Source organism: Gobius niger (assembly GCF_951799975.1).
Source record: "Gobius niger genome assembly, chromosome: 20".
NCBI lineage: Eukaryota > Metazoa > Chordata > Actinopteri > Gobiiformes > Gobiidae > Gobius > Gobius niger.
Window position 1 is genome coordinate 17,298,142 of NC_136871.1, and position 72,089 is coordinate 17,370,230.

Genomic DNA, 72,089 nt, shown 5'->3' on the forward strand with positions numbered 1-72,089 from the left:
TTTTATAATAAGTGACTTTTTATTGGAAAAGAATGTCTGTTTAGCGCCCTGAGTTTGGTATTTCAGATGTACAGAAGTAGCCATTTAAACATTTATTATTGGACGATACAAATGTAGTAAATTCCTGTTTGATTTAAACACTTTAAAGCAGGGGTACCTGATAGCTCCATTTTTAAAAAGGAGGAGGTAGTGGAGTTTAAACTGTTTATACTGCCGTATCTTCCGCTCATTTCTCCTTCACAGTCCCTCCTGCACATCACGATTGTTAGTTAATAACATACTCCTTTTGAGGGTGTGTATGGCTTTGTCAGACGGCGAAGCAGAGCAGGGCGGACCGGCATAGAGATGAATTGAGGTGATTTAGACTTGTACTGTGTTTGTGATTTAATAGAAATAGCCGACGTTTAGAAGCAGAGGATGGCCTTGAAACTGACTTCATATTATGTTTCTGAGTATTTTAGGTGACACTGAACATAAGGCGATTCAGCAAATACAACTAAGGGACTTGGCATTAATGTAAAAATAGAAGATTGTCTTTTCTGCGTTTCATATGACGTATACTGCAGCTTACAGGAGCTCAGTAGTAAAGGTCTGGCAGTGTGCAACAAAGTTTGGTCTGGCTTTTACGTACAAGGCAATAAACTTAAGCTGTATGCGTTCAACTAAAAGATAATTTTACTACATGGACTAACAAGCATCACTGTGATCCGAGGGGCTCACACTTTTGTCTCACGGAAGATCCCATGTTCGAATGTACACAAACTGAAAGGCCAGTTTGGGGCTTTTCTCCCGGAGTTAATATACACGAGGCTAAATTGTGGTCTAGTCAAATGCAGGGGGCTGATTTGTCGACGAGGACAATAAAAGGATACAAATACGGCCTTAAAGGTGCATTATGCAACTTTTTATGCCAAAAAAAAAAGTTGATATTTCTGTGTATATGACCTTAGTGATCCAGCGGCTGCATGAGTGGTTATCTTTTACTTTCCATCACAGTGGTCTCTACGACACTCCAGGCTCAATTGTTTAGAAGGTTTGCACAGCCGACGGACCCTCTCGCCAGAAAACCTACAAAACAATTAATCTTAAAGCACTGTAGAGACCACTGTGATCAAAAGTGAAGGCGCCATGCTGACCACTCATACAGCCACTGGGTCACTACAAGGTCAAATACACACAAATTATGAACTTTTTTTTTTGCCATGAAAAGTTGCCTAATGCACCTTTAAATACTGAGCGAAAATACAACATAATTTATATGCCGATAATCTGTTCTAGTTCCCACCGAAGCTACTAGTGGTGAAAACAACAAACTGGTTCTATATCATTAGTGACCGATGTGTTTTTCATTTATCTATCTTTTTTATCAATGAGTTTATAGTATTTTATGAGTATTTTTTTAAACAACTAAACATTAAGTGTTCTAGTCTGTCTGAGTGACCTGGCTCAATATAATCTTATGCAATAATCACGTGGTTATGGCGGTTCGATAAAGCTGTTTCCAATCATCCCATGGTAGTGACATGATTGGGGGAAACACATGCAACATATAGAGGAGTGAGGTGACTATTTATGAATGGGTATGAAAAGCTCTGCCCTGTCCACTGATTAGTACGGCGCAAACTTCTGTCTCTCTGGTTTCTTCATGCCGTTGGCCGTGGATGAGATCTTGGCAGTGTAGGAAGCCAGAGCTGCCGCTGCGTGCGCCGAGACGGGAACCGCCGTTGCTGCCGCTCCCGGCACCGAGCCCGGCATGACGGGACCCCCTATGGCTGCGGCTGCTGCTGAGTTGGGAGGGGTGGACAGTGCCAGGTAAGGGATGGATTTGACCCCCAGGAGGCTTGACAAGGGGAGGGCGTATGGGCCGCCCAGGATAGGAGCGTGGGGCAGTGTGGCTCCCATCGCTGCCAGGGGGGAGGGAGAGGACGAGGCGGTGGGGGCGGGCTGGGTGAAGCTCATGGTCAGGTCAACGGGAGACGGCATGGAGGAGGACTGGGCCGTGGATTTGGCCGTCTCTAAACTGGGGGAGGGTGGAGGGTAAGGAGGGAGAGGAGAGGAGAGGAGCAGGGAGAGGGGAGACAAGGTCAAAGGGGGGGGAGGATGGAGAAGGGTTAGAAGGGGTTAAATCAAAGACATGTTAAACTAAAATAATCCAAACTCAAAGGAATATCTTGGAGAGTTGAAATCAAAACAAAAAATGAAGTCAAATCATAAGACGGGTGTGTACCGCTGGAGGTTGCAACAGATTATTGTAGGGGATTTGGCTGTACGGATGGGGGGGTGTGCTGTATAAGTTGGGGTGATGGCTCGGGAGGGGGCTTTGGAAGAAGGGAACAAAACCATCAGAGTTTATTAGGGTGTTGATGATCTTGAATTCATCACATACAACCCCCACAGTCTTCAGGGGCTACATTATCTTGAGTTGTTTTGGGTTACGGCAGGACCCTACATCTCTGACAAGGAAAACAAAAGACAGCACTTCAAGTTCATCTACGTATATCACCTGTGAAAGCCTCATATTTTTCTTGTTGAAAAACGCTGTATGAATGCACCCGGCATCCCAAAGTCGTGCCAGTTCACATCAAGAGCAGATAATGAAAAGTCCTTACAGTCATCTCTGGTTTGTCACACTGGGATTGTTTTAATAAGATTCTCATTCCATATTATGTATAAAAAACATTACTGAAAGGAAGATCAATTCCAATCCAAAAATAAATAAGATGTAGCTGAATTTGGTTAGAGTGTTTTTTTTTATGTTGCCCAAACTGATACACTGATAATATTCCACTAAATAATGGATGGAGCAGAGTTTGATGCGGTAATGCAAATGACTGCAGTTCTAGCCTGACCAGTAGAGGCCTGTGATGAAGCCTTAGATCTTGTGAAATGATAGGGATTAATAATCTTACTGTTTGATGTACTCATATTTGCACACTGCCGGCGTTCATGTTCACACTGGAGGAGCATGTTTCACTGCTGATGTGTGGGGCGACATGAGGATATTGTTCTCATGCAGATCAGCTTTGAGCAAGCTCTGTTTGATTAATGTCTACTTCATATATGATGCGGAGTCATCAATTTTCTTCTTTCATATTTAACTTGTCTCAGAAATACAACTGCAAGCACCATCTTGGGAACAAAAGCAGAGCAGATAAGCTGTTTGAAGGGGGAGACCATGGTTTTAAATGGCAAAACGAGTTCTGTTGTTCAGCTCAACAAAGTGCAACTAGACTCAAAATACATATAGAGATACAACATTGACTGATGTAATTGTGAAAGCTTGACAGACTGAAGATGCAACAAGGGCAGTTCAAGAGGAGACTGCTCTGCGTGAGTCCAGTATAACAGAGAGATTTGTTTTGAATACTGTTGTGTCAGCAATAGAAACCCTCCTGACCTGGCATTTCAGACTTAATGAGTGAATCCCCTCAGTTCAACTGTTCATGCGTGTGTGTGATAGCCGCCTTTATGTAAAGTGTGTCTGTGTACGTGCGTGTGGGGCGGGGTAGTGAATTATCAATTCCATCCATAGTCTGTCATAGCATTTGCATATTCATGCTTGTGGCGAGTGTATTACAGCTCCCTGGCAGAACTCAATGTCTCCCATGTAGCTCATCTGATTGAATGAGCTGCTCTCAGGGTCAGATGCACGGCTCCATTGCTTTTGAGCTTTTAATGATTCACAAGTGACAAGACCTCAGGATGAACTCCAACAGATTACATACAAAACACTAGATTAGTTCAGGGAAAAAAAAGTTTAGTCATTATTTTTAAATGTAGTCTTTAGACAAATGTCTTGGTTGACTGCACTGACAACTGCATTGTGCACGTTCACCTTCAGTTTTCAATGTTAGACCTTTAGATCATCAATTTGGATGTGCACTTGAGAGATAGGAATTCGACATATTGCTTCATAAAGTAAACCACTACAGACTGCAGAACATTCAGAGTTAACCTCTGCACCGCTACCTGAACCGAGCATATTTTCTCCAGTTCAGCTTTACCCAAATCTAAAAGCCACAGGAGAGCAGCAGTCTAATGCCTCGTTTGAAAGACTTACAAAAGTGATGATAACTTTTTTGTCACGTTGTCTCTGCATTTTTTTGTCACTTTTTTGTTGAGTTTTCATCTCTTTTTTGTCATGTTTTTGTCGATTTTTGTTGCTTTTTTCCGTTGCTTTTTTGTGTTTTCTGCACTTTTTTATGTCACTTTTTTGTTGCTTTTTCATCATTATTTTTATTCACATTTTCATATATTTTTTTAATCACTTCTTGTTGCGTTGTCATCCTCATTTTCGTCGCTATTTGATGCTTTTTTTGTTGTTGAAGCTTTTAGATTTGGATAAAGCCAAACTGGAGAAAATGCGCTCGGTGTAAGAGGTTCAGCGAGACTCATCAGTCCGTGCCTTGTATTGCACAGTTCTCATTTGGGTGAGGGTAAAGCTGGATCAGGAAGTGGTCTGTAATCCATACTTGTTAATTATTTCCCACTCCACACTTGGTAATGGGCTCTAATGAAAACAACGCTGGCTTCAGAGACTTTCACTTACTTCTCTCTCCGGTGAAAAAAAAAAAGTAACCCAACAATTTTGGGGGAGAAAGTCTGCTCAAACAAGTCTTTCATCTCTGTGCTTATTTGGAAGGCATGAGAAAAATTAAACTTAAAGGAATGTTTCAGTATTATTGACATAGGGCCTCATTTCTCAGTTGTTGATTTCTAGAGATATATATATATGTATTTTATTTCACGCAGTCCTTATATTTGAAGACTTTAATGGTACTAGGCTAGTTCTAGGCTAGTGCATGTCTATGGTAACTAGTAGCCTGCATTAAAAACAGTCTGACCCAAGCACAGTGCACCTGAGGCAAATCACTTATAACACCAGACTACACATATAAATGTCACTGTTGACTGAATAATTTTTTGAAATATAACCATTTTGCATTTAGAAGAGGTTATATTTGAGCAGCATCAGCTTCCTGGTTGTAAGCTACGCAGCGGCAGAGTGATCTGCGATGTTACCGGATCTACAGTAGTTTGTTTACCTGCGGCCGGCATTACTACACGTGTAATTCTTTTTACAAATCAGATATGGCAACGTTTGGAGGACTACCCCATGATTTTGAAGAGGTTTTTAATGTAGGCAACTAGTTACCATAGACATGTGCTAGCCTAGCACTAGCCTAGCACCACTAAACTCTTCAACTAAGGACTGCATGAATTAAAAACACTCTGGATAACTAAGAAATGAGGCCCAATGTCAAAAATCCTGAAATATCCCTTTAATAAAGATGCCGAAAAATAAGTACATAAATAGATCTTTTGAGCCAGTTTTCAGTGCAGACAACTCTGTGTAATAATTCTCGATCTGCTAGTACGACTTGTGCACTTGCCTGGATACTTACCACGAGGTGATGAGGTACTGTGCCAGGTTAATGGCGATTGGCGTCCCGGTGATGGTTACGTGCCGGTCACTGGTGCTGTCCATCTGACTGCCGATCTTGATCTGAGCGCCCGAGACCTGCCGGATCTCGTTTATCTTGGTGCCCTGGCGACCGATGATGGAGCCGATCAACTGCGGGTAACAGACAGGGAAAGCGCAATTAGCATTGATTAGCATTGATTAGCATTGATTAGCATTACCATTGATAGTCTTCTTCCCCACAAGCAATTTACCAAATGGTTGTCTATTCAGTTTGCTCAGGAACAACAGTTTGGCGCAGCCCGGCATTCATGACTGCAGCATGAGGGGTTATCATATTCTCTTTTACTGAAGCGATGTGACAGTATTGGTTGCACACAGAGACCAGGGGACATAACGCGGCGAAGGATCAACTAACTAACTGCCAATTAACCTCAATTACACAAGCCATTAGTTTAACATGGATCACTCCCCTCCTTATAAAGAATTAATTCAATTCAGTGTTTGAGTTTGAGCTTAATTACCGCTTTGTTTACGTTACGCGAGAGGCATTGGCAACGGCTGATTATTTACTCTTTAATGACTTGGATCTTATTAATGACTTGTAATTTACGAGTCATGTAATAAAAGAAATATGGATTTAGGCTACAAGTTGCAAATCCATAATGCTTTTTATTATTCTAAATGGTATTAGAATGGTAAATCACATTGTTTCTCCGCAGTTGCCTGGCCAGTCAGCAAGTCTGGCATTTGGTTCAAAAAGCAGGAGCATCTGAGTCGCAGCCAATCGTCCACTCATCTGTTTTCTTCCACTTGAGCTCCAAACAGGACATTATTTATCCAAAAAGAGATGCACATGTTTAATCTGTCACTTAAATAATGAAGACTCTCAAAACCTGTATCATTCAGACGTAATTTTGTAACTTTTGATGGTGAGTTTACTGTGTGATTTTGTTTTTATTAGTTCTTTTTTTTTTATGTCTTTGAAATCGAGTAAGCAGATTTATTTATTTCAGACCAAGCGTTTTTTCAGATTGCTCTATCCGTCTGTCCATCATACCTATCGTAACTTGTGGAGATAATAATGTGTCCTAGATGTCGACCACTGTTTCCCAAACAAGGGTACGGGGAAATATTTTAGGTGAATTTGAATAAAATGTATGGACTGATGCGGTCGCTGTATCGGTCTGTCGTGGTTAAGAGGGAGCTGAGTCGGGGGACGAAGCTCTCGATTTAACGGACGATCTACGTTCCCACCCTCACCTATGGTCATGAGATTTGGGTCATGACCGAAAGGACAAGATCGCGAATACAAGCGGCCGAAATGAGTTTCCTTCGCAGGGTGGCTGGGCGCACCCTCCGAGATCGGGTGAGGAGCTCAGTTACCCGGGAGGAGCTCGGAGTAGAGTCGCTGCTCCTTTACGTTGAAAGGAGCCAGCTGAGGTGGCTCGGGCATCTGTTCCGGATGCCTCCTGGCCGCCTCCCGCGGGAGGTGTTCCAGGCATGTCCTAGTGGGACAAGACCTCGTGGAAGGCCCAGGACACGCTGGTGGGACTATGTCGCCGAGCTGGCCTGGTGTCGCCTCGGGGTCCCCCCAGAACAGCTGGAGGAGGTGTGTGTGGATCGGGAAGTCTGGGCATCTCTGCTGACACTGCTGCCCCCGCGACCCGGCCCCAGATAAAGCGGAAGAAAATGGATGGATGAATGGACTTTGGGCTACTTTATTTTTATTTATTTTTTATCACAAAACATTGTCTTTTTTGATAAATAACAGTTTTCATTGTCAATTTTACAGATAATAATCGACACCCATGAGGTAGGGGAGAGTAGCCTACAAAAAGACTGGAAAAGATTAGGAACCACCTTCAATCTCACAAGTGACAACACAATTTTTAAATTTGGTCCCGTAAAAAAATTGTCCCGTATTCAAAACAATCAAGGTGCCGCTTGGCTGTCTTGCGTTCAATGATAATGTGAAGTTGACCTGTTCTTGTAAATAGATCTTCAGTGCTTCACAGGAAAAAGAATATAAAAGTGGTGTATTGAATGTGAGAGTGACTAAAGATTACCCACAAACACAATTGGACTAAAAGATGAACGCGAATGAAAAGGATGATGATATAAAACACCGATTGTGTGGATTGAACCAGTGATGAACAAAGGTCAATTCTGTTTTTCTTCCAGCTGTCAAATGATCATGAAGGAACTTTTTGATTCACACTCTAATGAAGACCCTGCCAGAGAAGGCTCCAGCTAAGACTCGCTCTCTCCTCATCTTTGTTCGTTTTATCCGCTCATGACCCACTTCTTTCTTTTATACAAACTTTCCTTCCTTCCTCTCTTCCTTCCACACATCTCCCATTTCTGCACTACTTCTATGTTTGCCTTTAGTATTAACCCTACTCATTAGACTTGTTTTTGTTTCCCTGCTTTTTGAAACCTGCCCCAAGCATTCCTATCTCTACCGGTCAGTCCACCAGCTGAGAGCACGGGGTCGATCCTTTTCTGGCCTAAAGTGGGCTATTCGTGGAAAGGCTGCTGATAATTCAAGTGTATGCGCCCACAGTGGAGCCCTTTTGGCACAGCAGTGGACAGAAGACAAAGTGGTCCCAGACAGCAAGCAGGTCAGAATCCACCTTCAGCCGCTGTCTGACCCCAACAAATGACCACACTGGATCTGAATGTGCCTCTTTTGGGCCACAAGCACCGACAGACTCAGAACACATGTCAGCTGTTGAGAATGTAAGCCAGGTCTCACCTGCATCAAACGCCACAGAGAACTCGTCATGTAGCTTTTTATTGTTTTCATATGTAATCGAAAAACCAAAAGACCAAAGACTGGCTATTTGATCACTTTCTGGCATTGCATAAACTGTGTTAGAGGAATTCTTGCTCTCATCTCAGAGTGCTTCATATATATCAGCCTGGCTTCTGTAAGGTTATAAACTGAGGGTAATCCCTGATCCTTGAACGTATTTTAACATTTTTAAAGTTACAATGGGAAGAAAAAGTACACCGCCTGGAATTTTCCGCCTAAATTGGTCATAAAATGTGGTCTGATCTTCATCAAAATCATAAGAATGAGTAAACAGTGTCTGCTTGAACTAACACCACCCAAATGTTTACATTTTATCATATTTTATAGGAGAGCGTACAATAAGTGAGTACACCGCCTGAATCTCACTGAACGGCAGCAGTTTTGTAAAGAGGAATGGTCCAAGATTCATCCTGATCATTGTGAGCGTCTAATCTGCAGCTACAGAGAAGCAGTTATTGCTGCAAAAGAAGGATCAGCCAGCTATTTAATACAGGGGTTCACTTACTTATTCCATGCTGTTGTGAATGTCTCGGGTTTTTCTGCAAAATATCTTGATTGATATTGAGTTTTCCCTGCACCATACTTCACAGTGAGCATAGGGTTTTGATGTTGATGTGCTGTTCCATTTTTACTCCCTCAGACACTGTGGTTCAAAGATAAAAAAAAAAGATCTACTGGCAAAATAAACTGTGGACTGACGCTCACAACGATCAGAATGAACCTTGGAGCATTCCTCTTTACAAAACTGCCGCAGTTCGGTTAGATTCAGAGATTCACTCCACACAGAAAGGCCCCGTCCAGGTGGGAATCAAACCAGGACCTTCTAGCTGCGAAAGCACAAGCCCCAACCGCTGCCCGTGCTAAAAGAAAAAATAATTGTTTAAAAAAAACATACATATGAGAGCTATATTTGACTGCAACTCAATGTCACAAAACCAAAGCAGCTTTGTTTGGCTCAGGACCCTTCGAAACCCATTTAAATGAATTAAAAATAGTGATAGAATAGAACAAGATGAATTTGTGATGAATTAACCAAGGCTATTAATGTTTCCATAGTTTGCATGTAATAATGACTTTCCCAAATGCGCAAAGTACAGATAGAAACCTGCAGAGGAGACAGTATCATAAATGAAAGTGACTTGACAGTATTGAATCCATTTGGCAGCGCTCAACTACCTTTTAGCCTTAACCCTCGTGTCGCCTTCGCGGGTCTTTTTGACCCGCTGTCATGTTCCGGGCATTTGGATGCAAGGTGACACAAGGGGGCGCCCTTCCAACCTTCTCAGTGTAAACGTGAGTTGACTTTCTTCAGAGTGAGACTTTAGGTCAGACACCATGAGTGACAGTAACATGAGGCTAAATACAGTGAGCTCTTTGTTTCCAGTAAAAAGGCTGAGGCCTCATTGCTCTTCAGTCACTGACTGAGAAGTGAAGAAGGAAGTCATGGAGCTTCTGCTTCAGACAGAACTTCAGACTTCTGCTGCATGTAAGAGTCATATCATATCAAATATTGTAATCTGTAAAGCGCTTTGTGATTCCTTTTGGTATGAAAAGTGCTTTATAAAGTTTGATTGATTGATCATATTCTAAAACTAAAATCTGTAGTAAAAACATAATATATGGAAAATAGTTATTACAATTACAAAAAGAAAAATATTTGAAAATCCTGTATCTAATATAAAAATTATTTTTTTATTTTATTTACTCTCATTCTAAAGAAGAAAACCCAAACAAACCCTAACCATTTGTATCTGCTGTAAAGTCATGTGTGTCCCAGTTCCTCTGAGTCGTGGTGGGTCATGGTGGACCATGACAGATGTGGACAGGACTGTGGTAGATCTACTTTTACTTTGGAGAAAATAGTTACTATAGTAACTGTTGAAGAAATGAACCTCATGAGCTTCTTCTGTAACATCTGTCCACATCAGTCCTGCTGCACCATGACTCAGAGGAACTGGGACAAACATGACCTACAGCAGATACAAATGACCTGGGTTTTTTTTTTTTTTGAATGAGGGTAAATAAATAAAAATATTAGATTGATTGATTAGAACTGATTAGATATCAAATATTTTTCTTTTTGTAATTGTAATAATAATTTTCCATTTATTATGTTTTTACTCCATATTTGACTTTCAGAAAATGATATGACTCTTTCATGCAGCAGAAGACTAAAGTTCTGTCTAAAGCAGAAGCTCCATGACTTCCTTCTTCACTTCTCAGTCTGTGACTGAAGAGCAATGAGGCCTCAGACTTTTTACTGGAAACAAAGAGCTCACTGTATTTAGCCTCATGTTACTGTCACTCATGGTGTCTGACCTAAAGTCTAACTCTGAAGAAAGTCAACTCACATTTACACTGAGAGGGTTGGAAGGGCGCCCCCTTGTGTCACCTTGCATCCAAATGCCCGGAACATGACAGCGGGTCAAAATGACCCGCGAAGGCCACACGAGGGTTAAGAAAAATGGATGGCTATGGTCCGCAACAGCAGAGCGAGCTTACAGGGTTGATTGCTTTTAGGATGTGAGTTTTTTTGGTTCCCTTTAAGTGTGAGGCACATTAGTGCTATAGTGAGTAAAATCAAGGAAAGGAGGTGGATGGGCCAAGGTACTATTTTTGGGCAAATCCCCACTGCCCTTGTAATTTGGCGAGGTTTTAGTGGAAGGGAGCGAAGCAGGGTATGTCAGTCTGGGCTGCAGCTAAATCTCTAACTGAGAGCTATAGGATATCATTAAGCTGCTCTGCTTGTCCCTGCTCAGTGACTCACACAGGCAGCCTCACAAATACACAGTGCACACACAAAGGGTCTTAAGCCCTGTCTGCTCCATTCAAACGGGGTTCATATACCATCACACGGGGAAGCAGGTATGGCGAGCAAAATGAATGCAAAAATCACAATAAAGCCAGGAGATCACAGGCCCTGCAGAGGTGTTCATTATCCAATCATGAGTTCAACAGGCTCTCTCTGCGCTCGCTTGCTCTACTGGCTCTAAAGGTGCGTACACACCAAACGTGCGTCCACGCCCCATCTGCCTCTCGTTGGACGCCAAACAACGCCGCTTCACACACGCGACAAACGCCTGTTTGCTGGCGCGTGAAGGTTGGCAAGCGTCAGACATGGGAGGCGTGTCTGGCCACCGGTTGTTGAGGGCGCACTCACACTTGACATCCGAACCTGCCACTCTCGAGCTCGTTTGAGGAAAGGCCTGGATGCCCCGAACGGCCCGCGCTCACACTTACACAAACGAACCGAGCCGTGGCCGAACACGAGGAGTTGTTTACAAGTGCACGTGAGCAGCAGCGCAACATAATGAGGAAGGAAAAAAAACCTAAGCTGCGTGAAATAATGTCTACTATGACCCCTGTCAAATCTCTTCACTCCACTTTTCTTTGCATTTTACTACAGTTTAACAAAAAGGGCTGTGGTGAATAACAGTCGATTTTAATAAAGCAGAGAAATATAGAAGTGCGCGTCCCCCTGTCCCGCCAGCTGAGCCTTTCTTTGGAGTCATATACAGCCTGAACAGAAGATATGACGCTCAGTTTGTGTCATTCATTGCTGCTTCGGCCACTGGTTAAACAGCTTTATGTTGGTGAACTCCTGGAAGTCTACGCTTTACGTTACAACAAAGCACTTAACACGAACACGCACCAAAATCACAAGTGATAAAAGCACCTGCAGGTTTTATCTGTCCGACTAAAGCCTGCGGCTAAACCGGGTACAGCAGCAGAGAAGCTCGGACACAGGGCGGGAGAAGCGCAGCCGCTCCCGTATAGTCAGCCCGAGACGCGCGTGAAGCGGCCAGGGCGTCGGGAGTGAGCGGTCGGGGAGACGAGCGTTATGTGGCCGGGGGTCCGGGGAGCCGCCCGGGAGAGAAGCGGTCGGGGGCCGGGGAGACGAGAGCGAGGCAGCCGCTGCTCTGTTTGATAAATACAGCCTTTTCTCACTGTTTTACGTGACAAATGCACCCGCCCATACAACAGCCGCTTGTATCCGTGCGTGTGCGCATACACGAGCAAACGCGAGCCGCGCTCTGGCCCCCCTCCTCCAAGCGGCCAAAGTCCGGAACCGAGTCCGACTCGGGCATGGTTTGTTGCAGGTAACAGGTGACGCCTGAGCCCAGTCAGCATCCCTGATTGGTTAACAAAGCATAAATGAACGCACGTGTAGATTGGATTACTTGAGTGCATGAAGCAGTGGGCGTGGCCTCCCTGTTCGCTCACCGCGCTGTTCTCCCTGGCTTTGACGCGCGTCCTTCCACATCCGCTCGCGTTTGCTACGCTCAATACGCGCGGACAGCTTTGCTTGCATTTCGAAGCGCGTTGAAGCGCCTCTACATAGGGTTAACATGGAAGTTGGAGGCGTGGACGCTTTTGGTGTGTACGCACCTTAAATGAGGTCAAACGCCCAGAAAGGTTCACACCGAGCACACTCTACTTTACACACAATATTTAGTGGATGCTCAACAGTGTGGCCTGATGACACGATTCAAACACTAGACTGCAATAGATACTGTCTTCTTTGAGGAGGGCGTCTTAGAAATGAAAACAGTAACTAAGAGCTGCTTTGTTTGAACATATTGAACACACTGTACTGTCCAAAATACCATATTTGCAATGATAAAGTAAAGATGGACATGCACAAAATAACAGCGTATCTTCACAATGTTAAAAAGACTAACCAGGTGTCAGACTATTAAAAAAACTGTAATTGATTCCTCATTTTAAAGTGAAACCGGCACGGTGAAGATTATAACACCGCAGAACATGAACATATAGTTTGCTAATATAGAGTAAGTTGTTGATCACATCCGGTTATTCCGAAAAATAACCGGAGGAAAAAAAAAAATCCAAAGTAGGATGGTTAATGGATTACTCTTGCTAAGTGCTGCTGGCTGACAAATGTCATGTAAAATCAATATAAAAACATATATTTTCCTACAAAAACCCTGTCTGTATATTATGACTTTTTCCTCATGAATATTTGACCTTCAAAGTACCGTCTAGATCGAAATCAAACTGGGACTAATCTAGGTCTGGAAGTGGGCCTAAATTGAACTGTATAATGACTTAAGTGTAAACTATGTCTAAATCAGAACAAAAACAACACCTAACTTAAAAGCATTAGCTCTGCATGAATCAAATGATTGAATTAAAAACAAATAAAGCCTAAAAATGTTGCTGACTTTGAGTACCACCTGAAGAAGTGACTAACCAACACACACTCGCTGAGGGATGGACAGAGATGAAAAGTTTAGACAGTTCGCTGAAGCAGAAAGAGAGATACAGCCAATTTATGTTTTGCCTGGGAAAACACTTGGCCTGCACACTCATATTTCGATCACTTCTCACGCTGAAGATGATCCAAGCCTCAAACTCATTTATTTCATTTGTGCTTCGAGGGCTCTTTAATTTGGAGCTTGTGCAACAGAAGCAAAGGGAAGTTTGTGCAACAATCCTGCATGAGAAAAAGACAGGGACTTGCTGTAGGCGAGCACCAAGGCAACAATACGCCACCATGGGAGACTAAAGATGAATGTCCTGCCTCTTGTGGTCTTATCGTTTCATGATGTTTCATTTTAATCGGCAGGTTTTTCACTTAATCGTTGACAAGAGCACATTTATTAGCCATGAGAAATCACAAATCACTAAATTGTCAAACTGCAGGGCCACCCCCCAAAAAAATCTATCATCGTGCCCCAACAAAATTTGACGAGGCTTTGTGTTTCCACTGTTGCATTTTCCCCCCTATTGCTGCTACTATACAGTATGTGTTTGGATGTATGTGTCCTGCTGTAGCAAAACAAATTGCTCTATTGTGATAATAAAGGATTGGATGAAAATATGATAAACAGACGACAAAAATGTGATGAAAATGCAACAAACACACAGCAAAACAGGCAACAAAAAGCAACAAAAACACAACGAAAAAGCAACGGAAAACTCGGCAAAAAAGTGAGCTTGGTTAAAGCAGTACTAAGCAACTTGTTACCTTAATAAATCCTTTTCGTAGTCCCTCTGGAAGTAATATAGGTGTTAATGGGATCATTGTTTTTTGTTTCCATCTCCCCCTGGTGTCTCTGGCCAGAAAACTACAATTGCAACTTTGCTGCCTACGGGTCGGAGGCCCCAATACACACTAATGGAATCACGAAGAAGAAGCTAACAGACTAACAGGTAAACTGTGGGCTAGTGCCACTTAAACAGTATTTACAGCCAAGTTTTAGTGAAAAAAAAAGATCTCCATTGTGTAATTATATCCCTCTCTCCCTTTGTCTTTTCTGTCAGCGTAGTATTTACTCTCACGAACAATTAATGAGTAAAACAGCGCAACATGCTACGACACCTGCAGTGGCGCTTATGGCCTCTGGGGGCATGAGTTACTTAGTACTGCTTTAAGGCGGGGGATAAGAGGTTAAACCGCATTTCTCATAGAGACAACAAAAAATAAATCAACATTCGTAGACTATTCCTACACCTTCTCTCTATGCCATCCTTAACCCTACAACATGTAAAGGGAAAGGAAGCTGAGAGGTGATCGGGCAAATCTTTAAATCTAAAACTGAAAACATATTTTTTCTCTTTGACGCTCAAATCTGACATTGACAGAAGGGCAGTTAAGACAATACAGGCAGGGTGGGTTATGTACCTCACCGTGGACACAAAATAGTGATGATACAAAGAAAAAGAACAAAATTTGCACCACCAACTCCTCTTTTTAATCTCGCTGAGTGCGCTGTTGAGAATGAGTCATTGGTTGAAACAGATGTCAACCTTTATATACTGGCTCAAATTCTCTGCAGATCAACTGAGACATCCTGTTGTTTTGCTTTGATTTCATCAAAAATGTATCACTTATAGCCATAGTCTCCACCGAGAGATCAAAACATGTAACAATCTGATGCAATGCGTGCAAAAAGAGCACTCAACACAGTGCAGACAAGTGAGCAGTGGAAAGCTGTAGTATAGAGCAGGTTCAGTGGTGTCAGAATGAATAACAGAGTGAGATGATGGAGGAAACAGACTGAGAGGAACAGGCAGAGCGGTGGAGTGGTTAGCCCCTGTCTCTAAACAAAAGGTCATTGCTTGGTTGTTGCTGCAGTCCACATGTCCATCTCATCATGTCATGTGCCGTCAACCTGACACTGAAGCGATGGCAGCCGACAGTTCGTTGACAAGGAAATACTCACACTCTCATCTCAATCCAGTGCAAAATCTCCTTAGTGGCCCTTGTTTGTACATACAGTATTAATCAACATTTATCAGCAGCCAAACAACAGCCCAAAAATACCCTTCCCAAACTCACAGACATATACAGCATGACTGGAATTTCCAATGTATTTTTACTTCTCCTTCTCACATAGAAATGCAGCTCTGATTACCTTGGATTTTAGTCATTAAAAAATAGGCCTCATTCATGACATGTTCTTACACCCAAATTTGTTCTTACGGCTTTCTAACAAAGATTTCGGCATTCACACTCCTACGGAGAGTTGTACAATATTATCATGGTCAAATTGGACCCAAAAATTCAAATTCCTCTCTCATGGTGAATAACATTTAATTATAATGAAATAGGACAGACAAAAAACAAAACAAAAAAAACATTTAAATTCTGTGCAAAATAAATCAGTTGAATTCAATTTAAACAAAGAAAAAAACACTATGAACATAAAGAGATGATCTATTTCTGAAGTAAGAGCATTCTTTATTGACTCAAGTAGAAGAAAAAAGTACTGCAATAAAATTACAATTTCTTATGTATTATCAATATCTATCCAATTCTGTGGACCTGACAACTCTACTGGTATCATGAGGAAAACACAGTTTTTGCTATTATGATGAAATTGTTCTTAATGTGTAATTGATGGGTGCAGTAACATTAATGGTTACTTTGTCAGACATTGTTTTTCATACAAATTTGCTCTAGCACTTAATGCCAAACACAGTCACTGAAAGCTCACTAAATGGGGTTGTCATTGTCTTTGTGAAACTGTTTGTGTCCCAAAATGTTTAATTTATCAAACACCTTAATAAATAGTTGAAAAGTCTCTAAATGTCTTGATGTGTGCGCCGGTACGTGCATGTTCTGTTGGTTTCTCTCTCGGTTCAGCCCCGTTATATACATCAGAACAGGATCTACATGTGCCGCCTCACACGCGTATCAGTATTGTGTTTCTACTCACGTCGTTTGGAATGAGGAGCTCCTGAGATGTGGTCTGAGAACTGGCTTCCACTCCTGCTGACACGCACAGAGAATACAGGCACGTTTATTTAGTACAGTTCGTACACAAGGCAATTCAATCTGCTTTATACTGTAGTTACATACAATAATAAGAAGGCAAAAACATTTATAAGTATAATCATTAATGAATCGCTTAGTAGAGATGAATAGAGTCACTTCAATTTTTCCCGTAAGCCGACGTTTGTTCTAAATACTTGGGAGTTTTATGACCATTTAGGTAAATTGATAAAAGCAAAGCATTTGTTTCACTGCAGGTGACTGTTCTGTCCCTTAAGTGAAAGTGTCCGCTTGCAGCTGCAAAGGTAAGTGCGTGTGTTATTGAAGAGAGTGCTCCTAAGGCTCTGCAGTGCACGACTGATGAGTTTTATACCTGGGACATAATGGAATAATCATCCATCCATATCCCGATGATAATTCGCTCCTCTCTCTCCCCTCTGTGAACACATAGCTAACATTTGCTTGAAAAATTGGATGACAAAGCCCACATGTTCAACAGTGAGGGAAGTCATTTGAAACTTCATGCATTCTGTAGCTAAATGCATTCAACGCTTTTGAAATAAGCTTCCCTCATCTATGTAAATACGCAACCGGCTAAAGCTGTGCAATAAATTCTATTACATTTAACAAACCACACTTGTCTCCCCTCATATATTCTAAAATGGGTGATCTGATTACAGATCAAAAGTACCTTGGCTTAACATGACTTGACTTAAAAAACAATAAAGGTCACTGCAAAGAACCTGTGTCCAAAGTAACCCCTCTCAATATAATGACACCAGAACAGGGATAATGCAGGATTTTTGACATAGGGCCTTATTTTCTAGTTATCCAGCGTGTTGTTGATTTCTGGAGATTTTTATTTTTTAAATTCATGCATTCCTTGAAGAGTTTAGTGGTGCTAGGCTAGTGCTAGGCTAGCGCATGTCTATGGTAACTAGTAGCCTGCATTAAAAACTCTTCAAAATCATCGGGTAGTCCTCCAAACGTTGCCATATCTGATTTATAGAAAGCTCCTTTGTGAATTCCACGTGTAGTAATGCCGGCCGCAGGTAAACAAACTACTGTAGATCCAGTAACCTAGCAGATCACTCCGCCGCTGCGTAGCTTACAACCAGGAAGCTGATGCTGCTCAAATATAAGTTCTTTTAAATGCAAAATGGTTATATTTCAAAAATTATTCAGTCGACACAGACATTTATATCGGAAGTCTGGTGTTATAAGTGATTTGCCCCAGGTGCACTGTGCTTGGGTCAGACTGTTTTTAATGCAGGCTACTAGTTACCATAGACATGCGCTAGCCTAGCACTAGCCTAGCACCACTAAACTCTTGAAATATAAGGACTACATGAATTAAAAATTAAAAAAATCTCCAGGAATCAACAACACTCTGGATAACTAGGAAATGAGGCCCTTTGTCAAAAATCCCGAAATATCCCTTTAACTTATTTTTACTGATGTTTGTGTCGTACTGAGAGTGCTTGGTATGGATGACAGACACTGTATGCTGCTCGACACTTGAATTTCCCCAATCGGAAATGAGTAAAGTGTCTGTCATCATCTATCTAATATTGTCGAAGTGAAGCCAATTACTAGAGAACAGAAATAGGTTCTCCAGGTTCTCTGTATTGTGGCCCTCAACACATTCCATACAATGTAAACTCAACATGTCCACAAACACAATTCCAGGTCATAAAGCGCACAGAATTGTGAAAGTGCATAAAGTAGCCTTGAAACAGAAACAGCAGACTGTAAATCTGTTGCAAATGGGTCCTTGAACACAACACTGTGCTGTCAGGCTCATAGCTCCTGTGTCTGTTTTACCCTGACCTCTGCACTTCCTCAAGAGGAGCGGAAACACGAGAAGCGCTGCACATTCAGATTGGGACACACAGGTGCACCGGCCGCACGCATGTTACATCTATTTTACAGTGTAGTGTTGCCGGGAAAACAATTAATCATTACGATAACCATAGCTGAAATAGTAGCTGCCGCAGTCATAATAATAACCTCTAGTTCTACTAATTAGTAGCTTAGACGTTTGCAGTTTAATAGCAAAACAGTTTAGGAGGAACTACACAAACATGTTCTGAGGACTTCACGTGACACACATTCTCATTCCTGCTGGCCTATTGTACATGTTTTTAGTGGTAGGGGAAACCAGAGCACATAAAAAAAAACGTAATTTTAATTTTACACACAATCATTTCACCTCATTGGTCCCGACTGTCTTTGTGAACAGCATGTGGCCGAGCCCAAATCTCCACAGGCAGGTTTCTGCTCTGTGGTTGGGATGTTCGCTCGGCTGGATGCTGTTAATATCGCTCAGGAATAAGGCCATAACTATACACTTATGAAATGTTGATGAATAAAAGGCTTGTGGCAAAATTAAAGTTCTCAAGAAAAGTGCCTGTGCAGTAATTTCAAGTGGCCTACCGGGATAAATAAAGGGGAGGCATTCACGGCACGTTGGGTTAATGCATTTATTCAGCAGTAGACTCCCCGTGTTTTTGGTGCTGCTGCTGCTGATGAAACTACAGGCAATGGCCGTCGTTGTGCTTTTTTTTTTTTTTTTTAAGTAAGAAATATGACAATTTATTGAAAATACTGTATGCTGAGAATCATGTGGACACAGCAGAGACACTGCCATAAGATCCACCCAATGGAATAACACTTGACCAAGGAGCATGAAATTAGTTATATGCTGTACGCTAGTTACAGTTGTAACAATATATGTATCCACAATATCGCTGTCTCTTCAAGTTTAGCAAATTTGCTCTTTCGGGGCCTATGGAATTGGTCTGGAATCACATGTGCCACGTAACAGGGGGAGACATTGAAGAAGAGAGGGGAGGTGATATGATGTGAGCAAGTATGATGTATTTTTCTCAAACATGTGATATGTGACGTATGTGCAGAGTGTAAACACAGTCACTGAGTCTGACTACACTCATGTTTGAATGGTGGATAATGTTAGTGTTTTCCACACTGTACCTGACAGAACTTGTGTCGCTGCTTGACTGATGGGACCGAGACCCTGCTGCTGCATGGACAACTGGTGCAGCTTTGCTAACTGAAATACACATGCACATTTGCAATTAGGGAATAGTATTGTAATATACAGATATAAAGAAGGATAAAGACGGTTCAGTTCCTACCTCTGTGTGTGGAATCCCGTAGTGGCTCTGTAAGGCATACGTCTGAAACAGAGATAGATGGAGGTAAAGGTTAATGCAGGTTTTCATGACAGTGAATGGCATTTATACAGGCACGTCACGGCTGAGAATATTGGCTCTTGATTTTAATATAGATACAGTTGAACAGAGAGTGCAGTTCATGGCGGCTCTCTCTATAAAAAACAAAAGAACAAATCTGTGCAGAAAATGTGAAATTGAATGAAGAGCACAGCATAACAATTAGAACTTATGTTCTGCTGTTCAGTCAATTTAAAGATAATCTGTAAGGCACTGTAGGGTTTTTGACATGCACATGCATTGTAAGTTCCTAGTCACAGCAACAGATATTTTACCATTTTGAAAACAGTATATCTATGTCATTGAAGACAGGTTGCATCTTTAAACATTACCTACTTTTCCAATGTTTTTAGCACAATAGTTATAGTTAAACAACTTCAAAATCAGCTTTCTGAGAGGGGGAGTAAGTAAAAGCGCTCCACAGCGAGAAGCATGAAAAGACGACTCCTGATTCTCCTGTGACTCCTCGCCTTGTTAAGCCTCTGTGTTTATCTCTCTGAGATCGTCATTTAAAGAGCCCGAGCCTTTCTTCAAATCCCAAACTCGCTCGACTTCAAAGAGACAGAACACTTCTATGGGCAAAACATTCAGGAGGACAGTGGGCGGGGATGCAGTGTGTGTCCTGAGGTGATGTGCACCTTATGTAACACAACATTTTCAATGGGTCTTCGTGCCGCATTGCTACCGCTGCTGTGAACTCTTGACTCCAACACAGGGATGCGCAGACTGTTTGCATGACACTTATAAACGATTATCTGTGTTTTTAAAGCGGCATGTTGCTGTGATCCTAATGGCATCTTGAATTCAAAGTCATAACGTGTTGGAGAGCATATTCTATAGATAAGTATGTGACTCTGTGGTATGTTCAGCTGATGGTACTTCTTCAGATTTTATTTAATTATCTTTAGAAACTTAGTCCAGAGTTGATTTTTACCTAGGCCTGGTGGTAATTGGAAGGTCAAATGTTTTATGAGTTGGTACTTGGCGTAAAAAGTTTGATAATCATTTCCATAGACTATCATTGTTATTATTTACATTTACAGTAGTAGTGGTTGGTATTTCAGTATTGAATATATGATTATTTGCTGCTCCATAATGACTGTCTATTTGGATCAAAGTCAAATTGTATATTTTGTAGAGGGGAAAAAAAAATCCATATTCTGAAGTAAATTCAGAATATTAAATGTCCTTAATATCTACCCCCCCTGACTGCATCTCATCCAAACTCATTTCCATCGAATAATATCTACAGATTCCCTCGCTGTGGTAATCTTAATACGCAGTTGAATTTTTAATCCGGGGGACATGGTTTTGTGTGACAGCCGCAGATGAGGATGTCAACAGCAGCCCGTGGAGCGGAGACTACACACACAGGCGATAAATCCTGACGCCTGTTCCCATTACTGCTCCCCACTCCACTCCTCTCCACATGGCTGCTGTCTAAATAATGAATAAAAGCATTAATCGCGCAGCACAGCCACTTAACTCCGCAATACTCTTCACTTCCTTTCACATAAACCAAATCTCATCCAACATGCATGTTTTCATCTACTCTGCTCTTTATTTAAACAACGCCAATAGTTGTCTTATTTTTCGTTCCATTTTTCGCTCACCATCCCCCTGCTGGGAGATTAAAAGCATCTCCCAGCAGGTAGATACTTTTAATCTGTCCTGAAATATTTGACCATGAGCTGTGATCCTGATCTGATTGTTGATCTCATGACACCTTATTTTCACTGTATATGTAATGGATGAAGACCTGGAGCTTGGCAATTGCTGTAATCGGCAAACTCCTCGCAGACATCACGGCGATAAGCAACAGTTTTGCTTATAAAAGTGTCCAGAGTCAAGCTCAGAACTACTTCACTCAGGGCTGGCATGTGGGGAGTTCTCGTACAAGGATGTATTGTGTGTATTATACTGTAGCTGATACAATACTTAAATGGCTGATGGTTTTGTGGTCGGCTGGGATACGGTGGGTGATACTGCTACCAGCTGCCAACCCAACTGGATGTAATTTATGCATCCGGGCGAGTTGTACATGTTTTCTCCGCATTTCCGTAGTTTTCCATCCCAAATTGTGTGAACATTGCTCCTTGGACTGAAGAAGGATGTTACTGGTAGCACGAGGAGCAAGTTCATTCCAGCACTCTGCTTATTTAGGGCAATTTCCCCATACATGTTAAAGTTTGGTCATATAGTATTACAGGCCAAACTTAATTAAATTCATGGCTGACCTTCAAATGCAACGCAGTATCACAGCGAGGGAATCATAGCATATCACTTACAAGTCAGTTCTGTAGGTCTTTTTTCCCATTTGTAAAATCACAGCTTGAGAAGTTGCGCCAATTTCTTCAGAATTTCAGTCCCCCATGGCTTAGTTTTGGCTGAATGATATAAAAAGATCAAGTTGTGCTTTCGAAGCTGAGTTGCGCCGTCGCTCTGACCAAAGACACTGTGCGACTGTGAAATATGCACAGGCTCTTGCCCAAGATGAAACACATGTACGGCGTTATCAGCAGCAGTGACACACCAGGAAGTAACGACAGATAACATTATTTTTAAGTCTCTCTATTCTAGTGTCTCTTTTGGAGTATCAGAGTGAGTGGATATTCTTAGATCTTTTTCTGCGAAACTCCTTTAAAATAAATTTACTGTAAGGATGTCAACAAGTGGAAGAAGCACAAACACCATGAACAAAACATTTATCAGACAAAAACAAGTTAAGAAAAAAGGGGACCCAAAATCTTTGCCCTGTTCAGTCTCAGCTGTTTATCCAATCTGCATTTCCATATGGTATTCCTCTTAATCGCTTGTAGCAGCACCACATCAGTTTCCACAACATCTTATGGAACCTCCATTAGCCAAGGTTGCTGTTGTTTTAGAGCGACACTCCCAAGACCTTCAGCGCAAACAGGCACACACACACATGTCCGAAGCACTCAGCTAAAGTTGGCACTGGAGTGATGGGGCTGTCAGTGTGATGAAGTAAAGTGCTCTTGTGTTCTTTCAGTTTGCACACGTCTGTTTTGTTTGCCTTTAACCTGTGCTGCCCTATTTGTCAGCCTGTCTACAAGTCTCTGTGCCACTCTCACCCAGGCAAGTAGCCCTTGAGTAGCCGCACCCGCAACAAACTATTCACCGTGACTGAAAAGAAAAACATATTACTCACTTTCCTACTTGACACTGAAACATGCTTTGCAAATCTCAACTTTAAATATTATTACATTGGTGTATGAATGAGAGTGTGAATGGGTGACTAGTTCTTTACTGTAAAGCGCTTTGGGCCTGATGAAGGTAGAAAAGCGCTCTAGAAATGCGTTTCCAAGGACATCACCTATAAATCACGTATAAATACCGAAGTAGAATTATGCATTACTATAACATGTAACAATATCTCTACTCAGGATGAAAATGAAAGGCAACTGATTGACAGTGGCATTTTAATGGACTTGTAATCATTGCTCAAGAAGATAACAGTTAAAGCACGGACCCAGAGAGAGCACGATATAACCAGCAAATGTGGCACAGAGGTAGTAGCTCTGTCTGTCGAGCTACAGCAGACAGAGTCTCAGTCTGAGTCAGTGTTTAAGCTGCCCAGACGTTAGCATGCTACCGGTTAGCAACTGTCAACCATGCACTGACAGTTGATTCAAATAAACTGTCAATGGCTTCAACACGATAAACACATGTGTGGCTCACATCGATGAACACTGAGGAAACACTACAGTAACAGCTCAGCTTTGAGCTCTGTCACATGTTGTATCCAAGGATAGATGTTTGGACTGTGGTTCAGGGCGTTCTCTTGGAGAGGTCAGAACTGAACTGTTGAAGCTATATGCTAACCAGTAGAATAACGTCTTGAGCAGCTTAAACGCTGACTCACTGGTTTCTTCACATAAACGTACACTCTCTGGGGCCATGTTTTAACTGTTATCTTCTTGAGCAATGATCACGAGTACATAAATATGTCACTGTCAATCAGTTGTCTTTCATTTTCATCCTCAGTAGAGATATCGCATAATTCTACTTCGGTATTCAAAATGGCCGCCATCACAACAAAGGTCACATGACTGAAAGGCATGTATAAGTTGAGTATATTTACCATTTATTGAAGTCGAGGTGTATTCTAATAGGGCTATAGTACCAAGGCTCTTCAAGCAGCAATGCAATGCCACTAAAGGGACACAAATGCTAAACTACTTGACCACTGACAGACATGAAAGTGCGCTGTGAGCTTGGCTGGTGGGTTCAGTGGCAGGTCAACCAACACCCTACTAATGATGGACACCCACTGTCTGTTGGTACGCCACCTATGACCTTTCCGTTATTGATGGTCTAATCCTCACAGTCTGCCCTGTCCTTGACATTAATGAAGGCTCTTTGCGAGGCTGCATTTCCAGACTATCTAATTCACTGAGCCGCAATGAACTGGTTTTACAAGCACCTCTACCAACCACTCTATGAGGTAATAGTTTGATGAAATGTTTTGATATCTTAAAAAATTCATTAGAGGACATTGAAAGTACATGGACCTGACTTGACCTGTACGATCGCACTCTCATAATTCATCACAATGTCCCCAAACAGCTGCGGTAGAGCTCAGATTAATGGCGGAAATCTGCTTAGGAGCCTGTTCCTTGGTGCAGGTGCAATCAAGAAAGGCACACATAAGAGACAGTAAGGGTAAGGCCATTATCAGCATGGTCAGCGTAAGTATATTGATGAAGCAAAGTCACATGTGTACTGGGGCTGTAGAAAAACCAGGCTAGGTTCCACATAAAACATTTAATTTTAATGACGAGAAGAGAAAGAGGGAGAAACAAAACTATGACCAATTCAATAATAAAAAAATGGTCAGACATGCAAAGTTGTCCTTGAGGTGTGAAATAATGAATACATCTCTTTTCTTTAAAGGCTCTATATACATTTTTTGCTGTCAGCGTGTCCTTCAAAATCGACTACCTCTTTTCATCTCGAAATGATGCATTGATTTGACCAGAGACAACACAAACACAGCTTCTGGGTTTTGTTTAAAAATTCTGAAGCAATGCAGAATGACAGTAGCGCTCTCGCCTGTTTTTCCACAAATTAATGCTTTTATATGCTATATTTTACTGTTCAACACGAATAAAGTGTGGCACAGGTCTATTAACATTCAGTATTTGCACAACACTAATTTGGAGAAATGGCCAAATAAATGTCTCAAGGACCGGCCGAGTGAGTGGGTCTGTGCAGAGGCGTTGCACCAGAGCATTAATTTCAATATGATGTTGAATAGTAGTGTGATTAGAGGGCTGTCTGCTCTGCACCTCAATCTTGGGAGTGAGCTGTTTACTTACACAACACTACCGACAACACAAATCAATTTCCACTCTTTATATTACTTGGCTGCATTTGAAGGTCAAAACCCAATTTTCAGAATTGTAACGGTAATGTTTGATTTTTTTTCCTGGCGGTCATACTCACTTGCTGCAGGTCCACTCCTCCCTGTGCCACTGAGAACAGCGGGTGAGAACCAAAGTCTGATGCCTCGAACACCTTCAGCCGGCACAGGGAGACAAGAACAGTGGACACTACAGTTAGACCACCAGCACAAGGATCAGAACACATCAGTAACAGACCCATAATAAAGCATGCAGAAGACTCAAAGAGATGGGTCAATTGACCCAAAAGACTTGAAAGTCTTTGTGTAAATAATAGTAATTACTAATGCACTCGTATCCCTGCAGTAATCCCTATAATCATTGCTGACGTGTGGGTCAGTGAAGCATGACCCCTGCTTCCCTGAAAACTGTGCTCAATCCTGATTCACAAAATCATGCCTTAGTAGTTCATGTTTACTCAGCGCTATGATACACTGGCATACAGCATAATGAAAATCATCAGCATTTGAAGCACAGCTGTGGAATACAATGCGTCCAAAAATGCTACAATCATTTCACATAAAAACCATTTGAAAAAACGTAATGCAGACTGAACATCGGAGACAAAACTACGCCTCAGCTAATGTCAATATAATACCACAAATTTGTTTAAATAAAGTGAGACTGTTATGTTTTTGACATTTATTCCACTCTTCATTTAAAAGTAGAGGCTAGTATTAATATTACATTTTTCCAGATTGTGAATATGCTCCGATGAATCTCATGATATGTTGAGTTTGTGTTTCTGAGTCTGAGTAAAGACTGTGATCCACCACTTTGTTGACACTTACAGTCAAGTGTGACATGAACATTCAGAAATGAAAAACACACATTACACCTACTCCAATAGTTGGCAGTTATTATCTCTCTATATCTCCTTTTATTTTGATATAGACTGTTACACACCCCATCTCGCTGCATGTGCTATTTTCATGAGGCAAAATGGATCATCTGTTTTCTACCTTTAAACTAAACACATGACGGTCCACACATCTTGCACTGAGTGAGTCTGTGTCTGTTTCAGTCCAATGATGTGTGACCGATACAGCGCCAGTCTCTGAGGGAAAACCACCCTCCCCCTGCCCACAGGAAAACCTGCTCTGCCTCTGCAGAACCCACACAGAACAGTGTCAAACCTCCAATTACACACAGAAGTTAACCGTCTGCTAAAACCGTCTGCTGTTTAGACATTAGCACAGTGTTTTGTTTAGATTTTTTTGTTACATTCTGATTTTAAGGAATTGCTTCCCCCAACCTCATAGTCACAAATGTGGATGTAAAACCCCTCAATAGCGAATGTGGTCTATCGCCTCACACATTCTGTAGCTGTCCTTTCTTTTGAGAACATTGGTGCAATGCTACTCTTCCATTTTGCAGTCTCTGAGCTCATTTAATGTTAAACCAATTATCTACAACATTGTTTTTTATCAGCGCCAACTTGTTCTTCAATTAGATCAAATGGATCAAAATTATAAAACATTTTGGTTGGGTTTATAACGCCTCAACACACATTTGTTCAGTTTGACGCTTTAAAATGCTTCCTGGGATTTACTTACCATTTCCTTGTAGAAGCACGATGTGATGCATGACACTAAATAGGCTGTTGGTAATCCGACACACTTGCCAGTTAGACAGTTGCAGAGGCTTATCTAAGTCCACTTTTTAGGAGATTTGCTGGCATTTTTCACCTGCTGTCACCATCAGACTGCACAGTGACGTATGTGGAGTGTTCTGTTTTCTAAATTATTAATTCATGATATTTATGTGGCGGTGTGGGCTTTGTTTTTACACTCCTCCAAGACGTTCTAGCTCAGATTTCCATGATTTACCTTCAAAATGCACTCAATTGCATTCAATTCCTTCTGATCATGTTTGTGAATAAACGTCTATTAGAATAAAGAGCCTTCATTTGTTTTTCCTCTCGATTGATAGCGACAGAAGGTGCCAATCATAATCTACCGGAGATTACAAAAAGACTGAGGGGCCATTGAGCGAGCAAATGAACACTCAAAATGCAAGCGACGGCAGAAGTATATGGCGATGCATTATGCGTCTGATCATTCATTCTGCAACTTCAGTCCCTCTTAGCATCTATCCATCATGGCGTCCCTCTGCCTCTTTCCATCTCTCACGGCAGCCTATTCCTTCTTTCTTATTGGGTCTATAAATCTACCGTCACTCTTTCTTTTTAAGCTGGTCATTCATTATTACCCTGTGTATCCTCCATCCTTCTTGCTGCCTTGTTATCATATATCACTCTATGTTTTTGGCATGTTGATAAGGGCTAATTTCCAGCAGGATGCGAGAGTGTAGGCCCATACCTGGTTTCCTGCCAGCAGCACGGTTCCTGGAATGGGGCTTGGTCGATAAGGAATAGTGGCTCCCTTCGGCGGAGACTGGACAGATAACAGAAGACGAGAAGATGATTATTAGAGGTGTGTAGGATGTTCAAAATATGGAGATGGAAATAACTAACAACACACAGGGGGTGAGGGGCATTGATGTCCTTTTCGATATGCACATCCAATGATAGTTTTTTGCACTTCTATTAGAAGCTACATTTAAAAGTTGTAGTGTTGCTTTGTTTTTGTGCTATTTTATCTGAGGGCTTCAATAAAAGTCAGTTCATAAAGTGGTGACTAAAGAAGTAGCAGACACATGAAAGCAATAACATTCAGCAGCTTTTTACCATCTGACAACCGTGCTAAAATCAGAGGAATAGTGTCAAAACCAGACTTAGAGAGACTTATCCAAGCATTTGTCTCCAGCAGGTTAGACTACTGTATCGGCTGTTCACTGTTTGACAGCTGCAGTATATCCATAATGCCGCAGCTCGAGTCCTGACAAGAATCAGGAAATATGACCATATTAGTCCAGTGCTCCGGTCTCTGCACTGGCTGCTGTCGCTCAGAGAATAGAATTTCAAACAGCTCTGCTTGTGCACAAGTCTTTTCATGGTTTAGCACCAAAGTACTTCTCTAACATGTTAGAGCTGTATGAACCATCTCGGGCCCTGAGAACTTCAGGGAGGGGTCTCCTGGTGGTTCCCACATATTCATTTTTATGTTCATGTTTTATTGATTTGATCTGCTTTCTTGTGATTTTATGTAACTGTGAAGCACTTTGAATTGCCTTGTGCATGAATTGTGCTCTACAAATAAACTTGCCTTGCACCGTGGTTTGAATTAAAGGGGCTAGACGCAAGTTAGCCATTTTATACTCAATACTGCCACCTCAGGTCATATGTGTAACTGCGCCTTCTATATTAAAGGAATAGGCCACAGTTTTTACATAGTGAGATATGTTCTTACCTAACCTTAGCCGAGTTAATATATACCCGTCTGGTCTTTGTCCGTGCGCTCTGTCACGCAAACGGAGTTCATACGCAGCCTCTCCCACATGTCATATAGCTCCAAAATAGATAGAAGCTACCAAGCTCTTCCACGTGTTCCCTATTTAAATAAAGTTACGTGAAGTGTTTTCATGCGAAGTATATTTACACAGAAATGTAACATGTCGATTTTATAAGCAGATAAAAAGGGGAACTATATTGTGAGGCGTAGTGATACGAGGAGCACAACGTCCGTGCAGTAACTCCTAAAGGTTATTGACGGAAGTGAGCGGGGGGAAGTCTTTAGGAGTTACTGCTCCGTTTGCGTGACTGAGCGCACGGACAAAGACCAGACAGGTATATATTAACTCGTCTAAGGTTAGGTAAGAACATATCTCAGTATGTAAAAACGGTGGCCTGTTCCTTTAAGCTCGTGCATGACGGCAATTCGGACCCGAAGTAACACCGTTTTTAGTGCCAGTGCAGGATTTTAGAGGCGGCTGTGGTGAACAGGTCTGGGCTCAGTCTACACATTAGGACATTGTTGGAACATGTAGGGGGAGGAAAATACTTCATTTTAACATTTTTAAACTTCCTATAGTCCCTTTAACCCAAAGATTATTTTTCCTCAATGAATTCTGCCGAGTTGCACCACCTGACAAAAGTGTTTCATCTGGTTGACTCCAAGGCTGCAAGGGCCAATGACCACAAGGCAGGTCCTCACCCAATAGCTGGATGTCAAATTAAGAGTGACCGCCAACTGCTTGGAGTTACCGTTGAGAATAAGGTTAAGCTGCTAAAGACTGAGAGCAATGGAAGAAACTGGTGTACGCTGTTGACATATCCCACCATAAGTGCTGTAATTAACTAACTGTTTGATTGGTGGTTGAGTCCAAAAACACTGTCCCAACCATCTGTCCTATCCAGTTTAAGACTTTTCCCCCCAAGATAAACGCTAAATTCTATTACACACTGCCCTAACAACAGAAAAAAGGTGTTTGTTGGACCGCCTTTAGCTTTGATTGCAGCACACAATAATGGCCACTGTGCAAAGCCTTCTCCAGCACATTCAAGGCCTGAACTCACAAACAAAAATTAAGCATAGCAATGTATATGATTATGATTATTTCCACTTCATGTTCACCCGTTTGTTTAAGTGATTCCTCGCATTTTGTCAATTGTGAGTTCTGTTTTTGGCTTTTTGCGGGTGACTGCCGCTGGGATCATATGAACAGCTAATGTTCTCCTGATGAGATAAGCCATTACTTTCGCTCTCCTAATGGTTCTTACTTCACTCGAGCTAATTTTGAGACACTTTGTCTGACTGTGATGCCGGGTTGTCTATCGCGGCATCCAGAATAATTACCGTCAGGAGAAGAAATGCAAACCTTGGAGCGTCGTTCCTCTGTTTGCTATTCATCTGTTGAAAGGGTCAGGGGTGTACTCGATCCCAGCGTGCAACGGGAGACAGCAGCGTGTCAGAGAGTTGATCAAAAGCTTTATTTTCAGAAATGGAGGGAAGAATTTTACCTGGGCAGCGTAAACCCCAAATGCAGCGCCACTTAAAAGTGAAAAGGATTTGTGTAAGGCGAGCATTTCATTACTTTTCTCTCAGTTCCGCCTCCTTTCTCATCCCACACTAAATCGCTCCGCATACCAATGAGCTCCCGAGTCTTTGATTCCACTCTTCCTTCTTCTAAACCCCGGGACTTATTTCATGTTAATAGCCCCCGCCTTCATTAATTAGAATACAACCATAAATTATAGATCGCCCTGTTGCCATTTGAAGTTTACTGGAAAGGTGAACTTTTATGTGATGTAATTGGGAGACCAGACAGGTAGACGTCGCCTCGTTGCAACAGTCTAAAATTAGCATCCGGTTGCATCAGACGAGTGCTTCAAGTCTGGCTTTTGTGGCGAAGTTTGATCACAGAAGAGAAACACATCAGGGTGATATCAAAAGGGCCAGATTAAGAGGCTTGGTTTGACTGCAAAGTAGGTGGAAGAGTTCTCAAGCGACTACGGATCTGGCTATTAGAAGCGAAAAGAAGCCAAGCAAAGATTCACACTTTAGACAACAACATTGGAATAACACAAGATCACACAAGATGAGAGCGAAGAATGTTTCCTTTAGCCTCTCACCCCCCCACACTTTAACCAAGCATTTTCTCCAGTTTGGCTTTGCCCAAATCTAAAAGCTTCTCGACTGGAGAGCTTGGCCAAAATGGGTCATAGCTTTTTTGTTGCATTGTCTCCACATGTTGCTTTTTGTTGTTAATTTTTCGTTGTTTTTTTTGACACCTTTTTTTTTGTTTCTTTTTGGTTGCTTTTTTGTCACGTTTTCATCAGTTTTTCCATCAAGTTTTTGTACATTTTTTGCGGCTTTTTTGTTGCGTTTTCTTCACATTTTTGTCACATTTTCGTAACGTGTTATTCATTTTTATTTTGTGTTCATGTTGCTTTTTCATCACTCTTTAGTTGTGCTTTTGTTGCTTTTTTATTGTGCTATTGCTGCTTTTCCGGCACGTTTTTGTCACTTTGCTGCGCTTTTTATCCTCATTTTCGTCGCTATTTTGATGCTTTTTTCAAGAAGCTGAACTGCAGAAAATGTGCTCGGTTTAGGTGGAGGTTAAGAGATGAAATCATAAATAAAGAAATAATACATCTTTTCACTAATAGGTCTTTTAACTAGAGATAACAATCCTGATCATGGTCATTATTTGTTTATCTGTTCTGGCTGTCCCTTCCTCACTTACCTCTAGTATGACCGTACAGATGAGCTTGACACACTGGATGATGGCGTCCTGGCTGCCTGATATGGTCACCTCTCTCTCGGTGGAGTTGGGGAGGAGGTCCCCCGCCACCTGCACTTGGGCCCCGGTGGTCTGTGCGCACAGACACAGAGACAGTGAGCCTGACAGCAGATGTCCGAGCGTATGAAGCACTGGCACATGCACAGCTGACAGCTTTGTGGTCCATGTCAGCTCTATTTATATCATTACAGCAGGTACAACAGCAGTAAATAATTGTCATAATAGTTGACAGCGTCCTGTTACCAACTAGGCCCAACACTGTTTAGTTTATGAGATCAGACCAGAGCGTTCTTTCACACGTCTGTGGGTAATTTAATTCTTTATCCATGACACAGAAAACTAGCCTCTAAACCCTTTACAAAAAGCCTATATTACTAACACATTTAGTCAAAGCAGAACTAAGTAACTTGTCTACAGCCAAGTTTGAGTGAAAAACATATCTCCATTGTGTAACTGAATGTACGATATCCCTCACTCCCTTTGTCTTTTCTGTCAGCGTAGTATTTACTCTCACGGGCAATTAAGAGTAAAAAAAAAACGCAACATGCTACGACACCTGCAGTGGCGCTTATGGCCTCTAGGGGCATGAGTTACTTAGTACTGCTTTAATAATTATAAAAATAAGATTATTAGTGTTCAACTTCAACATAATAACATGGGGACGAATTTAGTACAAATACTAAAAATAGAAAATGATTCAAATTCATTATTAATGAATATAGCTGAATATTTATTGCTCTGTGGTTTAATGTTGTCTTGGAAATTGACTGATTTATTAAACTCTGATACAATGCTGACACTAGCAGTGCTAAATTTGTATTTCTATTGTTATGTGATGCATTGCACCAAGAATGGGCAAAAGTCAAAATGCAAACATCAAGCCAAAGTCACTGAACTGAACAAATGCAACACACATCTGACAGTTCACTGTATGCCCTTCTTATATGCGGTATGTGTGTGTAAATTGGCAGTGGTTTATGCCAGGCTGTGTAAACCTTCAGGGGCATGCTAAAAGACTGTAGACTTTGGGGTGCTTGGAGCATGCAGGACTTTTGCAATTCACTTACCTCCCTAATTTCTTTAATTTTGGAGCCGCCTTTGCCGATGAGAGAGCCACACTGACTGGCAGGAATGACTAACCGCAAAGTGACCGGAGGCTTGTTGGTCATTGTGCCGTTGGCCACGAGAGCTGTCAGGTCCTGTCCAGAGAAACACAGGGATTTACTATGATGAGCACTGAAGGGTGCATTGTAAAAACTGATGCGTGAGTCAGTTTGGACTCCACTGGGCTGTGAGGATTTAAAACATAGCATCTGCTGTTTTCCACTATTATACTGTCTATCACAGCACCGTGGACGTCTGCCACGCATTTGTGTATAAATATTTGGCACTACACAATGGGCACTATTTTGCAACAATGGCAGAAGTGGGCATTTCACATAAAGGATACTGGAAGTTTTTAGCAAAGGTTTCAACATAATCTGTGTTACTGAGACATATTTTATTTGCTGTAACACATAACCACAACATCTCAGAAGATAAAGCCCATATTTTTTTTAACAATTCAATTGGTATTCTTTCATTTCATGTTTTATTGTGAATCATATGCAGCAGTTTTGTAAATCATAGACTGAAACATATAAAATAAAATACAGTATAAACTAAGTAAAAACAGGAAACGTCAGGGCTTTCTTCATTGACCTAATTAACATGTAAACAATGCCAACAGAAAATCCTTTCATTACTTGAATATGTTTTTTTTTATATTGATTGATTGGCCCGATCTTCCGCCTGGCGCAAAAACAGCATTAGCATAGAAGAATATGACATCTTGCGTGCAAACAAACGGCACCAATGCACTTGGGGCTTCTACCCCTCTTTTCTCCTCATCTTTACATTATTGCATGCGGCCTCATGTATGCCGTTAGCATAAGTTAAGTTATATTTTTTTTAATCCCCGTAGGCTGTACAGAACTTCGCCATTGGCCATGGGTGTCGGTGCACGTTCAGGCCACGTACTGCGTTTAGTCCAGAGCTGAAGATTACACAGAGCGCACCTAGAAAAGTCTAGTCTAAAGATCGGGCCCATAATGTCCTGAACACAACTAATTCTCTTCTTCTAAATATTACTCTTTTTACATTCCTTTTTACATTGACTAATGCTGCACACAGATGTGTTACTCCCCTGATGGTCCAGCATCTCTCTTGCGTTTTAGCTTCAGTTAAAGGTTAACAGAGATTGTCCCACGAGCCGCTCACTCCCGTCTGTCATCTTTTCATTCAGATGCACAGCACACATACATTTGCTCTGGTCAATCGTCTCTGTCTCCCTCCTCCTGTCACTGTCTGCCTCTGTGACCTCGACTGTCCCTTTTATTCTTTGTTTATTCAACACTATAAAAGCCTTTGTTGTCGACAGTGGGTGGATGCATGTCTATCGATATAAACACCAACACTAGGAGACACACTTCGACAATAAAATCTGTAATTTGACCTTTTCAAGTGGGATTACGGTATGTTTTCACTTTCTTAAAATACATCAGGGGCCGAGTCTTGCGGTATATTCTCCTGCAACCTGCCCGTTCAAATCATCTCTTCACAAACCCTCCTCTATATCCCTCTCTGTCTCTTCTTCCCACTCTTTCAGCAAGGCGCACTGTCTTCTTCCTCCTTTTAATTAACTCCAGTAACAAATAGCAGCCTCCAGAAATCACCTGGCTCTGATACGACTGATCCAATCCATTAGTTTGGACAGTGTACTTCAGTCTGTGTTCGTCTGTGCAGTGGCTTGTCTGCGCTGCCCATCACACAGGGAACAAAAATTGCTGCGTGTCCTCTGGAAAATGTGGCACATCTTTATTTATCCCAGCGTGTCACAAAGATGTCTGGTACACAATCTTTCTTTTTTTTTTTCCACAGTATTTTTTGCTGTAATTGACAGACAGCAGAGCCCCACACATGCAGGCATTCCTCTAGATGTGACGTGCCGACGGAGCCATTGAAACTCTTTGGTGAAATGAAATAATTTTGAGCTGTCAGTGGGGTAGAATCATCCCAGATTCTGCACCCATGAAGATTTATATTCAGTGTTTGTTTTATTTATTTTTTCCACGCAGACAGAACCGGTGAAGTGTTTGTTGATGACTTGTATGAAAAGTGCGAGTCTGCCTTTGGGCATGGAAGAGGGGTATTATCAACAATGCTCACTGTTTTGTAGTCCAAACTCTCGATTTAACAAAATATCTTATGTATTAATTCTGTTCAACGACAAACATAATTTCTACATGTCCTTTGAATCAACACGTCACTGTGCGTACGTGTCAGCGGCAAGTCCTGCAAAACCATCACACTGAACACGGGGGCTCCCCAAGGCTGCGTGCTCAGCCCCCTCCTGTTCACTCTGCTGACCCATGACTGCACTCCAAAGTACGACTCAAACCTCTTCATCAAGTTTGCAGACAGCACAACAGTGGTGGGTCTCATCAGCAACAGAGTCGAGTCAAACTACAGGAGTGCGGTGAGCAGTCTGGCCATGTGGTGCACACAGAACAATGTCTCTCGATGTGGAGAAGACAAAAGAGATTGTTGTGGACTTTCGAAGGACTAACAATCAAGGGTGCTGCAGTGGAGAGGGTGACCAGCGCTAAGTTCCTGGGTGTGCACATCACAGAGAACCTCTCCTGGACCATGCACACTACATCACTCGTCAAGAAAATTTATTCAGCGTCTCTACTTTCTCCGCAAGTTGAGAAGAGCCAGAGTCCCAGCCTCCGTTATGTGGAACTTCTACAGAGGGACTATAGACAGCAACCTGACCAGCTCCATCCCTGTGTGGCACGGCACCAGCACTGCCTCCTGCCAAAGGAGCCTCCAGCGCATTGTGAGAGCAGCGGAGAAGATCTGTGGAGCCCCTCTACCCTCTATTAAGGAGATGTACTCGACCCGTCTCACCCGCAAAGCCGCCAGAATCACCAGGGACCCGACGCACCCATCCCACAGTCTCTTCAAGTGAATGCTCTCAGTGAGGAGACTGCGGAATCTACGGGCTAGTCAGTTCTAGTCGACTGAAGAACAGTTTCATACGCCAGGCAATCAGGAAGCTGAACTCCCTCCCTTCCCTGTGCTGTCAACCCTCACTCCCCAACCCTGCTCCACAACCAAGGACGAGAGAACGATCATTTCAATTCAATGACAAATGAATCAACTAATGAAAAACTTTGAATCTTTTTCATTGAATTTCATGCATAATCTTTTTTTCAAATTAATTATTGCACCTTTAGTTTTACATTGTTTTTTTTTTTTTTTTTACTGAACGAACGGCTTCCAGCTGTATATATTTTAGTCAGTGGTGTCCCAGTGGAGATCCTGAAGGAAGACTGTAACCTTTCTCTGTTCTGTCTCCCAGCTCCTGCACCCGTCCATTACAGTCTAATGGGCCTGTCTGACCCCACAGGCAGCAGTGTGAGCATCCGCAGGTGAGGGGCACCAGTGGGACTGTGGCATCAACACTTGGCTCACTCTTTCTGCCACATAATTTCCATTTTTTGTCTTTTTTTGTGGAAATGTGTCTTGTCAGATTCTATACAACATTTTGTTCTGTGGACTGTTTTAATGTTGGAGATTCAGTCTCTCATATCGCTAAGCTGAGATGCGTCTACTTGAGCCTTGTTTGCACACATTAGCCCTATATTCGGGAAGCAAGAGAGCAGTGAAGGAGGTAGAAGAAGGATTGAGAGAGCTTTGGATTGCTCCAGAGGGAGGATTCAAAGGTATGGCATTAGCTGTGAGTCTGTGAGATGGAGATGAAAGTAGACAGATTGAGAGGGGGAAAAAGCCTGGAAACACATGGAAACTAATGCTACTGAAGGTGGAAGAGGATTGAGCTTATCACAAAATATTGGACAAGAATTATACTGAATCAATCAAACAAATGTGTGCAATTTGGCCCAGTCCCAACAGTCGTAAAGAGTTATGCATAATGTCAGTGCGTAGTACATGAAAGTACTGTGTGCACTAAAAGCATGCATAGTATATTGATAGCAGGAAGCTCACGGGAATCAATGGCGATGTTTCAGATGCACTAAACCATTTTAGTGTTCATTGTAGGTTCGATGTATGGACTTACACTGTATATAAGCCTTTACAAGCCCCGCTGAAAAAACAATTTCAATCATATTCCAAGAGTGTTCAAAACGTATAATTCTGTACCTGTAAGATGTGACATAAACTCTGCAATGACATTAGAGGCGCGTGTATGTGCGAGCGTGTACCTCTTCCAGTTTGAACGTGATCATTGTGAAGGCCCGGAACACGCAGTCAGTGGGTCCTGTGATGGTGATGATCCTCTCGGGACAGGAGCCCTCGGAGATGTTGATCCTGGCGGTGCTCTGCAGGTGCACACAGACACAACACATGGGGAGGGAGGGGGTGGGGGGGAGGGGCAGGGGCAGGCAGGGGAGGAGGGGTGGGAGGCAAGTCAAATTAATTTAGGAGGGTCACGGGGTAGAAGGAGGAGGGACGGGATTGAAGAATGATTGATGGGAGGCAGCAGGGTAAGTGATCGGAGGGCGGGGCGGGTTAAAGGAGGAGATGGAAGGAGAGGCAGGGTAACACAGTAATGGGGGAGGGGGGAGGGGTCCAGACACACAAAAGGAGTAAAATACTGTTATGAGCACTTTTTGCACCAGTCCCAAAAAAGAGAGCCCTTGCGGACGAGGCGAGGAATTGCAAGCAGATGACAGGAGACAATCAGCGGCGTTTCATGTGGAAGTGCAGGTCAATGCTCAGGTTAAGGCTGGGAGAATGGACTGATTCCAAACGGCATTTTGCTCCTGCCCCATGCTCGCCGTTTGGCCGGGAATGGGTTTAGTTTCGGTGATTTTCCAACGCAGAAAATTTGCCTTTCCAAGTGGTATGATTATACTGGACTGATTGAGCCGAAATCAGTTTTTCTACAACCTTCAAGAAACTAGGCTTGAATCAAGACAAAAGAATATTTTTTTTCTTTTTTTTTTTACATTAATGGTTGTGTGAGGTGAGGGAGTGTTTCGACATGTTAAACCTTTAAGGACATTTTTGCTTAGCTGATTTAGACACTGTCTGGATGTAGGAGCACAATATCGTACCTATGATCGTTTCACCCTGGCAAAAACTGGGACAAGTCACACAAATTAACATCAGTAGGATGTTTCACGAGACGGGTATTAAAAGATGGAGCAAGAGAAAGGGGGTAAGGAAAGGGATGATTTGGAGCCAGGTTTGGTAAAAAGGAAGGTCGGGGGTTTAGGCAGAGTATTGTTAAAAGGTTTGGGAGTGATAGACAGAAAGAGAGGAGAAGGTCAGTGAAACAGTGGCGAGACAAAGTGTAGCCAATACCTGGAGAGCAGAACATTGGGGGGTGTGGCTGTACAGTATGTGCGTAGCCTGGCGGTCCACACCCACTTTCTTTCAGTTCGAAAACTCAAATAAAGAGTGTTGTCGGGCAGAGCCAGGCTACAGTATGCATGCAATGGGTCATATAAGGAAATGTATGATTTTTAATAAAATACATAAATATAAAGTCTAAATCCAGTTACTTTCTTCTCTTATAAAAAAGAAAGACAAAACAACAATGAAATTACATTATAGCACAACTTTTAGTTTGGCAAAGACGAATGTGTTTCTTTTGTATTTAGAAACATGCAGTGCAGTACACCGTTTGGAATTTCTTACATTTCTGCCTACATTCCTCTTGCTTCTTCCACACGCTCCTGTGTTTACATGCTAAGGCCATTAAAAATATGATAAAATGTAAATGTTTGGGTGACACTGTTTCCTAATTCTTGTGATTTTAATTATGATCAGACCACATTTAATGAGCAATTTAGGCAGAAATGTAAGACATTCCAAACGGTGTACTCACTTTTTCCTCCCACTGTAGTTCTACAATGGGCTCTCACTAGTTTGAAGATTTGAACTACTATGAAGGCTATCATAATGTGAGTTTTGAGGCAGATCTCTGTGTCTTTACTGCCTCCTGTCCATCCCTCACCCCTCCGAATGAGCTGGCTGCAGTAGTGTTTTATTACGGCATCTGGACGTGGGTGTGTGTCTTCATTTCTCTTCATTTAAACCAGGAATGGAGCAGAAGCCATGACAGCAGTCTTAAGTTGTACTGTTATTGCTTCTAGGCTCCTGTCTGTGTGAATGTAGAGCACACTAAAGGTCACCAGTGCACAGACCCACACGTACTACTTAAGTTTAATAGCACTTCTCATGTAATATCATTAAGTGGCTGAGTGTCCTTCCGTGAGCTCCTTCACCTGAAGCGTTCTTGCGCCTGTATGTAGAGTCAGTGCATATGGTATTTTGTGTGGTTCGTACTTATTTGTGCGCTGAGTTTGTGTTAACAAGTCTGTGTAGGCGGGACGGTTCATATCGTTGATTGAAAAACAAGTACTGAGTGGAATGCAAATTTCCCAACAACGTAAACAGCGACTGCCTAATGCCTTTATTTGCATTTGTTGAGTGGAAAAGTCGATAACAAATATGGTCGGTGTTTTCATGTTTCTGCATTTGTGCTTAAAATCTTTGACACAACAGCAAAGATAGAGCAATGTATAGTCTAATATAAAACATAGTGCACGATCACTGGGTCTTTAAACCATAAGCTATGTTGCTCTAGCTTGGTTTACTTTGAGTGTTGTTTCGGTGCAGCTTTAACTTCGTATTCCCTTGACAAATAGAGACACAACTTTCTTTCTTTCTTCTCTCTGTGGAGTGCACACACCCTCAATGATTTTCTCTGAGGACAAACCTCTCCAACACAAATCCGCCCTCTGGATTGCATTTCTCTCTTTTTATTTAACAATTTCCTAACCAAAATCGGGCGCATTTAGCCTCATTAAAACATTGTTGTTTACTCGGAGAAAGCCACCTTGAGGAGTTTTGTGACCTATTTAGGGTACAAAAATATAAGTATAAAACATCTATTTGTTATGTGTTGCCGCAAGTTTGACTTTTCTCTTGCGGCATCGTTTTTGTTGCTCAACATTCTTGCGGCCTAAGACACTGACACTTGTGCAATCCTACATTGGACAAGGTTAATCCTAGCTTTGCCCCCCACAGTTGAGCTTCCTCCGAGTGTTCATATCAGGTGTTTCCGTATATTCTAGCTTCCGTGTGAAGTTCCAGGGCTCTGCTGATATGAGTGCAAACTATTTCAAGTTAAAAGTAGGAAAGGAACCCAGCAACACTTGTTTTCAATTGTCATTTTTGCACAGTTATATCGATCTAAACCCTCAAATCTGTTCAACCTTGAACATCTGGGCTTTTGATTAAACCAAAGGAAATGATATTCAGTCCAAAAGGTTTGTCAATTATGTGCATTTGAATGTTTTAAGAGCTTAAAAGACAAAACGCTTATTGATTTTGGTTTGTAAATCATCATTTGTTGCATTTTAGCTCATGGGGCCTGTACCGAAAACAAAAAACAAAAAAACACCTCTAATATTACACCGCTCTTAAATCATCATTGAAACCTTATGCATATTTACTCATTCCACCAGCAGCTATTTTTCTGTCTTGCATGTCAGGAAAAAGACGAGGACATTTATTCTGCTGGGAGGCTACATCTCCGCATTGCGCCGCTTCTTACCAGGACCCTGACAGCAAAGACAGCTTAAGATGTGAACAGTGTGACAGGCGGCTAGGACACAAACTACTTTGAACTGCACAATGATGGGTAGAAGCACGCGGCGATAAATACCGCTGAAGATTTTTAAGATGTACGTGTGGAAAAAACAGGAGATTACCCTACACAATGAGTATATAGGCGTTCACTGAGGAGATGATATTTTGCCGTGTGCTGTGATGTTTTCATATTGGCAGAATGGATGTTATAGTACATTAATAGGAGGCATGCAGGAGAGATGTGACAGAGGAAAGAATGGATAGATGTGTGAGGACTTACCTCTTCTCGTATTCTCTTTACAGTTTCCCCTTTCTGTGGAGACACAAGAGGGGAACAGTTCATACAGAATACGTTCCGGTATGTATGTTTTATGGACATCTGACCATTACGCAGAGTGGCCTGTGTACAGCATTACATCATTGGTCCTTCTAGATAATTAGGAGCGCGGTCATCTAATCGATGGAGAAGCTCTTGCCTATGGCGGCAAATGTATCTGCTGTATCTGTATATTTCATCCTTGCATCTTGATGATTTAAAACTGCTCTGACCTGTTACACCATTGGTCCACGTACGTCCTGGCTCGGAACAGACGGAGCATCTTTGTACGATGTGCAAAATGTCTATTAAACCTTCACGCTTGATTCCAGACAACCTCAGTTGTAACAAGGAAAATCCACTACTATTCTATGCAAAGTATCTGTTGTATTGACTTGGCAGAAGAAAACACGTATAACATCAATATACCCTTTGAATGGTATGAAAGCCTGTGCAGTTGAGACTAATTAAAAAATATCCATATGAATGTGGTGCAAAATTATTTTTTACACTTGCTAAAGTCCCTTCCAATCCTCAATGGGGGTCGCGGGACACTGAAGTGGGCGTCACAAGATGATTTCTGACATTATATTTGATGCGTTCTTTGATTGAAAACAACATATTTTAGGGAAATTATACCAATTATCAAAATACAATATCCAAACTCACATCATTAAATCAGATTTTAAACGTTCTGCACATTAAGTTATCATTAATACTGATTACAAACAAGGGGGTCCCGTTGTTTGTTGAGTGATTTTGGGAGTCGTGGCCTAAAAAGTGTAGGAACCCCTGATCTAAACAATGCTTTCAGTGATGAACTGAGTAACAAATCACATGTAGAAGAAATCACTTCTCCTTCCCCCCAATCAACAACCACAAGACGCCCTCCTGCGTTTGATGCAGAAGCTGTTGTGAAGATGTGACCAGTTTAGTCACAGTAGGTCTAAATTTGTCATATGACTACAATGAAAAGCGTCAGATGGAAGCAGTGCTTTTCTATAATAAAACATGTTTACGCTGTAACTGTCGCTCTATACGCTCCTGTTCTTGTAAAAATAAATCACTACAAATGAACAGTCAGGATTCAGTTATTTCCAGTCCCTGTGCTTCGTCTTGGGCCACACGGCTTAACGAATAGGCCTGAACTCGGTGACTGTGTTGAAGTGAGTGAATCCCGGAGAGCAGAGACACATCTCAGCTCTTTCAACAGCAGCCATGTGAGTTTAATGCCATCTTTATCTGTCAGCGGACGACACGCTGCTCGACCACACACTGGAAGCAATAGGGAAACATATCTAAATATACGCTGAAGAAAATCTGTGATAATCACGGGTTTGCTGTTGCGCTGCGAGGCCAACGGTCATTATCGCACAGCACTGGCTCTACCTCTGATATATTTGGAACAGCACTGCGAGGGATTTTTAACATTTCCAGAGTGAAATCGAGTGATTCTGAAACCCACTCTTTGGAAGTTTGGAAAGACAGAAGGCATAAAGGAGATTCATACGCATATTGTAACTTTTGGAGACATTCGTAGAAGGAAATATTGATAATGCCCTTCTTAGACAATTGAGCTGAAGATGGCATATGCAAATATATGTTTCAGCACAATTAGGATCACATTCGAATAAGTTTCATTTATTTTTTATCACAGATGTTGCACTTAAGGAGTAATTCTTTGAACATTCCATAAAATGCTTTTCCACTTGAAAAAAAAAAGTAATGAAAGATATACAATAAATGACACTCACCTTGCCAATAATGCTTCCAACTTCCTGTAAAAAAAACAACAACAAAGAAACATGATGCTATTTATTTTACAAAGCCCTTAACTCATGTACATATACATTGCCCGTTTGGTCGGTATGTTTCTGCCATGTTTCTGTCAAATGAGTGATTAATGAAGCCCTAGTTGTGAGCTTTCAGTGTCAATTGAAAAGCACAATATAAACAAAGACTATTGTTAGTGTTAGCTCTCAGAACAATGTTCATCTGTACTTTAAAGTGTTGTGGACGTTTTGCCTCTTGTCCAAGAAGCTATGCCAGAGGCTAATAATCTTTGTTTGCAGTGTTAAGTATTTTCTCATCATTTTAGTCAGAGTAATTTTTTTGACTGACTAAAATAAGACTAAAACAAAACTAAAAGGTGTTTTTGAGACTGAAACTATGACTAAAATGTCCAGATGTTTCCGCCGACTAAATATAATTAAAAAGAATGGACTAAAATTGTCACAACTTCCACCACCAAAGTCAGAAAGAGCCTCATTTCATTTAAATCCACAGCCAAAGGAACAGGTTTGTGCTTCGTTCCCGTGGAGAACAAACAAAAGCGGTGGACCTTGATTAAATATGATTAGAATAATTATTGTAAATGTAAAGTTGACTAAATCACTGAACTTTACTGAAGTTTGTTTGGCAGCAGGCCGAATATACAGTATAATCATGCAGAGGGAGGGATTTAACTTCATCTTTGTTCTAATAAGCAACTTGTGAACAATCTCTATTGTTTCGTGTGAGTCAGTATCAGCACATTTTATCCTGAACTCTGAAAACTTTAAAGCAGAACTAACTCATGCCCCTAGAGGCCATAAGCGCCACTGCAGGTGTTGTAGCATGTTACGTTTTGTTACTTATTAATTGTCTATGAGAGTAAGTACTGCGCTGACAGAAAAGACAAAGAGAGAGAGGGATATTGTCCATCCAATTACACAATGATCATCATTTTTTTCACTCAAACTTGGCTCTGGTGGGTTTAAGTGGTGCTAGCCCGCAGTTAGCTTTACCCGTTAGCCTGTTAGCTTCTTCTTCGTGATTCTATTAGTGTGTATTACACCTCCGGGTCGGAGCAGGGAAACATTGTATTGATGGGATGCTACGAAAATGATTTATTAAGGTAAACAAGTTACTTAGTACTGCGAAGTATAGATAAAGGTTTAAGAACTTGAGTGTATGAAAAATAACTAATGCATTTATTAGTTTTCATATTGTATTGTGTCCTCTAACCTTGCCGTGCATCAGCAGCCGTAGGGTCAGCGTGACCCCCATGGCGCCGTCTCCAAACTCCTGCTCACAGCTCATGGTGGAGGTGGTGTGGTGGTGGGTGGAGGTGTGGTGGGTGGACTCTGTCGCTGGGAGACGCATGAAGGTCTGAGGCCCCAAGGCGACTGGAGCAGCGCGGGGAGAAGCCACTGACTCTGCCAATGTAGCCCAGGAGTGGTGGGGGGATCAGGGTCGAGAGGCAGGGGGCGCTGTGCTGCACACGGGTCAGTTGTGGGCCTTGTCCTGGTTCCTCTGTGCGAGAGAAGGATGAACAGGGTTAACTTGGTCAGACTCACCTCTAGATTGTCACTGTGGCGTTTGTTGCTGCTTTTGATTTTAACAATGCACACCCCCTGTTGTCACGAAAACATAAAACAAAACAATAATGGTTGGTTTTAGAAATAAGGATGCAATCATGGAAACGTTTTGGGTGTTTGTCTGTGTGTTGAAACAGAAAATATTAAATCTATTTAAAAAAAAAAATCAAGGATTAGGATAATTTTAGGTTATATCTCTTGTAAGTTATTTGTATGCGACATGGTTTCTCTGGTGTAAGTGGTATTCATTTAGCTCGGGGAAATGCAGAACATTCAAGGAGTCCCTAAACTCATCGGATGATAATATTAATAGTAATAATTTGTATTTTGAGGCAAGTACTTGAGTGTTGGCAGACTGGATGAAACAAATTGAATGGATTGTTTTTCACTGATCAGCCAAAAAGAACAGATGCACCAACTTTAAAATGTTCTTGAGAAGCAGAAGGGTGATGTCAATGTGTTAAATGCAGTCAAAAGTATCCGAGGCACTCCGTGGTACAAAAAATGAAAAGTCCTTTTTTAGAACATGGACAAAGGCTTCAAAAAACGGCAATGAGTTTCGACAAAACAAAAGAGGGGTGAAAACGCGAAAAGGCGAAAAAGGCCAAGAGTAAACAGAAAAGTGACAGAAATGCCACAAAAGAGCAACAAAAACGCAATAGAAAAGCAATGAAAAACACAGCAACAACACAAGGAAAAAGATCCATTTAGATGACTTTTTGTCTTTCAAATGAGGCGTTACATCTTATGGGTTTGGGCAAAGCCGAACTTGAGAAAATACCACTTTTTGTACCACTTGATCAAAGTGCAGTAATAGCTTCACGGACGTCGAAGTGCTGCTAAGGTGTTATTACGCCTTACGATATAGTTCCCCTTTTTATCCGCTTAGAAAATCAACATGTTTAATTTTGTGGAACTATACTTGGACAATGTAACTACTCATGTAACCGTGTTCAAATAGGGAAAACGTGGAAGAGCTTGGTCGCCATTAATTCCCCCTCCTCTGGGTCCATAGGGGAGACGAGGAGAGGCTAAATGCTAACGACATCTCTGATCTTTTTGCGTGACTGAGCGCACGCACAAAGGCCAGACAGGTACGCATCAACTCGTCTAAGCTCAGGTAAGAACATACCTCATTATGTAAAAACAGTGGGCTGCTCCTTTTAAGAGGTTGACAAAACACAAAAGTGCCCCCATTTGTTTTCACAAATGAACCAAATTATCTCAACAGCACAGCACCACAAACAACACATTTTGCTGCTATAGCCACGAGCGCTACACGACATTTCCCTCATTCAACATCCTGAGCTGCATTTTAAACAACGCAGCCAAGGCCCCTCTCTGACTTTAGGAGAGGTGCGGAAATTAGCAGAATTTATCAAGTGGCAGAAGCGATAGTCAACAAGTCTGCAAGCTAATTTAAACATTAATTGGGCACTGTGATTAAAATGCTTGGGGTTGAAGTAAGCTTTTTGCGCTCGGAAATGCCACTCAAGCATAATGACACACACAAAACAAGTACGGTCCACTCCGACTGCAGCGCACACAAGATGATGATAGTATCAGTAAATAGATTTTGTAAATGGCTGCTTGAGCGAAACCAGGGTTGACACGGCCATAATGCAAGCCAAACACTGTTAGATTTCTATTTTCTTGCATCTTTACCCTCGCTAGCCAGTTTGACCAGTGACTAGAACTTGAAATCATATTTTTACACACTGGTGATGCCTGGCGTGGTCTATGAAAACTGCATGCTGCGGTGGCGTAATCATGCATGTGTTAGTAAGTGCTCTTGTGCATTTCCATTTGCAGCATTAGCGTCTGCATCACTACCCCAACCATCCCACTCCTCCCGCCTCATGAAAAATACACATTGGAACCCAAAGTAGGTCACAAATGCGATGCAGGCTGTCTGGCACGCAAGTCGGAGCTGCATCTCATGACAACACAGCAAAAAACACACGGGGAGAGGGGGAAGACAACTGCGACTGTAGAGGGACCACCGTAGAAACAAACATAGCCCAGAGCTGCAGATGTTTGGAATAAAGCTACAGGGAGGTATGTTTTACACCTTGGAATGCTGCTGGGTTCAGTGAAATTATATAAAAAATAAAAAATAAAAGGCAAGAAGTGCGCAATGGAGCCATTGGTACACCTGAGAGTCACTGTTCTGAGGCTTAAAATGTTCTTTCCCAATGTTCTGTACCTCTTTTTTTATAATATGTATGAGAAAAAAATCATTTAACCACCACTTAAACCAAGCACATTTTCTTTGGCTTCGCCTAAATCTAAAAGCTTCTTGAAAAAAAGAGTCAAAATAGCGACGAAAACGAGGATGAATACTCAACAAAAAAGGGAGAAAAGAGCAATAAAAACATGAAAACACACAACGAAAATGCAAAAAAAAGCGATGAAAAAGCAACAAAAACTGACGAAAACGGCATAAAAAAGTGACAAAAAAAGTAGTGATGAAGCAATAAAAAAACGATGAAAACGCAACAAAAAAGTGACAAAAAAAAGAGACAAAACACAACAAAAAAGAGACAAAAAAAGACAAAAACATGACAAAAATTACAATCACTTTTGTCGGCCTGCTCTCCAGTCGAGAAGAGAAAATGTCCTTGGTTCAGGCGGGGCGTAAGAGGTTAAGTAGCAGAACTTTAACAGATATCCCTGTATTTATCATATTACAGTAGAGAAAAATTTGCACATGATTCATAAAGGACTGAATCAAAATGGTCAGTTTCAGTAAAACTCGGTGTGTCTAAGAGTCTGCAAAGCGCCTGCAGTCACACGGACGAGGCAGCCGCTCCCACTAGGGGGCGATGCACAAGTACAAGATGGACCACAGTTCACAAAGCATGCCGTTCATTCATAACACTACTGAGGTCAATATCCCGAGCAATGAACACTGTACGACTTGGATCACTATAAAGTTCAACATACATAAAAACAATTTAACAGCAGGGCTTGTTTGTAGTTTGTTACCCTCCTTTTTGCTTGATGTTTATTCAAACGGCCAATGAGCTTTGGACAGGGCAAAGTACAACATGTGAAAGAGAGCGGGCCATTGTTGAAATAAAAGGCTGACTTATTTTGACCCTAGAGAATCCACCCTTGAGTACAGTTCTTTGTTTATTCTCCATCATCGGGGCATCTTTGCAGCAGAATACTCACTGATGTTGTTCATTGTCTTGTACAGAAGTATGGCTCTGCTTGGCATCGCGCATTATCCCGCTCTACGTCACTGTCCGCCTTCTTTCTGATAAACTGCCTTCCGGTGAACTTATCAACCAGAGCAGCCTTTCACATCTGAGCATTCGCAACAACCGCACAAATTCATGCATTTGAATACCAAACACAGAAGAGAAGAATTAGAGGAAAACAAAGGCACAGTGAGAAATTCCAATCTAGAGGAGAAGAAAGCCGGCGAACAAAAAAGCCGAGCAGCACGCGGCTTGAATACATTTCACGGGCGCGCGGTAAATCTCAGTTTTTTTTTGTGGATTTGATTACCAGGTGGGCAGGCCTGATTGATTCTGGCCGGCAACAACTCATTTCTAAAAAAGTGATTGGATTAAATGCTGAGCCAACAAGTCATTGCTCACACCTGATTGGTCTAAAACGGTGGCCGGCTCTTTTAAATCATGTCAGTCGTCAAGTCGCTGCAGATGTCAAGGACGTCAAGCTTGTAAATAAAAGCGGAAACAGCCTTTTACAGGGCACACATTCACAACCGCACGAGATGTTCATAGGTATCAGGGGCTCACAGGGGTCTGACGTGAAGGACATGTAGAGGGTACCATATCGAAAAATAAATCTTAAAACATATAATAACACAATATTTTGTCAAAGCCACACTGTTCACACATTGTTATTAATGGCAAAAAAACACACATCAAAATAAATGAAACACCTATTGTACAAAATGTAGCCTCTTGCCAAATATCTTGGGAAATTAAACAACATATTATACTGATATTAAAGCCTAAAGTCCCCCGTGTGGCTGAAATTATCATCGACACTAAGTAAAACAGGTTTGCAATTTGACAACTGCACTTGTATAGTACAACGTAGAAGTTTTTGTATATGTAGTGGACCAGTTTGGGAGACAGTGATGTCATGCTGGGATGATGGGAGCTGTGGAAGAAGGAGTGTGACATCATTGCCTCTCTATGTGTGTGTATCGAGTGAGTCTAAAAACAGAATCCAGCAGCAGCAGAGCAGGGGCCTGCGCGAGATAAGAACATTGGATTTCTCTAAGCAGTGGCAGACGATGGGTTACATTACAGGAACACATGGTTGTCTACGGAGACAAGAGCAATGTGTTTGGTTGCTTTGATCTATAAATATCTGAAAAAGTCATGTAGTGCTGTGCAATTAATCGAAATTCAATTACGATTTTGATTATTACACTTAACGATTACAAGAATAGCAAAATCGAGAAAAAAAAACGATGCCCTCCCGCTTGTCCATCGGAAGCGCAGAAAGTATTTGTTATGGATCATTTGAATCATTTTTATATGTAGCTCTTGAGATAGTGCTACGGATAAGCGCTCACCTTCCGCAGAAAGGAGATCAGCCTCGATACCCTTTGCCCAGGTGCTGGTTTTGTGTAGAAAAGTGTAAAACTCTTCTTCAGGAGCACATTCAACAGAGCTCAAAGCAAACTCGTATTATTTCATGCTGCTGGGGTGACTGTTTTTGTTGCCTTCACATTTCACGTGCTGGGCAGGTGTGAGGGCTGGCCAGCAGGGGGCAGGTGAGACAGGCTCTCACAAAGAGGATTAGTTTAGAAAGTGAACATATTTAATATAATTTGGGCTTTTTTAATTGTCCAAAGAAGATATTTAGATAAGATTTTTTAAGGCAACAAATAATTGTTTGAATAATTGTGATTTCAATTATTACTAAAATAATCGTGATAATTATTTTTTCTACAATCGAGCAGCCCGAGTGTCATGTGCACATTTTTTGATTTTTAACATAGGGTCTCATTTCCTAAGTTTCCAGAGTGTTGTTGATTTTTAATTAATGCAGTCCTTATATGAAGCGCTTAATGGCGCTAGGCTACCGCATGTCAAAGGTGACTAGTAGCCTGCATTAAAAACAGTCTGACCCAAGCACAGTGCACCTGTGGCAACACCAGACTACCTATATCAACGTCTGTGTTGACTGAATATTTTATGAAATATAACCATTTTGCATTTAAAAGAACTTATATTTGAGCAGCATCAGCTTCCTGGTTGTAAGCTACACAGCGGCGGAGTGATCTGCTAGGTTACCAGATCTACAGTCGTTTGTTTACTACATTTACAACATTACTACAAGTGGAATTCACAAAGGAGCTTTCTACAGATCAGATATGGCAACGTTTGGAGGACTACCCCAGTGATTTTGAACAGGTTTTTAATGCAGGCTACTAGTTACCATAGACAAGCGCTAGCCTAGCACTAGCCTAGCACCACTAAACTCTTCAAATATAAGGACTGCATAAATAAAAATAAATAAAAAAACATCTCCAAAAATCAACAACACTCCGGATAACTTAGGAAATGAGGCTTATGTCAAAAATCCTGGAATATCCCTTTAAATGTGATTGCACACATGATATTCCCAAGGGTCATATAAAGGGCTATAAAAAAAGAAGAATTTATCATCGTTGTTAATCATCAATTTGCTTTGTGCTTGAACAATTTCCGTCTCAACTTTTTCTGATGCATCTGGTTCACAAGCCCAGCAAATTATCCCAAAATTGTTGTAGAACTTTCCCTGGTGGACATTACAGAGTTTGAGTGAAATTGCTCTTTTCACTGAGGATACCCAGAGGAGGTACAGAGTGGGCAGGGAAGGCAGGGACAGACAAAGCCGACACGAAGGAGGTCATTTGTGCCAAGCATCTCCTGTATCCTGCCAGTGTCACTGCTAATCACTGTAATTAGTCCCAGCTAATTCTATGATGCTACCACTCTCTCTGAGAACACAATGTGCTGATGCCACAGCCAAAAGGATATAGGCAAATAAGTGTACATTATTTCCTCCTGTGAAAAGTTGCACTGCATTCTATTTGAGGGGTTGCACAATTGACTGCAAGTGTGAGCAGTGTGTCATCTATATTGGGTTTTGTTAGTGCAGTTGCTCCACCTGCACCACTCTGTCACAAGGATATTTCCAAACAATAGACCTTTAAGACCTCGCGGCTCACCCACCTAATAACTGTGACAAATGTTGTGACTTGGATCTGTTGAGCTAAATACCGCCCATGCTGGGTCAAGCTACTTTCCGTTGCACATGTTTTGAAAATGTCTAGGGGATGTCCTTTAATATGGACACATTGCTGATTCAACTGAAATACTGGTTAGAGCTTGAGCACATTTTGCTCATTTTGAAATAGTCAAGTGTCGCCTCATTAAAGAAGAGGTAGGTCCAACAGAATGTCTCCACCACTCTGTAGGCTCCTATTTATTCAGTGTGAGGGAATTATTTGTCATTTTAAAGTCAGTTTGGGAACTAACTAAAAAAAAAGAAAAACTTGCCAAAAATGGAGTGGTGCTTTGACAGATTAAGGGGATGCCCTCGCCGTACAGATAACTTGATTTATATATAAACAAAGGCACAAATCATAGCTAAGCCACATCTGGGTGCGTCAAAGGGATGTGGGAAGAACTGTTCATCTCACTTTCTATCATGGGTCCTTCCAAAGTCCGTTGAACAGGCTCAAACTCTCCCAGTCTTTATGATCCATGCTATTTCTCTATTGCTCAAAGACAGGAATTGTTTGGTCCACCAGGATCAGCGTGTTGTATTACACAGAGCAGGTGCACCTATTAATCCTGGCTGTGAATTGAAGGTTGTGGAACTTTGTGTGACTGTGCGTGGAATGGTTTAATCTGTTTGCTAATGAACACTCTGATAGCCCGTGATATTGCAGAATTGAAAACTACAAGATGCAATAAAGGACCTAAGTGCTGCATTCAATTAACTGAAACGAATAAAAGCCAGTTAAGAGTGCAGTGACGGCTTGAAGTTGTTTCTTAAAAATAGCTTTTGTGCTATTTTGTGTTGGTTAAAAGAAAAGAAAAGGAAAAAAAAAGTCATAGTCATTCTTTCATTGACTCAGAAGTGTCTCTTCATACGGTAATCCAGACCATTTCCTTCTTTTCAGTGTTGAGACAGGCCTAATGTAAAACACACAGTTCTGTTCACTGCAGGATTTATTATGGTAATACCACAAACAAAACCTCTCAGCCTGCTAGGATTTTTATCTTTTTATTTATTAGCAATATTCACATCAACAACTGGCAGTCCAAGTGGTTGAAAATTAGATTCAGTGGGCTCTTTTTTAAAAAGTGGAAACTGAGGTTTGAGCCCAGATGCAATGGCTCACACAATAATATAACAGAAAAAAAAGATCTCAGTGAAACACAAAAAAATGCAGCAGTGACATTTTTGGCTGCTCTGGGGATGTCAGAGGAGACAGAGTCAGACTTTATTCAAATGCCACTCGCAATAGTCCAAGGGATATTTGCATACCACAACAGAGCGGGTATAGTCCTCACAGTGAACTGCAGGGCATGCACAGGCCAATGGGCTCAGGTGTGCTACAGAGGCACTGAGGTGAGCACACAAAGGAGCGCAGGTGTGTCAGCTGCCTCTGCCAGATGTTGCTGCTGATGATCACTGAGGAATCTGCAGTCTGTTTGGGTAAATATTTACCTATCATTTTGTATTAAACAACACAACAGCACCTCAAATGTTGTGGGTTAAAGTGTCTGGTTCATTAGTGACTTGTGTGGAAATGTAGTTCCTCTGCCAAGATGCAACAGAATCTTAATAGGTAAAGGAACAAATAAATGCGGTTTTATTTCTACAAAAGGAAACTTTAGCGCATGGTGAAAAACGAACCAGAAACAAAAACATGCAAATTCTTCACAAACAAGCCTGGGCCATTCTCACGTTGCAAAAATTTCCCAGCTTGTCTACTTTGATATCTGTTCATTAATGTCATGAATGGTAACCAGCACCACACATGCTTTATCCAGTGTCATAGACTCCCTTTATGCCTAAATTAGCCCTGGTTACACGTGCGAGCGGGGAGCTGTGATCTTATTAGATCAGCAGTCTGGCCTGTGTAGAGGATACGGACAGGGAATACATGATGGTTTGAAAGAGCACATTCAGAGTACTGTGCGTCTCTATGGCACGGATGATGAGCTACACACCAGGTCATATAACTTCTTCTGTTTTACATCAATATATTTTCCTGCTGTACACATAAATCAACATGCACTTTCCAAGGTAAAGTGCACAGAGCCTCGCGAGGGTCACCGCTCCAAAACATGATCATTTTATTTGAGTGCAAGAAATATTTTTTCTTGTTTGTATAATGGACGGCATCTGATAAAATATTAAAGCTCTCATACAGCTCTAACTACATTTTAGTAATGAAAGAGGAGCATGGTACGGCCTGCAAATGAGAGATATCGCTTTGCCAAAATGGACAGGGTCTGAGTGGAGTCACCATGCCCTCTGTGGGTTCTCTTGGCTATTCCAGCTTTCTATGACCACTAGTTTGTCTTGTATCCCATTCATTATAATCTGAAATTAGATTTATCTATCTTCTTCTATATATCGTAAGAGCAGACTTGTAGAAAAAAAGACTACCGTTCCATAAAGCAATTTTATGGGTCGTGACAGCAGGCTAGTTTTTGTACACACGTAGGGAAAAAAAATTTGGATCTCAATTGTTGTAGTGGTTGAATGAAAGAGTAGATGACTCTCTGTCTTTGTTTTTCTCTTTACTGCCAGCAACACGGTGCAACAGAACATGCAAGTATTGGAGGTTTTCTTGAATGACTGAAATCATATTTTTCATATCATTGGTGTGGCAGATGTGCAGAGCGTTGAGACTTGAGGCTAAAGTAGAAGAGCAGTGGCCTCATGGCCCTCCTCCACACAGACACATGCAGCTGCAGGGAGATCTGATGGGGACAGATGCCCTTCGCACAAACACATCCACTTATGTGCCCCGTTTGCAGTTCGAGGGGACACTGCCACTCTCATTCTAAACCTCACATGTAATAGTATCCAACCGGTTTCAGATCCATACAAATTAGCAAATGTTTGAAATGCATTATTGGCATGTTTTGTAATTTGCAATAATGTCTAAGGTTACAGTGACACAGGGTCCAGAGCTGGTCCAGATTTCATCACTCCCTTAACGTTCTGTTAACATGGCACTGTGATGAACAGACCTGAGTGCAGAACTACTCAGAACAGTTTTCATGTTGGAGCGTGGGCTTTAAAAAGGTGGAGGTCAGTTTTATGTTTTATCCATGACACAATAGATTTAAGGAAATACAGCAGTAGAAGAAGAAATGGCCAATGTCAACCAGAGTTTTGCACAAATGAAGTGAAATACTATGTTTTTTTTTTCAAGGGAACATCATTAAAATGTGATTAAAAACTCAAAAAGTCGAAACAGCACAATATCTTCATAAATAGAGCTAAAGAAAAAGAACGAAGGAGCCCTGCATGTGTAAAAGTGTCTGAGGAATATTTATCAAGAGTGCAAGAAAAGAGGTTTGTTCATTGGGTTAAATGTATAAAGTATACTTAATTGTGGCTGTTCCCAAAATGAACAGAGATCCAAAGCACATCAGCAATTTAAAAGGCCTTTATTACATCATGGCTGGGGGAAACTAAAATGCACCAACGTGTTTCGGCCTGGCAGTGGCCTTCGTGCAAAGTTTCTTCATAAATGGGTTTTGTTCATTATATGTGAGTAAGATTAGGGTGCCACCTTGTTGTGTCTGTCGGTTAAAAATCCTCAGAAATAAACACATGAGATCTGCAATTGATGCAATTCTTCGTCAGCTTACTTCCTAAATACAGTGCAGTAAATAAGTTAAACTGTACATTATTTGAACAGCGTCTACCTCACACCAGTGGTTTATTCATTTACGTCCCGTTACTTCTCCCTCACTACTCCCTGCATTGCCTTCCCGCGTCTACCCCAATTCCCGTCACATCGCCCCTCACCCACGGAGTCTCGCTCTGCTGTTAGCGCTGCTTGTTCGGCCATATTTACTGCGTCTGCTGTTGACCCGACTTGCTTTCAATTGGCTTCTCGGCTCGAGAGCCACTTAACTTGTATCTGAGTGCTGTTCTGAGATGGAGCCGGGAGTTCTCCATTCTTATGAGCCAGTCACCACTGGGAATTGTGAAGGACATTACAGAAGAAGAACGGGGAAGATGGAAAGATGCTTTTTTGAAACTTACAGCTGAGGAAAAATACAGCTGTGAAAGGCAGTGATTACATGCAAAGAGGTTCTTGAGATGTGTTCCTGTTTAAGATAGTGTCAATATCAACAGAGCTTGCTATTCAATCTTCAGACATCTTGTAATATTGAGCGATTTTAAAAGCTGTAAAAAAAAAACTGAAATGTAGAATAATACACTAATGACCAGGGTGCAAAAATTATATTGAGTTGTTACAAAAGCAGGCGGTTGGGGCCAGACAGGCAGGAAGTAATGGACTGTTGATTGAATTATCTCCTCTGCAAATGCACAGCAGTCATTACGATCCAGCTGAGATCCTGCCACAGCCCTGATAACTGCAGCCATTAACTGCATTCTGCATCTCTCTGTATTCACTCACGCTTGCCTTGTCTGAAGCCACTTGTACATCACAAAAAATAGTCTTTGTGATAAAAGTTAAACGCATCCAAAGAAAATGTGTGATCTGGAGAGAGGCCCCGAGTACATTGTGATCGCCAACTGATTCTGACAAGCAGGGTCATTGAAAGATAGGTCACCTCTACAAAGACATCAAAGCCCCGGCAACAATCTGTAAACTCCAGCTAGTCCAGAATTTAGCAGCCTAACAGAACCGGCTCCCCTGTTCACGTCTCCGGTCCTTCATCAACTCCACATGCTATACATGCCTTTGTGACTTTTGTTATGGCAGCCATTTTGAATGCCAAAGTAGAATTATGCAGTACTACAACATGTAATAATATCTCTTCACGGGAATGAATGACAACTGATTGAAAGTGGCATTGTTATATACTCATAATTATTCCTCAAGAAGATAACAGTAAAAACACGGCCTAGGAGAGCACATGTTTATGTTAAGAAACCAGTGAGTCAGTGTTTAAGCTTCTCAAGACTTTAGCATGCTACCAGTTAGCATTTAGCTTCAACACGATAAGCCTCTCCAAGAGAAAGCCCTGAACCACACTCCAAACATCTAGCCTTGGATACAACATGTGACAGAGGTCAGAGCTGAGCTGTTACTGTAGTGTTTCCTCAGTGTTCATAGATGTGAGCCACACATGTGGTTATCGTGATGAAGCCATTAACAGTTTATTTGAATCAGCTGTCAATGGTTGACAGTTGCTAGCCGGTAGCATGCTAACGTCTTGAGAAGCTTGAACAATGACTCAGACTAAGACTCTATAGACATGACAAACTGTAAAAATCACAAAGAAAGGACAGAGCTGCTACGTCTGTGCCACATTTGCTGGTGATATCACATAAACGTGCGCTCTCTGGGGCCATGTTTTTACTGTTACCTTCTTGAGCAATGATCAATCAGTTGTCTTTCATTTTCATCCTGAGGAGAGATATTGTTACATGTTGTAGTACTGCATAATTCTACTTCGGTATTCAAAATGGCAGCCGGAACTATGCGTGATACTTCTGCTCACAACCTTTCACCTCCTCATCTCTCCAACCTCGTCCAGCGTTGCTCCCGCTTGTCCTCTGTAGAGGCCAGGGTTCTTCAGTCACTGTTCACCCCCCTTCCTTACCTCTGAAACTCCCTCCCACAGTCCATCTGTAACATAGATTCCCTTTCACTTAACTGACCTCTTCTGACTCGCCTATGAAACAAGATGCCATTCATTTCCAAACACTTCCCTAAAGCTCCAATGCAAGTTCGCTTCAGAACTCATCAAGATGCTGCTCACCGACACACACACAAAAATACGCCTATAGCTGCTGACAGCGGGCCGCAGTTGAACAAAATGTCACTCGCAAGTTGAAGGGAGCAATTCTTTTTTTTTTCTCTCCGCAAAGAAATTGTCTCATTTGCAGTGCATGGCTTATCAAACACTAAGCTTGCAGTAGCACTGTGCACTGGCCTTTGAAAAGCTAATCCCTTCCCCAATGTCCCCAATACACCCTTTAGCTTTAAGTGTAAGTGGGGCACTGCTGATTTACAAAGTCCCTTTCTGACGCAAACTTTGAAGTATGTTTGATAATATCATACTCATGGTGTCTATAAGGTATCAAAAATAGTATTACGTAACAGCTCCATGATGACCCAAATCCATCTGATTTCAGTGTTTTCTGTTATTATCGAGACATCTAAGGCTTTCGGAGGGTTTGGATTTTTACATACTAATTGGCAGCTCTACAGAGAAATGAAATGAGTGCACAAGAAGGAGATGAGAAGGAGTGAGCAAATACACAGAGTTTTTTTTAAAGTACAGAAATAGTTTGGTGTAGGGCCAAAAGGGCTGCACAATTAACCATAATCAAATTAGGGAATCGCGTGGACTGAGGGTATTTTTATAATGTAATGTCCTTTGAAAACTGCAAAAAAAAAAAAAGTGCCGCCAGACCTATATCCCATGGCATGACATTTCTCACACCTTGGCTATATATGTACGTATATGTAGTATGAATGTGTGAATGGCGGTGATATGGACACTACATAATGCAGTATTTTGCCGTCCCAGTGCAGTCATGATGTAGAAGCTATAGTCTTGCAATATGTGTGGTATGGTAGAGATATACTAAACAGAAATAGAAAACCTTTATCGAAAGACCTACACAGGCCTTTCCATTTTGTTGTGGTTATCCTCTGAACCCCCACCTGAACCGAGCACATTTTCTTTACCCAAATCTAAGTACTTCTTGAAGTGTCAAAATAGCAACAAAAACGATGATGAAAATGCAACAAAACGGCGACAAAAATGAGCCAAAAACAAAACAAAGAAGAGAAACATAAAAGTTATGAAAATGTGATGAAAAGGTGACGGAAACACAACAAAAAAGCGATGTAAAAAAAAAAGTCGACAGTGACGACAACACAGCAACAACACGAGGGAAAAGCTCCATTTAGATTCATTTTGTAGGTCTAGCTTCCAAATGAGGCACTATACTGGCCTATAGGCTGTGACCATGTGGATCTGGGTAAAGCTGAACTGGAAAAATGCACTTGGTTTAGGCAGGGGTTAAGTAGACTAATATCTGATGTTTTGCGATGACTACTTTCTATTACATTACATACCGGAATGTCTTGGTATCAAATCATTGGGGGAAAAAATGAAAAATCAATTTCCTGTAAAAGTGTCCACTTTCAAGGGCAAAGACAGAGCCTGAATTATAGATACATCATAAAGAAGGCACTGTCTCGAAGTCAACAGTTCTACTCAGCCAACACCATATAGTGATTGTTCTGGCAATGTATCAAGAGTTTAAAACCCAAAAGTGGCCAATGGTGAATACTGTGCTGATGCGTTTACAGAAGCATCTAAGATCTAGTATGAGTGTAACCACATCGTGCACTGCCATGTTCTTGGGGATTGAAGTTAATGCTGACTAGTCCGGTCACTTGTCCAAATAATCTGTCATATTAACTATAAACGATACCAAAACATCCTCACTTTGGGCCTTAAGCGGGAAATTCTAGAATATTGTATTTCCCTGACTGTAAGTCGCAACAAAGTAGAAGTCGCACCAGCCAAAAAAATGCATAATGAAGAAGAAAAAACATATATAAGTCACTTAAGAGTATAAGTCGCACCAGCCATGGCAACTACCTGGGCCTGGAGGTGTAACTGCACCGTTTTACAAGCCTCTCCCGGCAGCACGTTGTTCAAGCTCTCATTTGCAAACTCATTCCTCTTGCTGTGGCCATCTAGCTTTTAGCCCACAATTAGCTTCTTTTGTTTTCTTCATTGCAGTGAGAGTAACTTCCGCTTTTCGTCAGTCCCTCACAAGTTTCTCGCTCACTCCAAACTTTCTTTCTGCTGCTTGAATACTAATAATACTAAGAATTGAATCTTTAGTGTCAGTGGTACAGGAGTAGCAGATACTGGTACACTACCCAAGAGCGCCCTCTAGCAGCTGTCAGTGAAATAACAACACACGTGAAATTATATATTTTTATGTATATGTTGCACCCCCAAGCCAAACTATGAAAAAAAGGGACCTACAGTCTGGAAAATACGGTACAATCCTTTCCTATAGCCAGTGGCTTTGAGCGCAACCTATAGAACCCTCAAATTAAATGCTGTCTACAGGAACTACTCACCAGTCAAAGTATTTAGATCTGTGGAGGCTGCAACATCACTGGACCAGGCCTAAAAAGGAGAGACATGACTGTTAATGTATACTGTATTAGAAATTCTTACATGAAATTCCATTAAAGAAAAATATACATAAGAACTTCAAGGCATGCATGTAACTATCACACATTTCTCTCTAGTTTTAAACATGTACCTCCAGGCTGTTCAGGATGTTAATGATCACAAAACTTCATATTCAAAGATCACTGGGAACAGTAACCCTTTGATTTAGCTTGAAAGGGCAAAATGATGGTCCACATTTGAAGTGTTTGCCCCCTTGAAACAGACTTCAAAAAAACTGCATGGCACCGTAACCGGCCCCAGAGAAAATGTGCGGGGTGTGAAGGCGGGTGGGGCACAGCGTGAGGGTGTAAATTTGTTAATATGACTGGCCCCTTGGTACTTTGAGACACGGCGCGCGGCTGGAGTCGGTCTCACTTGATGTGGGGCATACGAGTTCAAAGATCAGTGGCTTTTCTTAATCATACGTTAATTTTGATAGCTTTTCGATAAAGTTAAATGAAAGTCAAGCAAATGCAGCAGTTTCCCACTAATGTGTGATGTGGTATTTCCAGCAAAGGCCTCAACCATAAGTCATATTGCAAACTGCGTCCGATTTCTACAAGGTGCTTTTAACCCATTTCTTAAATCACCGCTTGGTCGGTCTTCCACAGCAACGTTATTGTCATTCTCCCGTGCACCTGCTGATAAACAGACAAATTGCTTTCCAATTTCCCGAGGATCCCGAGGCACCGCCAGAGCGCATTTACCTTTTCATTCTTTCTGCACTTGAAGCAATCCTCCAAATAAACCTGCCATCTTTCCCCTCAGCATGTGTCAGCGGAGGGTCAGCTGGAGGCGGTGACCGGCACGTGTCTCATGTTTGGAGAGGACACTCAGCTGTTTAACTGGAGGACAACTGGGAGGGCTAAAAGAACGGCGGCGCTAGGCTAACAAAGCAAACAGGAATGCTGAGACTTTACTGTATGGCAGCTATGCACACAGCCCTCCACAAACTGGAGGGTGTGTTTGGAGAGAGTATTGAGTGACATGAGTGCTTCCTAAGCCCTCACTAATGCCTTCTTTCAAGCATTTGAAAGTGGAGTCCAAACTTACTGTATTTTGTTGTGAATACAGAACGGATTTTGTGTTTAAATTGTTTTTTTTTTACTGTGTCAGAGGCAACAGAGAAAAGCAGCACCTCCAAGGCTATGTTTCTTGACAGGAATAACAGTATTTTATTCAATTCATTTGTATAAGAAAAATATATTTTGTTCTTTTAAAATAATCTGTCTCTAAATTTTGAGATCAAACAAGACCAAATGTTTTGTTTGTATAAAAAAAAAAAAAAAAAGAAGAAGAAGGAACAAACAACAAACTTAAGCACCCATGAGCTGGGCTTTGGACATTATTACTGGAAAGTGTCTATGCCTTTTTGGGATGTGCGCTTTGTGTTTATGAAGCAGTGTGTCTCCCCATAGAGCTTAATGAGGTCCAGGGGGAGAGCGGGCCTTCTGTCCGTCTGGCTGACCAGAGCACATACACAGACAGCAATGGCTAATGCACTCAGTGTCAGAGCCCAAGACTGCATTACACAGAGTGAATCCTCGCAGACTAATGAGACAGCAACTTCTAAAAGGCTTAATGCTCACTTTGCGGTAATGTGAGAAGAAATAATGGCACTGAGTGAAAGGGAGAAGACAATACAGGATGTGGAGGTGGGGTTTAGGCAGCAACACTTACTGACCTCCAAGGCGCAGGTTTAATAGGATTACCTTTTCAGTGCCGACTCCCTGACATTTACCCCCACCCCCCACAAACAACACAAAAAACAAAACAAAAACAGTGACCAAACAAATCGACTTCTTTTCCTTTGGGACATTTTCTTTGAGCCAAATAATTTCAAAGCTTGTTTCAAATGTATTCAAAAAGTGTGTCAATAGTAGTTTACAAACTGGTATTTGGGCTTAGTATAGCCAGTGAACTCAAATGCATTATTGTAAAATACCAACATTTGCGCTGAATGAGTTGTAGGAACCAAGAAGGAGCAGATCATTTGCATCTTTGTGAACTAATAAGCACTGTCATGTGTTTTTGCTTGACATGACATGATTAATCTGCATAATCCGTCCATCACTATCATTGTTGTACACTCTTTGGATATTAACCCGGACTACACTATTTACAGTATACTTCGTAAGATTGATTTTTATTTACTTTTTATTTAAGACTTTGAAACATCCTGAAGTACTGAAAATATGGGTAAAGGTCTAAAACCTCAGGTAATAGAGACCACTGTAGAACTCTAGTCTGGCACTGTGAAGAGACGTAAAGAGGAGGATTTGCACTGCCAATTTAAAATCAGTAGCAACATTAGCTAATTAAATGCTGTCTGCCATCTCAAACTGACACCTACGACCAGTGTGCGCTATAGCTTCTGATCAATAAGGGCCGAGGGGTCAATGATGAAATGCACGGGAAGTTGTAAGCCTGCATGTTGGAGATTGACCGTCCGCAGAGGCTGTTTTTTCTCAAAAGGCCGCAGAGTGGGAAGGCCAGTCGCACTGAGCCGAGATTCTTTGTGTGGGCCGCCTGAATAGAGGCACTCACTCAATGGAACACTGATGATTTGTGAGGTATAAATGAGTGGATTTTAGAAAGAAGAAATGAACATTGGGCTGTTAAAATAGATTGGAGTTTCTGTTAAGTAGCAGCACTGCTCACTTGTACCTTTGATCAGCAGAGTAGTAGCTTTGTTGATAAAAGGGGCTTAAATACACCTCAATTCAAGACTCACACTGCATGAAGGGAATTGAGATGGAAAAAATGTCTTTACCCCATAGCTGACAGAAAGCGTTGTAGGCTTTATTAAACATTATAATATTAAATACAGTTTCAAGTCATTAATAGGAGCAGGTTTAGGTGACCCAAATAATGTAAAGTAAACCTTTATAAAATGAAGAAATTCCTTTGGCCCTGTTCTCCACATTGTTAAATGATTATATATTTCTGTCTACATAATGTATGGATCTCACACAGCAGTATTTACGGCAGCTTGCCTCATTAGCTAAAAGCCTCATAATGAGTGTCCTCCTGCATACCTGATCTTCATATTTGCTCTGTTCAACTTTGTTTTGAACCATTTCACGTATACGTTAATGATGATAATCCAAGGTCGCTGCAGCCAACAGTCGGAGACGGCAGATTGTTTTCGCTCAGATCGATAACTCTCGAAAGCATTTATGTTTTGTTATTTGGAGTCAAAGAATCAAATGTCTTTGTAAAAACTTCCTGAATATAAAACGCCCCCCGAATGCATTCCTTTCTTTCAACATTCAACGACTTGCCTTTCCCTTCCTGACACAAACCGGTTCATTTACAAAACATACACTGGCCTCCGACTTCAAGTTGAAAGGTAGGTATATATAGAAATCAGCCAGTTTACAACTTTTAGCGGGGTCCATTATGAATCTTTGCTCATTATATTACCTCTTTTATCTCACTTCAGGTTTGCAAGTTTTGAGCTACATTTTGTAAGAAAAAAAAAATCTCCCCTATATTTAACATAACTGACTCATGGACTCAATAGTAGACAGGGGATATTTTATTTTTACACTCAAGAACATGCGCGAGTGTTTCTAATTCCTGTCTGACTCACATCTCCTTGTCGTACTTCCCTTTAAGCGAGCAAATTCTGCCCTTTAAGTCTTATTTACACCATTTGCAGTAATAGTGTTGGTGCATGTCTGTAGATTGGATCAAGGAGGAATGCATTGTTGTGAAGGGAAAAGCGCATGACCGATGCGCAAACAAATTACTGATCACAAGGTACAGCTATTTCTGTGCAAAACACAGAGTTGTTTCAAGAAAAAAATCTCAAAGCATGAAATTAGCTTCCCCCCAAGGCTCTAAAAGCAGATTGGACAACAGATTCTCAATGTCAAGCATGAAACCACGGCAATGTTTACTGCAAATGCCACGGAAAGTTCAGCTTCATGTTTGTTGTGCAAGCGGGGGTAATGTATAAGACATGCACATATCATCGCACATTTTATAAATTGGAGGACATTTGGAGGACGTTTAAAGTCATTACAAAAAAACTAGTTATGAATCTACTGTAACACACTGTTCATTTTGCATTGTTTGTAAGTCGGTCGTCCAGGATTTTTCAGTGTAGACATAACAATGTCTAGTTAGTGACATTTTAAAAGCTCTACCACGATTGACATTTTTTTGTTAATTACAGCTAAAGATACATCGGTAATGTTAAGCATGTTAGTTTGGACACAGAAGTGCAGGGGACTGACAGCAGTGAGGACATGCTTGGGGGGGGAGTGCTCCCTGCTCGGATTAAATTTTATGATCGGTAGCACCAGCCCCGTCACACACAGCGAGAGGGTAAATTGCATGTCACCTCTAATATTTCTGATGAGGTGCAGTGTGGATGACAATGAAATGGTTGGGTTGTCTTATACGGCTTAATGAGCACTTAAACATGTCCTTCAATTAGACAACTGCAAACCCCACACTGCCACCTCCTCCAGCTATTCCGGGCCAAGTGATAATTGTGTGGCAGGGTCAGGCTTTACACAGAGGTCAAAGTTGAGGATGGCCAAGTGGCTGCCAAGATCAAGGCCGAGCGCTTCTACAGGTGTCACTAATAAAAATCAATCCTGCTTGACCTCAGCTGTCTCACTGAAGGTCACCAGTGGTCCTTTCCTTTGACCACAAGTACAAGTGTTGCTTTACAGCTCTGCAGTGTCAAGTCTGCTGTCTGCTCACATTAGCAACTCACTAACTACTGCAGCTAAATATAATTTCATTCATTATCATTGTATGAGTATCCTTAGTGCACTTAATACTAGTAACTCCATTTTTAACCTCCTGATTGCGAAGCTGTCAGTCTTGGGTGCAAAGGCAGTCCGTGAGGCGTCAAAGTGGTTGAGTGGCAAGCAAGAAAGACCCATTTTTGATTCCTGAGCCTTGTGGGACCATAGCTTGGAGATATCTGAGTATTTAGTGTTCCCCCATAAACTGGAACTGTCTTCTAACTAGTTACTCAGGACCAAGATCAAGCTGAAGATCTGGAGATGGGAGAGGAAACTGTTGGCCAAGCGATATTCATCACCTCTCAGACACTGAACCAACAAATGGAGAAAGAATGTCCCTGTATGGCTTCATCATAGGCCTTGTTCCACAGGCAGCAGTGTATCAGCCCAATGCCTGGTTTGGCGAGCTTTTCCATAGCGGAGGCCAGGGTCAAACCGATCTGACCAGGTATAGGTTTTGGGACCGACCCCTGGCTGTTGCCAAAGTGTGCTGAATCGTGAACAGACATCTGGCTGCTGACAGGCAAACGGGAGAGTGAACAGCCCTCACTAGTGACACACAGGTCGTATGGATTTACTATTTCACAACATCCTGCCGCTTCTATAAGGGGATCTGGCCGATATTAGCATTTAGCTGCTGTTAGCGCAACTTCAGCTGGTGTTAGCATAACATTTGCATGTAGCTTACCTTCATAGTTCGTATTTAGCGGTTTCTTTTCTGTTAAATTACTGCTTGGCACCTCTGAATGATTCCATAAACCCCACCAGAAGGCAGCATTTGTCCACATTTGTTCTCATCGTGGCTTACAAAACTTTTAATGACTGTACAGCGTGCTCCTCTGTGGGGGCATCGCCCACAACTAATGCGGGTCTGTGTGTGATGGAAACAAAAGCTGTGCGGGGTAGAATTGATACATGCATCTGCGTGGTCGAGTCGCGCTATGTGGAATAGTGGCTTATATTTATTGAAGTAGACCAATAATACACACTGTGCTTGCTTTCTCAGAAGACTTTTCCACTTCCTTCAGATGAATCAATCTATTTAACATGGATGAAGTCAACTGGAACAGCATTATACTTCAATTGTCTGGAGACTTTTCTTCACACATACGTACCCCAGGAACGCTTTTATGGCATTACCTTACAAGACAACTAATATTGCTCTAATATTCTTTTCCTTTTTGCATTAGAACCACGTGACACGCTATTGTATGATGTCCTTCTGAGAGGGATGATTCCATCCCTCTGGTGGGGTCGATGTCTGCCTGCCTGTCCCTGCGTCTCTGGGCTGCAATGATCCACAGAACCTGAGCCCACCCCAGAGATGGTCACATGAGAAGAAATTGAACTAGAGAGGGGGTGGGAGGATCAATAGCTTTTAATGGGTGGGAGTGCTCAGTTCATATTATAGGTCTCTGATACACAGCAACAGAATGAACGTTAAGGGTTTGATGGTGGTATCATTTGAGAAAACATTTTGAAGGACAGCATTGGAGAAACTAAATGTGCAAAGAACTTTAAAAGTGTTTGTAATGCTAACATATTCCTAGCTTTCATTATGCATTCCAATAATCCCAATTCTTTGTGGAGGTGATTATTAAGCATGTTTCAGAGTTTCTGCAGCGGAGTGGCCCAGTAATGCATTCCTTGTTATATTAGATTTCACCAGGCGACTTGTTTTCAGCGCCAGCATAACTTTAGGTTTACAATCGCTATAATACACTGCAGACAATATGCGGCGGCCTCTTTGTTTTCAACCAATGTGTGCGTACAGTATAAAAAAGATGAATTAAGTATAGCTATTTTTACGTTTTTTACTCATACAGCTTTTCAACATTTAAATGACTCATACTGGATGTTGAACTAATCACACTTTAAGGTTTAAGGTTAGATTGTATGCAACATAGCTGTAACCATTCCAATTTAACTTAGCACAAGGAAATTCTCATGCATGTTGTGGAGCACAGATAAATATGCATGAACACATCTCTAACTCAGGAACATGCAAATGCTGTTGTCTCAATGGGAACCAAACATACAGTAAATCCCAGCCTGTTTCAGCACAGCCTCTGGTGAAGGACTTTGCATATGTATACATTAGCAAAGCTTGGAAAACATGCAATTTTAGGTTTATAAAAATGATTATTTCTAAATAAACTGAATATTAAAAAAAAAAATCCTGAAGATCTGGAGATGGACCTCTGCTCTTGACAGGTTCATTGTTTTAAGGATGAGTCAAATGCAGAGGACAAATCTGCAAATACATAAGTGAAAAGGCACTCATTGATCTGTCACAGGCTAAACCATACGCTTAAGGATTAACACACACAACTCAACTTTATACTACAGAACTTTTCCTAATCTGACGGATGCCGTGGTGATCAGAAAGTCCATAGTATCCACTTCACCTGCCAATGCATATAAGTGAATGCTGCTTCTTATAATGATCTCTGATATAGACACATGCTGCATATTGAAAAGGGGGGAAAAAAATCAATTTGGTGCTAAACAAACTACCTTCACTTCTCACAGCGGCCTGCATCAATTCGTTTCGTTACGCTTCATTATTTCTGCACAGTGGTGCACTTTTGTAAAGCAAAAGGGAAACCAACCAAGAGGCAAATCATGGTGGAAACTGCTGATTTGAATGGGCCATGGGAGGGAGCGCAGAAGTTTTTTACAACTTCTTAAGATTAGTTACAATTACATTATTCATCAAAACATAATCATGTAAGTGTCTGTGACCAAGAAAACATCTAAGAATTGAAAAATACATAAGGGATAAGTGGGAAGAGAATGAAATCACAATAGAAAAGTGCGCTCACAAACAAAAATGCAAACTCTGTAGAACTCAGTGTGCTGAGTCTGGTCCCTAAATGCACAAATGGCCTGCAGTAACCAAAATCACAAACGCATTTCTTTGGGAGGACACTTCTGAGTACACCACGAGAGAACAATGCACTCCGGCTGTTTGTCTATCTCTTCTCTTGACATTCAACCTCATCTCAAGAGGGACTTTCTTTGTCCACGGTTGATGTAAACCAAAGTCAAACCCCAAAGGGAAAACGATCAGCTCCACTATATTAACCTTCTGCCTCTTTGCCAGTTGGTCCGTCTGTACCTGTGTTACAATGGGTTACATGTCACTATCAATCTGTGACGTTGGTAGGAACCGGTTGTGGTGTAGATGATGTCCAATAAAAAGTGGTTGCAGTCGAAATTCGGCTACATTTCGCTTGTTCCTTTATTCCGAAATACATTTTCATAGACTACTTCCAATATGGATGACAGATCCTTTTATTTCATTCTAATTTTAGCGCAGGTCTCAGGGGAGGTGCTGCCAAAGCCCTGTTTGATCTGACTCCAGTTTGAAACAACTTCCAAGGACTGGATTTGTGACGATACTCACATCATTTACCTAAAACAAACTACCTACTTGGAAGACAAATACATAATAATAATTTTAAAAAAAAGATACTTTGACCTTGAAAGTGCATTTTGTGATGAATCCATCTTGCCCGACTCCAACAGCGTAAACAGCACTGATTTAAGAGCGTAAATATAGACTTTACCTGGGGGGCTTTTTTATCATCTCTCTTCCAAACATCCCCCTTCATCGGCTCATTTTCACTCCTCAATTTTCAAACCGACTAAATACATTAGTGCAAAAGCCTACGTGGAACGCTAAAATCCTTACAGTGAGCACCTCTTTCATCCACGCACCTCCACTTCACAGCAATAAGCGTGCTGTAGTCTCTGCGTGAATACTAATTCCCATGATCAAACAACACCCGCGTTATCGGCCTCTCAATCGCATTCATAATCCCTGTTATTATAAGTAAGCAGTAATCGAAAGCAGGCCTCATCACGCCGCCCCCACTTCTACACATGAATGCAAACGAATAGGAAGCCACGCGTATCATGATTGACGAGAACGCTGGCGACGAGGGAATCTATTGCAGCAAAACCGCGCGCATCTTTAAAAAAAACACACACAAAAAAACAAGTGGGAATGCAAGGCTTAAAAGTGAAGGAGTGTATGTGAAAAGGATATGAAGGTTGGGCTTAATTTGACGTACAAAGCCGCCGCCTATCAAGGTGATAGACAGTGGAGCGGTTGAGGTGCAGTGCTGCTAATGCGAATGTATTCATGGGCTGCTTTGAATGCCCAAGGAGTCCGACTGAGGATGCTTGACCTTATACGGGGGCAAAACAAGACTGCATTTTCAAGAGGTAATAAATTATGAAATCTAATAAATGTTATAGGGCTTCAAAGTTAATTTGAAGAACAGCGGCAAAAATAACATCCCGCTTCTAAGGGAAATCAGTTCTTCTTTATTTTAAGCTGTAACACCCAATAAAATATGTATGTATGTATGTGTATGTATGTATAAGTATAGATTCCACGAAGAGTGACGTTGCTTTGAGTACGTGAAATTTAAATACATTAGATCCTCTTCCTATTTTGATAACTCATGGCAAGAAACGATGTCTACCAAGAATTTGGTTGTTGGCATGTGGACTAGAAGAACTGAAGCTCCCACAAGGACTGGACGTTCTGCGATCTTGACCTGTCTGCTGAGGGACTCCCATTGGCCCTGGGTCTCTATAGCCCAGGTATCTCCAATCAGTAGCTCGGGAGCTACCAGCAGCTCGCCAGGCCTCTCCAGGTAGTTCGCCAAGCCTCTCCAGGTAGCTCGCCAAAGACTTTCTACATCTCTACACACTTGATAACTCAAATTTTAGATGCATTTTCTGTTTGTTCTGAACATGCTGAACACAATCTGTGAACAGCTGGTAAAGTATAAGGACTAAACTCAATTTATATCATCTTGGCAAGTAATTCTTCTGGGTGAACTCCACCTAAGTTGCATTTTTCACATGTGTTTTTGAACATAAGTAGCTCTCCATATTTTGTAAAAGTAGCTCGTCGGGTAAAAAAGGTTGGAGACCCCTGCTATAGCCTGTCCGTCCATGGGAGTGGATCGCTCCATCTGTGGTCCCCCCCGAGGTTTCTCTTTTCTCCCACTGGGTTTTTGAGTTTTTCCTCGCCGTGCTGGGGAGTCTAAGGACGCACCCACGCGGCTCGTCACCACCTGCTGCTGACACTTATTTGGACTTTATGTTTATGTTTGCCTGGATACTTAATTCGCCTGAACTTTACATTGTCTTATTTACTGTTCTGTTTTATTGCCTTAACGTTTGGTGCAGCCCTGTGAGGCAACCCCTATTGTGATATTGGGCTATACAAAACCATTGATTGATGGATTGATTGGTTTAGTTGCTTTTGTGACAGGACAGCATACTGTATAAACTGAAGTGTATTGTGGCTTTAACGTATCTCAAGGATTTGCCTTGATACATTGAATTTTATTATTTTATTTTTATTTCTAATTTTATTTATTTATCAACAACAGCATTCATTTCAACATAAAAAAGGAAGCTCCCATTTTGCCTGAAAGGGGATGGGAAGAAGAAAATGTATTTGATCCCACCCCCATTTCACATGAATATTTACAGCTACATCTTCATTTTATACCTCAAGGAAACAAAAGCACACATCAACACTAGTTGACAAAATATCAATATAAAATTTAAGACTAAGACCAGTAATTGGTGTGACTAGTAGCATCTCTACCACTAAAATCATGTCAAATCGGGTCGCCTGGAATCCCTTAGATTAGTAAAGGTTAAACAAATAAAAACAACTTTGAGTCTTATTTATGCACTAGGGCAGTTGTATAAAGCAAATCTTTCAAAGAAATTCTACTTGCTAGTGCAAAAGAATAACAATTGATATGCAAGACAGTTACTGCAACCAAGACAGATTAACTAAAGTGCTAAAAATACTAGAGCCGTGTAAATATAATTTGAGTTGATCCTCCAGTGCACATGGCTCACTGAAGCATTACTCATCACAGATCTGTCTGAATGCATCTCCAGACAGTAATCCTATTTACAGTGTGCTCCTTATTCATCATTGTGTCATGCCATTTGTCTTATGTCTTCATTTCATTTCCTAATGCAGAGGTTATAGCTCATTAGTCCAACCCTCCACACATGCACTGTTGACTCCTCATGGGTGCATATTGTAACGACAAGTCAAAGACATAGAGATTTTTGTCCCCCTATTCTCATATTTTACTTTTTAATAATTTGGCCAGTGGAAGTCTAAAAGGTTAAAAGTCTCAATATCAATCAAAAGTCTGAAGTTACAGTACATTAGGAAAGGGAGAAAAATGGATCAACTTTCATGGATCGTGTGCCATGACGTAGCATTTCTCTGACACAAAGGGAAAAAGCCAGGCTGTACCCAAAATAGCGTGGGCCTTCATAAATATTTCAGCGGCTCAGATGGAAGCATAAGGAGGAGGAGCACAAAGGGGAGTGAGAGCTAAAGAAATCACTTCAGAATGATACGCCACAAACAGCAACAAGAGCACACATACACTAAAAGTTTTTTTCAAAAATTTTACATGTTGCAGCAAAGGTATCAACTGTTCTTTCTGAGGTCCATCACTCTTTCCTGAGTCTATCACACATCAGTTGCATTAGATGAGTCTACGAAGCTGCTGTGGAAATTCTCACTTTAAAGGTGCGTAGATGTTGAGCCAACTTTTTGACCAGAGAACCTAAATTACATGAAAAAAAAAAAATCAATCAGCATTTTGTAACTCAGGTCCCGAATTCACTTTGAGAATATATGCTTCTATTTCCTAGCCCATAAGCGTAGTCTGGTGTTTCTTTACTTTATGGCATTTAATTGCAGTACATTGGCTACAATTTATACATAAAGCCCTTTACAACACTCAAGGTCACCAAAGTGCTTGATAGTAAAATCAAACAAAATAAGAATAAAACAATTAAGTGAACAATAATAGAACATCTATCAATACAATCAAATACAATAAAGTAATATAAGTCAGTCAAGTCAGTGCACCTGCATGGTGCACATGTCAGGGCCAGGGGGCAGTTTGTTCCAGAGTCAGGACCCAGCAAAAAGGCCCGATCACCTTAACACCCTGTCAGTGTTTCGAACAGACAGGGGTGTTCAGGGGCAAGGCCGTTAAGAGCTTTAAAAACAAAGAGCAAAATTTAAAAATCAGTCCAAAAAGGATGAATGGACTGGGGTGATGTGCTGCCGTCTGGGTTTGCAGTTAAGAGTTGACTGAGAACAGAAAGTGCGTTACAAAAAAGCTACTCCATTCAAGGTTGGTGAGATTTAATAAAAGCTTTACTTTGGTTAAGACACGTAGTTGATAAAAACTTGCTCTAACCACGCTGTCGAACCTGCCTGTCAAATTTAAAACTGCAATCGAAAAACACCCCGAGGTTCCTCACAAATACTGTAGCTTTGAAGTTAAGGAATCGGAGTCACTGTCCCCAAATAAAATCTACTCTACATTATGTCCTTGCTCAGATGGGCATTTCAAAAGTGGCATAATGGTTACAATGCGCAAAGTTAAGAGAAGCTGGCGATGGTGACACTCTAAATGAATACTGTTTTTTCTTTTCCCACTTTGTGCGGGTGCTACTAGCATCTGCTCTGTTTCCAGCATCTATGTAACTTTAAAGAAAATAAAAACGAAGCGCTAAATCTAGGCCAGCATAATCCATGTCAAACGCAAAACATTTCTCTGATCTATAGTTAGACGAATCCAACATTTTCCAGCGACCACGTTTGAAACCAGAGCTCAGTAACGGAGGAGTAGTGAATAGACAGACGCTTCAATGGGTAGGTTTTTGTGGGTGCTATTCTACTTTACAGCTGCTGCCTCTCCTTTTGTCAGAGGAGCCGGCGCAGCACCCGGTTGGGATCCATTTATTTGAAATGACTGGCTCATTTTTAATTTTTTTTACCCCCGTGTATAAAGACGGTCTGATCGTTCATATTGTCTTAAAACTAAGTGTGTGTGTGTGTGTGTGTGTTCTTGTAATTATGACATTGTGAGGACCAGGTTGAGTGAGGACATTTTTGCATTTGGTAAGAATTGTGTTAAGATTAGGGTTAGGATTAAGGTTGGGGTTAGGCTTCAGGGTTAGGGTTTGGGTAATGCATTATGTCTATGGGTGTCCTCACTAAGATATAAGTACAAGATTGTGTGTGAGTGTGTGACTGAAAGTTGCATAAAAAGAAGCTAATAAAAGGATCCACCTCTGTTCACACATGAGATCTGTTCAAGCCAAAAGTTTAGTGTAAGATTCCGCAATAATGAGCGTCACATCACTCGCACACCATGGCTCATTTTTGCACGTTTAGAGGAGAGGCTTATTGATTTCGAGCGAGCGAGTCACTTCACTATTTATGACGCGTCCTAATGCTCCCTGTCCATCCGGTGTCAGCGCTCTGCCTCTGTGTGATAGATCCATTCACGCGCAACGCTCCGGTGGCCTTGCTCCCGATAACCATCTTTCGTACTTTCTGCAAAAAAAAAAAAAAAAAAAAAGAGAAAATGGCTGCAATTTGTCACAATGGAGTGGGTTTGTGCAGCTGGATCTTGGCAGGACTCTAAATTGTGCAGGGTTGCATTTCCAAAAAAGTTATGCCATCATTGACCTCCCACTTGAAAGCTGTGGTGAAATGTCTGCATTCAGAAGGAGCTCGGGGCACTTTATCTCAACTGTTGCCATTCCCATTCCCAATCCCATTGCTAGTACCCCAAATAAACAGGAGGAACAACCAACTGCTTGATTTTGTGAACCTGTGTGATTGTTAATATACAACTGGTACTGCTCATATGTTACAATAATAATTCACATCTGACACATTTCAAAGCACCCCACTGCTGAGTCACTGTACATTTGACAAGCTGCTGATTTTTCTTTTCTGAAACTTGCTGCTGCTGCCATGTCTGATTTTTTTTTTTTGGCAAGGCACAAAAAAAGTGAAAGGTTTGTGGGACTGGTGATGTCAGTGCCGTAGTAACCGTGCAGGCAGTGGCACAGATATGAAGGGGGGAAAATAAAGGGAGGAGAATTTTGGATGCAAAGGGTGTGGGGTGTCGTAACCAGAGGCAGTTGGCAGAGACACGGTTTAATCCACTAATGCACTGTGGATTCAGCACAGGCCACAAGGAGAGGAAAAAGGAACATGGATTTGCTAATGAGAGCGGTCCATCAGTCCTCATAAATGAAGGAGAGGGATGAAGCATGGCTCAAGACTGGGTGGAGACATGACACAACTAATGACTGTGGGTTAATGGATGGAGCGGTGGAGGTGCGCTGACTCCTCCTAAACCAAGGGTGGGG

General features: G+C 41.6%; 1 protein-coding gene across 3 annotated transcripts; it reads right to left on the reverse strand.

Annotated features, from left to right (window-relative positions):
* Positions 1 to 1,425: 1,425 nt before the first annotated feature.
* On the reverse strand, positions 1,426 to 43,440 carry pcbp4 (poly(rC) binding protein 4). Of its 3 annotated transcripts, none has more exons than XM_079578340.1 (13): positions 43,299 to 43,440; positions 42,047 to 42,070; positions 40,257 to 40,289; positions 36,577 to 36,693; positions 32,374 to 32,505; positions 31,250 to 31,378; positions 27,484 to 27,558; positions 25,206 to 25,277; positions 19,641 to 19,682; positions 19,477 to 19,555; positions 16,427 to 16,479; positions 5,406 to 5,575; positions 1,426 to 2,020 (listed from the first exon to the last, which is right to left on the reverse strand). In XM_079578340.1, the coding sequence occupies exons 1-13, from the start codon at positions 43,434 to 43,436 to the stop codon at positions 1,609 to 1,611; spliced, it is 1,476 nt and encodes a 491-aa protein (XP_079434466.1). In that variant the 5' UTR covers positions 43,437 to 43,440; the 3' UTR covers positions 1,426 to 1,608. The 3 variants fall into 3 exon arrangements, with proteins under 3 accessions (XP_079434466.1, XP_079434467.1, XP_079434468.1); XM_079578342.1 differs by lacking the exon at positions 1,426 to 2,020 and adding an exon at positions 2,100 to 2,318; XM_079578341.1 differs by lacking the exon at positions 25,206 to 25,277.
* Positions 43,441 to 72,089: the final 28,649 nt, after the last annotated feature.

What these genes read in the sequence shown, in the direction of transcription:
- pcbp4 (XM_079578340.1), bottom strand. Translation starts at nt 43,436, where the DNA reads ATGCGTCTCCCAGCGACAGAGTCCACCCACCACACCTCCACCCACCAC. An exon ending in TGCTGCTGGCAGGAAACCAG is followed by an intron (nt 25,278 to 27,483) that starts GTATGGGCCTAC and finishes TGCCGGCTGAAG; the next exon opens with GTGTTCGAGGCATCAGACTT. An exon ending in AGCTCCTCATTCCAAACGAC is followed by an intron (nt 5,576 to 16,426) that starts GTGAGTAGAAAC and finishes TGTTACCCGCAG; the next exon opens with TTGATCGGCTCCATCATCGG.